Raw genomic sequence first — 60,211 nt, forward strand, 5'->3', positions numbered from 1 at the left:
TGGGAGCCGGGAGATCCGGGTTCTAGTCCCCACTCGGCCATGGAAGCTCCCTGGGTGACTCTGGGCCTGTCATAGACTCTCAGCCCAACCCACCTCATGGGGTTGTTGTTGTGAGGATAAAATGGAGAGGAGGAAGATAATGTAAGCCGCCTTGGGTTCCTTGCAAGAGGAAAAAAGGCAGGGTATAAATGCAATAAATGAATGAATGAATAAATAAATAAATCCTGGCAGCTGATGACAGATGACAAGAGGCTTAGTGGTCCATAATGGCTGGGAATCTCCCTCCAGCCAGCCTGTGGAATATTACAGGCTTCAGCTAGTGCTAAGAGCAAAGATAGAGTTGAAGCAGGTTGAGCGGTTGTGCTGCTTGACTTAGGACGCTGCTTGCTTCCACTATGCTCTGCTTGTGTATTTGTAAATAGACAGATGTTACAAAGAATCCATTAATGTCTCTCGCTGTCATTACAAGAGAGCAGTGTGGCTGGGAATGATGGGAGTTGCAGCCCAACACATCTGGAGGGCACTGGGCTGGGGAACATTGCTGTTAAAGCTACCCTTGGAACTTCCTGTCAGATGAAGAAGTGGGGATAAACTCACCTACAGTGGAGGTTGGTGGCTCTGATCTCAGTGGGGCGGTGTATCTGCTCAGTCAGAACCAGCCAGAACTCTAAAGGCGCTATCCAAGGTGCTATCCTTTAGAGTTCTGACTGGTTCTGACTGAAACCCAGAGTGGATTCACTTCCCTACTGACAATGGAGCCACCAGCCTTCGCTGTCCGCCTACCCCCTCTTTTGTAACACTATCCAACAGCTGTGGTCTAAGAAGGGGCCATAAGATGGTAATGGAGAAGTCTCTGGTCCAATGTTGCTCATTTCCAGGCCTTTCATGTGCAATATTTGTGCCTCCCTAGAGTCCGCCGGCCGGGATTTGCGCAGCCTTCCTGAGGAGTGCCCTGGCGACGAGTGTGCTGTATGCTTTGGGTACAAGGCCAACACGATGATGCTTCCGTGCTCTCATGCCAGCCTCTGCTCCTCCTGCTCCTTGACCATTCTCAGGACCAGCGGCTGCTGCCCGTTGTGTCGGCAGAAGGTGAGGAAAATCCTTCGCATCTCGGTTTTGGCAGAGAGAGAGAGCCCAGAGCCCTGGCTGGAAGACGGAAAGAACATTCAGTCCCCTCAGTGACGAAGCGCTCACTCTCCTGATGCTCTTGAACGGTGTCAAACTTTGTGGGAACATGCAGAAACCAGAAAGGCAAAAGAGGCAGAGCTGGCTTAAAGGCAATGCAAGCTACGAAGGGATCTCCGCATACTGTGACCAGATGAAATAGGCTGGTTCTGAGAGATCTCCTAGCGTCAGCCTCATAGAAAATCAGCAGCTGGGAAATGAGAGGGGGGAGCGTGTACAGCTCTCGACTGCATTAAAAGAAACTTTTTCAAAGCAGAGCATCACGGTGATGGAATAAGAAGGGCAACTTCTAGAAGAACAACTTGAGAGCTACTGTGGTGTAGTGGTGAGGGTCTTGGACTGGGGACTCAGGAGATCGGGGTTCTAGTCCCCACCATGAAGCTCACTGGGTGGCTGCGGGCCAGTCACAGACTCTCGGCCTAACCTACCTCACAGGGTTGTTGGGAGGATGAAATGGTGCAGGACCATGTAAACCACCTTGGGGTCTATGGAAGAAAGGAGGAATATAAATGTAACCCATAAATAAAATAAACTTCAACATTCAGTATTAGGACTGAAACACGATAGGGGAAGCAAGGCTATGACTGCCTTCAAAGCAGCACGAGGGGTCAAGGTGCGGTTGAAAAAAATCTACGGTGACAGGCGTATAGAAAAAAGTGTCCTTTCTTAGCCATGCATTACACACACACACACACACACACACACTTTTATGTGAATCTTCTCTCATGCCCATGCAAGCAGCATTTCAGTTCTCTTGTGGGAGAGAGAATAGCGAACGCAGACTGCATTCGCCTTGTTTATTTGTAAAGATTATGTCCTTCGAGAGAGTTACCCTCCAAATAGGCAGGGAAGAATAGAGGTAGCCTTTTCTTTGTGGGGGCAGGGGATAACAACCCCTCTAAATAAATTCATTTATAAAGGGAAAGAACAGTTGAAATCCAGAAGGGAGAGAATCAGGAGTGGAGGGGGCAACAGGAAAAAACATCAGAAATGACATCAGCAGGAGAACAACAAAACCTCTGAATTCTCCTAAACAGAGGACCTAAAGGCACAAGAAAGAAACCTCCAGTCTTTCCTGCTGTTCTGTAGAACGGGAAATCCCCTGGCAGGAAGCATTCAGGTCAGGAGAGATGCGGATGATTTCCTGTCATTTGCTGAGATGAGATCAGTCAAACCAGTTTCATCTCAGGAGGGGCTGAGGTTTAATGCACCATGTTGAGAATAATGGGGGGACAGCACAGGGGAACAATAAAGAGTGTTGTGTCACCTTAAAGAGGGCATATCTATGTACATACGGCACAAGCTTTTGTCGTCTGCAGTCTAGTTCATCATCTGTGAAGTATTATCTTAAGTAATATGTACACGCATGGTGGGTGAGTGGGATGGAATTGTAACCTTGAGGTCAGGAGGAAGCGAAATGCAGGGATTGTCACTTCCTCAGCAGTGGCCGTTCACAAAACCGTCACTGGGTGATAGCTCAGGCATCCTTGCGTTGGTGAGCTGTTTAAGCGATGAACCCTGTTTGAGAGCAGAAAATCCTGGATGAATTGTTGTTCAGCTGTTCTGTGTTGAAACTGGCCTTTGAAGTCCCTTTATTCCAGCATGGCTATCGTAAGACCAGTGAGAGAGTGTCCTCAGAGGCGGAAATATGTCCCCACTGTCTTTGAATACTGCTATTGCCACAAGATTATTTGTTGTTTTCCCTGCAACAGGCTAACACAGCTATCCTGCTGGAAATTACCACAGCAATGATGATTGTGCCTACAGGTTGCCAACTTTTTGTTCTGGCCCTGCTTTTGTGCTTTTAACAGCAGCATGAAACACAGATGACGTTCCATGTCGTACTCTGAAGAGAAACAGTGGGTGAAACTTTACCTGCTAAATCTCTGTGTCAGCCTGCTGTTAAATGCGCAGATACAAAAACACTGTCAATCTAGCAAAAACACTGGCAATCCTTTATTTCCTACAATGTGCTTAATCTTATTTTAATTGTATTTTTGCATCATATTGTAAATTGCCTTTAGTAAACAGGGAATCAAGGCATTCAGTTTCAACCATTTATTTTTTTAAAATCTTTATTTGAGTAATTATTATTTAGCTGATTTTAGTGCTGTCTGATGTTTTGTAATGTACCTTAAAATAAAAAATTTAAAACCAGTGAATCTCCTGCCCAAGGTTATTGTGTGATCCAGAGTTCTGCTACTATAATGGGAGACTGTTGGGGGCAAGGAGAACATCCTTCTACCCTCTCTGTGCAAGATGCATTTTATACACTTCTATTATCCCACACACAAAGTCGCCCCCCCCCCCAACTAGAAAGCCCCGAATGCTTCAGCTGTCCCTTTTGAGGAAGGGTCTCCAGCCCCTTAATCATTTTGGTTCCCCTCTCAGCTCTAGTTACCACAACCTTTTTTTAAATGAGCTGATCAGAACTATACAAAATATTCCAACATACTCCATTCCTGACAGTTTCATTTTCAGTCCCTTTTAGGGTGGCCACTTACACATCGCCAAAAAAGAGGACATGCATCACCAAAACAGAAGACATGAATGCACATATGCTAATTTACATGTATAAATGCAAATGTAGAAATAACTATAATTTAAATAGAAATGCAATACATCTCACCTCGCCTCACCTCAGAGAGGACGGTTGACCAGGTGGCCTGTATTCCTGCTGAGTTTGCCTTTCAGGTGCTAATTCCTCATGGTCAACTCCAAGGCCCCGGCTGCTCTTCCTTCAGATGGTTCTTTATATTTACACTGGACTTGGAATGGGCAGCCCTTCAAACAGAGGATATGTTCAAAATAGAGGACTGTTCTTGGGCGGCCCATCAAATAGAGGACTGATCTCTGTAACATAGGACACCTGGCCACCCTAAATATTTATAACGTTGAATTTGGTATTCAGTGATGTCACGTGCCTAGTTGAAAGATCCAGTGATATTTCAGCAGGCCTCCACAATCTATCCTAGAGAATCACAGATAATCTCAGGTTGTATTGGTGTATATTAGTGTAGCTTGTGTCTAGTTCGTTCTACCCTTTTTATGCCTTGTTTTCATTGTGATATGTTATGTGACATATTTTGGGTTTTATGCCACTTGTTTATCACCCTGAGATCTTGGGATTAAGGATGGATTAAAAATACTTTTCATAAAGCAAAGATTTGCTTTAGCCCAAACTGCACTCACAGTGAACCTCAGTTGCTTGATCGTTGCCCATTGACCCAGTACTGGGTAGACTTTGAGGGGGGGGGGGTCAGCAAGAGGGTGCATAACCATAAACGTGCACAATGTTTAGCAGAAAATTACTCATATCTGAGAGAGCGCTTTCTCCTTTACCAGCCTGCCCAGTCAGAGGTCATCAGGTGTGACCCCATCTTCTGGCCTTCGTTTGCTGCTCTGCAATGCCAGGTCTGTTACCCAGAAAACCTCCCTCATCCATGACATGATCCTGGATGAGGGTGCAGACCTGGCATGTATTACAGAGACCTGGCTGGCCGAGGCTGCTGCTCCAACCCTTGCAGCCGTGTGTCCAGCTGGATTTTCATATGCACAGCAGCCGAGGGCTGGGGATCGGGGAGGGGGAGTGGCTGTTATCTACCGAGAGTCCTTGGTCTTCACCAGACCCCCTCTCCGGGAGACCAAGGTTGCTGAGTGCATGTACTGGAGGTTGGGCCCGAAGGGCAGTCTGGGGATTCTGCTCGTGTACCGTCCACCCCGCTGCATGACTGACTCCCTGGCCGAGGTGCTTGAGGTGGTCTCTGATGTGCGTGTACAGTCCCCTAACTTACTGGTGTTGGGGGACTTCAACGTACATTCGGAGGCCATCCTCACAGGAGCACCTCGGGACTTCATGGAGACCATGGCCTCCTGGGAGCTGCACCATATTCTAACTGGGCCCACCCATGTAGCCAGTCATGCACTAGACCTTGTGTTTGTTTCTGGAGAAGTGGGGAGTGATCTGGAAGTCGGGGTATATCCACCACCCCCTTGTCATGGTCAGATCACTATCTGGTGACATTGGACTTCTCGGTTCCACAACCCCTCCGCAGGGGTGGAGGACCCATTAAAATGGTCCGCCCCAGGCGTCTTATGGATCCAAATGGATTCTTGAACGCGCTTGGGGATTCTCTGGGGTATGCCAATGGCCACTCGGTCGAGACCCTGGTGGGTGGCTGGAATGCCGCAATCACTGGGGCATTAGATCAGGTGGCTCCGAAACACCCTCTCCCCCTGAACAGGGCTCGGACTGCACCATGGTTCAATCCGCGGTTACGAGCTCTGAAACAGGAGATGAGACGGCTAGAGCGCCGGTGGCGGAAGTCTTGCTCCAAAGATGATCAGACATGGGCTAGAGCTGTATCTTCAGCCTATCACGTGGCGGTGAAGGCAGCAAAAAAGGAATATTATGCTGCCTCCATCGCGTCTGCAGAGTGCTGTCCCAGGAGGCTGTTCCAAGTGGTCCGGAGCCTGGTCGGTCCTGTGGCTCTGGAACCACTGGAGCATTCTAAGGCCTCCTGTGAGGCCTTGGCAAGGCACTTTGCAGATAAAATTGATCAGATTAGGTGTGTTACTCTGCACACTGTGGATACAGTTAGTGAGCAAGAGGCGGCCTGTGGCAAACCAGTTTTGTGGGATCGGTTCCAGCTTCTTCCTCCTGATGAAGTGGACAAGGTGCTTTCATCGGTATGGCCGACCACCTGCTTATTTGATTCTTGCCCATCTTGGCTCATTATGAGCTGCAGAGAGAGACTGGGTGAGGGGATCAAGGCGGTGGTGAACGCCTCCCTTGAGGAGGGAGTGATGCCATCAGCCCTCAAGGAGGCAGTGATAAGACCGCTCTTAAAGAAGCCCTCCTTGGATCCTCAAGTTTTGAACAACTTTCGCCCAGTCTCAAATTTGCCATTTTGGGGCAAGGTGATTGAGCGGGTGGTGGTGGTGCAGTTGAAGGCACGCTTGGAAGAATCTGATTATCTAGACCCATTTCAGTCGGGCTTCAGGCCTGGGCATGGGACAGAAACGGCCTTGGTCGCCTTGGTAGATGATATGAGGAGGGCTCTGGATAGGGGTGAATGCTCCTTCCTTGTTCTCCTCGACCTCTCAGCGGCTTTTGATACCGTTGACCACGGTATCCTCCTGGACCGCCTGGAGGGGTTGGGCATTGGGGACACCGTATTGCGGTGGTTCCGGTCCTTCCTCTCCGGCAGGTACCAGTACCAGGTACTGGGAGAGGAGGTTTCGGACCCGTGGCCACTTACTTGTGGGGTGCCACAGGGTTCCATCCTCTCCCCGATGCTATTTAACATCTATGTGAAGCCGCTGGGGGCTATCATCAGGAGGTTTGGGGTGCGGTGTCATCAATATGCAGATGACACGCAGCTCTACCTCTCGTTTAAATCTTCACCAAGGTTGGCCATAGAATCCCTGTCCAAATGTCTGGAGACTGTGAGTGGCTGGATGGGGAGGAATAGGCTGAAGCTGAACCCTGACAAGACCGAGGTACTTTTGGTGGGAGACAAGAGGAGGCTGGGGGATGTTGACCTGGTGTTGAATGGGGTACGACTACCCTTGAAAGACCAGGTCTGCAGCCTGGGGGTCATTTTGGACTCCCAGCTGTCCATGGAGGCTCAGGTGTCAGCTGTGAGCCAGACAGCGCTGTATCAACTCCATCTGATACGGCGGCTGTGCCCCTTCCTTCCCAACCATCTGCTCCCATCGGTAGTACATGCCCTGGTCTCCTCTCATTTAGACTACTGTAATGAGCTCTACGTGGGGTTACCCTTGAAGACGGTTCGGAAACTGCAGCTGGTACAGAATGCGGCGGCTCGCCTGATTAAAGGCAGCTGCCGGCGAGATCACATCACTCCAGTGCTGAAGGAGTTGCATTGGTTACCAGTTGTTTTCCGGGCCAAATTCAAGGTGTTGGTTTTGACCTTGAAAACCCTATATGGTTCCGGCCCAGCCTATCTTAAGGAGCACCTCCAGCAGCACCAGACACGCCGCTTAACAAGATCAGCCTCGGATGGCCTTCTCTCTGTCCCATCAGCCAGGACAGCTAGACTGGTGGGGACGAGGGAGAGGGCCTTTTCTGTGGTGGCCCCCACTCTGTGGAACTCCCTCCCTAGGGAACTCTGCCATGCCCCCTCTTTAATGAGCTTCCGTCATGCATTAAAAACGTGGCTGTTCAGGCAGGCATTTGGGGTGGGTTAGGGTATTTTAGAAAATGTTTTTATTGTAGAATTTTATTGTTTTAAACTGTTTTATTGTATGTTGTACATCGCCCAGAGTGGCTGGGTGACCAGCCAGATGGGAGATTAATAAATTTAATAATAAATAAAATAAATAAAATCAGGTGAGGCACTCCTGGTAGTCCAGCATGGACTTGTGATCTATTTGGAGTCCACCTGGAGTAGAGCCTTCTGTGTATTGGCTTCTTCTCAATGGAACTCCCTGCCAGTTGATGCCAAACAAGCCAACGTTGTTCTGTTGTCGGCACGCAAAGACATTTTTATGTCAATAAGACTTCCTTGACTGACCAGTTTTATTGGTATTTGATTTTAAAGATTTTAATTCTGTATTCGGATATTTTTATTGTACACCACTTGGAAACTTTATGGAATATAGAGTGGTATATACATCTTGCAAATAAATAAAAAAATTAAAAGAGGAGGAAGTTAACATTGTTGTAATACATAAAACTGAGCGGAGTAAGATGAAAAAACAAGACCCAAATGAAACCAATAAGACCGCATTACTAATGTAATGGTATCCCATTCATCACAATGGCAGCAGCAGGTCTGATGATTTTCTGATAGAGCCTACCCTAACCTGAAGCTACAAGTCCCTCCATGCTGGGGATGATGGGAATTGTAGTACAACACTGCTGTCTCACATCCTCTGGCCAGGCAGCTGTGCTATGGCAAGGTAAAGCCTCAGGTGGGATGACTCATCAGATGCATAAAAGGCCCAATCATCCGTTTGTGAGCAGCCCCACTGAAAGGAACAGGAGATGCACAAAAGTGTTTACTGCACATAGATCCTGCTCATTCCAGTGGGGCTGGCTCACAAGAACGTGCCCCAGAACTTGCCCCATGCTTATTAGTGGGAAAAGGTCATTTGGGTTTTCCACCTCAGCTATCAAAATGTCAAGCAGTATCCCTGGGAGGACTAATAAACCATGTGTAGATCTGGAAGAAGACAGCAATATAGAATACTCCTCTCAAGATGCCGCTTTGCTTGAGCAAACCGTACAGGGCTGATCTCATGCTCCCAGATAATAGTTGCACCTTTATTTCGACATTGGCTTTATTTCATGCCATCACTTAAAATATCCTTCTCCAGAACTGGAAGTCACTTGAATTTGCCAAATAGGCCTCCAGCTCTTAAGGAGCAACATGAATCACCCAAGGTCTTATAAAGTTAGTAAGATGCCATGCCAGTTAAACAGAAAGCATGATGAGCAAACCATTAAAAATGAGATCACAAAGACCTATGGAAAATTTTCCTTAGGACAGCAGGATGATCACATGAACCTTACACCATACTCATGACTACTGCGTTAGAATGCAACCAAGTGCCAAGAGGAATGGAAAATTTCAACTCTCTTCTCTTCCTCACCCCGCCTTTAGCCCATTTTTCTCTGCTTCCACAGAGCTCAAGGCTAGCACAATCCACTTTTGCAGCAATGATTCTACAGAGTAGGAAATACAAAACGCAAGCAGTAATGACACAATGAAGCATATTCTCACGTGGAGAATTATAGCCATAATTAGTCACCGGAGCTGAACATTGTTCATTCTATCAAAGGACTCCGAATCTAAGAGGCGTAACAGGAAGTATTGATTTTAACAAGCAACTGCAGATGAGATAACGGTGGGGGAAAACCCTTTGCCAGTCGAGCTATTAAGCAACAGGGGCGTGAGCAAGCACAATGCGATTAGGTAATCATTCTTGTGAAACAGAAATTAGCCCTTTGTAAGAATTCGAGAACACTCATCAGAGCAAAAGTCAACCACAAGGTAGAAAAATAAGCTACAAATATAGATCAGCACATATACCAAGGAGCCTTTCCCAACCTCACGCCCTCCAGATGTTAACTACAACTCCCAGTACCCCCCAGCCAGCATGTACTCCAACACATCTGGAAGGCACCAGGCTGGGGAAGACTGCGTTGAGGGCACCAGCATCACACAGATGTCTTGTGCTCCAGGAGTGGGAACCCAGTTGGATGGGGGCGAGCAAGGCCCATGGCTGTGGCCGCGCGCCGATGGCGCCCTGCCTCCAGCCAAAGTGCTGGCTGGAGCTCCTCCCGCAGGGACTACTTGCTCCTTTCAGCCTTCCTGCAGCAAGGGAGCGCCAGCAGCTCCTTGGCCAGGGTAGCTTTTTTGGTGTGAAGAATTGTTTTTAAAAAATTGCTTTTATATGCTATTTGTGTGCACGCTGTCTGTATGTTTTCATGGAAATGGTTTTGGACTTTGCATAATGTATTGTTGATGGGTTTAAATCTTTATCCCCACAGAGTTTGGGTATGGGGCGGTGTAGAAATATAAATGAAATGGAGTGAAGCTGGGCCCTGATCAAGGTGTGGGCTGGAGGAATCCTCCAGGCAGCCCCTTGGCTGAGGCGGCTTTGCCTGCCCTGCACCTTATTCCACTGGGGAGGGTGCAGGCCAGGCAAAGCTAGATGGGAGAGGAATCTCAATGATGGGGATATCAGTGGAGGCTCCCCCTCCCACTAGCCGAAAGGGGCGGGGCTGCAGGGAGGGGGCTCAATGTGCTTGATAAAGCCTGCAGTGTAAAACCCAAAGTAGCACACGCATGTCGACAGAGGCGGAACTGGGAAGGCTCAGGGAAGTACTGACTCCATCTCCCAATACTGAGAAAACCCTCTCCTGAAAATCATGTCTTATTCAGCAAACATCTCACTCTGCAAAAAAACCCTAGATATGTAAGGTGTAGCAGCTATTACACAAAACAAACCCCTTTGACTTATGAGAGGCACAGGCTGTTCCATGAGGGGGTTTAAAGAAACTAAACTCACAAAGAAAACAAAGGCTAAAGGGGGGTGTATTCCATTTTGTAGTAGTTTATTACTTTAAAAAAACTTTTTGTACAAATATGTAAGATCGTCCAAGATAACTGCAATGCAACGTGAGAGGAGACTGTTAAAAGAAAGCAAGAGACAGGACAGTTTTTTATGTACAAGAAGTTAAAATAATACACATTTTAAAAAGCAGACTGACTATACCCAGCAGTCTTTTGCTGCCAGTGATCATGGCAAGAACATAAATGAATTTCAATGCACTCATAGGCTACAGCATAGAGCAACCCATCTAAACAGTCACGGTAGCTATGGGAAATGGTGTAATTCAGGAGAGAGTTAAAAGCAACATGATACTCTAAAAGAGGCACGCTCTTCCCAACTGCCCACAATAAGAAGTCACCAATGAATCATGAACTTTCATCAAGCGCGGGAACTGATGTAGCTAGGCTGTTGCTGCTGGCATCACTAGGAGATGAGGCAGGTGTGGATGGGGAGAGACTCTGAACAAGGCCACATTGTCTATGTATATCTTCAGGAGGATAATCCCCCTCTCGGTATTCCAGGAGTTTCTTAGTCTGCCCAAGTGTCACACATTAATCTCCTTGCAGCACCAAGACTTCAGACAAGTCCTCCACTCCTTCTAGCTTCAGGTTCTAGAGACAAATCAACAAACATGCCAAGCTTTAAAACCATCTGTCCACATACAGTATTGCAGAGTATGGGAAGAAAAGACATCTTCGTTTAATTTAGCAAAGTCAAGATGTCTATCACTAGAGCACATGCGTAGACTCCCATTCACCCCTACTTGTTCTCCGTATTATTCAAATACTTGGGTATGTTGTACGTACCTTTTCATTAGCCAAGTGCAAGAGGCAAGCAAACGCCAACGGTACAGACAAGTTCTTTGCCATAATGGAAGGCAGCCTGCAAAAGACAGAAGAGAGGGAAGAACTTAGGCTAAGAAGCAGCCAATACCTTTTGTCAGTATGAAAGAGTTCACAGCTTGCATCGCATAAACTCACTTTCTCCTCTGCCAGATGAGATTGGCAGGCTTCTGTATTCTTTTAATTTTTTTTTAAACCTAGCAAACCTGTTTGATCAGACCTTTTGGGTCCTTTTCTGTTGTCCTTCTGCCAGCAGGCAAAGATGTTTTTATTCAAGCAGGCCTTTGGTGTGTAAGTGGCTCTGTTGGGTTGGGTGCATTTTTTATTGTTATTGTTGTGTTTTTTATTGCATTTTAAGGTATTTGTTTTATTGTTCTTGTTGCAATCAAGTTTTTCCGGAAAAAAATATCTCGTTCCTATGATTGTAAGCCTCCTTAAATGTCATTTTCTTGGTAGACAGGCAGGGTAAAAATGAAATAAAGCCCCACTAATCACAATGGGACATACTTCTGAATAAACATGCATACAATTGCACTACTAAAAGAATATTGAACAGTTGGTGTGCCGATGGAAGACCACATCAGTGTTCATTATGGACCTGGGTGCCTCAATCAGTTATCAATGACAGAGTGACTGCAGCTGGCTTATTTGGGGATGTGACTGAATGGGAAGAACGGCTGCATCACAACACAGCCTGCACCTGGTCTGAGTTCTTCCTCTAATCTACATAACAAAAAGGTACGGCAAAGTTGTAAAAGGATTTCAGATTCTACAAACAGTCTTTCACCATGTGCAGGAGACAGAAGAGCCTTGCAGAATGCTCAGACCAATGATGTCAGTGATTTAGGGAGCAATCCTATGGCTGCTAGTCAGCGGCTAGACAGCCATAGGATATGGGGTTTTCCTTCCCCACTCCTTCCATGCTGCTTCACAGGCAGCTCAGAACAGCCCCACGCTCCGCACTCAGAAGAGGAGCGTGGAGCGGCAAAAACGGGGCTTTGACAGAGGGAAAGGCGGAAATGCTGGCATGATACATCCTATGTGTCATCCGGCATCCTCCTCCCCCGCTCTGCCTTCCCGTGGCTAGACAGCCGAAATTGGTTGTCTAGCCACAAATGCAGGGCAGGAGAAGCGCAGAGGGAATGATCCCCTCCGTGCTTCTCCTGCCCTGCACTGGATAGGCAGTCGCCTCTGAGGTTCGGAGGTGGCCGCCTATTCCCATAGGATTGCACCCTTAATGCAGTTTTTGTATACAGACAAGGCTTGGCGAAAGGTTAAAGGAGCAGTCGCCAATCCCAGAGCCAATGTACAGAAGTTGCCAATAAACAGAGGGCATTTTAAATGGTTCCACGTGGGGGCTGGCTCCACGTGGTGGACTATTTACATGCAGTGCTTAAGCACAGGGAGCAAGGCGCAGCACAGGTGCGAATCTGTCTCCATCCCCGGCATCCTAGTCAGAATCTTGATGTCCAGAATCCTGATGTTTACCAGAACCAAGTACCTGTGAAGCAGATCCTTGGTGATACCACTGAAGACCTTCTGAACTGATACCACTGAAGCACTGGTGCTTTTCTCCACAACGCCATTCTGTGCAAGCAAGACAAAAGCAAGATCGTAGTCTGACTCCAAGTCTGTGGCGCAGGGCCTGTTGTGCTTAATTTCCATATGGTGTCTAGTGATTTTAAGTGTGATATCACCTGGTTACTGTAAGGATTTCAAGATAATACGCGCAAGCGCTTTAAGCACTTGAAATGGCTACACAGATGCTAAATATTACATTATGGCTGCAGTAGATCCTGTGCCTCAAAGCTGGGTGTGTGCCAGCTACTGAAGAAAAAGCAAAGGTGGACAATGGCATTGTTAAACAGCTTCACTGGCTTCCAGTCTGTGTCTGGGCACAATTCAAAATGCTGGCTATGACCTATAAAGCTCTATATGGCTCCGGTCCAGGTTATCTGAAAGACCTTATCCTCCTATATGAACCTGACTGTATCCTGAGATCTTCTGGGGAGGCCCTTCTTTCAGTCCCACCACTGTCACAGGCACGTTTGGTGGGAACCCGGGAGAGGGCCTTCTCAGTGGCTGCCCCATGGCTGTGGAACACCCTTCCCAGGGAGGCTAGGATGGCTCCCTCCTTAATGTGTTTCCGGAGGCAGGCTAAAACATTCTTATTCCAGCAGGCCTTTGGGACATAGTTGGAACCTGGGGGTAAGCTGTTAAAATGCTGTTTTAAAATGCTGTTTTAATATAATTTTAATTGTATTGTTGTATAATTATATTTTAGCTTTTGTATATTTTCATATGTTTTAATGTTTGTAAGCTGCCTTGAGCCCCAGTACTGAGAAAAAGGCGGGGTATAAAATAAATGAATGAATGAAATATTGCCATGGCTATGTGTACTCCTGTTCCATGCAAGCACAGAATTCAGCTTACAGAGCATCTTAAGTTTCTAGTTGTTGGGCAGTATCCAGTGCTGTCCACACACTAGAGGGAACTATTACTAGCACAATGTTGCAGCAATCAGAAATGAGCTGAAATGCCAGTTTCTGGAATGGGGCAGATCAACGGAGCTTGCAGAAGGGAGTGCCGCTGACCTGTCCCATTCCGGAAATGAGAGCTTCCGCTGATTTCCAGGGTTCTTGTCAGAAGTGCTAGTTCCTGTTGCAAGCACGGTGGGTTCTGCTAGTGCCACAGAAACAGTGGGAGCACAGCTGCAGTATTGGATACTACCCTTTACCATTGCAAAGAGATGCTTGAAAGTGTGTGGCAACTGCCTGGCGAGATCTCAGGAGCTAGAGCTGGGGGAGGAAGAGGATTTCCTGTATAGCATTTTGGGCCTCCCCATGTTTACCAGAACCAATTATGCATATATTTTTTTAATGCAGAATTGTATAAAAAGTAAGAAAGTTATGTACAATTGCACTGTTATGTACAATTGCATTGTTACTGTAAATAATCTATTACAGCAGAGGTCTCCAATCTTTTTGGGCGGGTGGGCATGTTTGGAATGTGAGAGAGTGTCATGGGTGCTCTCTCAAAATGGCTGCCATGGGGCAGGGCTTGCCCATTCATAAAAGGCTGCCATGACAGACACAGCTGGTCATAAAACACTCATTTCCCAGAAGGCAAACTGGTGAGAACAAAAGACAATGTACCCAAGGGAGAGGTGGGGTCTGAGCTCCAAAACATAAAACGACTCTCTATAAAGAAGGCATTGGAGGGCAGCATTTGCTTTGCAGCAAGCCAGCCTCCCACCTTAAAACATTGTTTTAATTATTTTAAATATCTATCCTGGCTGGGGAATGCTGGGAGCTGCAGGACTGTTTTCTGTCTAATCCTGCATAGGATTGCGCCCTCAAGAATTAAAATAAAAATGTGGAACAGGAGCCTGGCGGTCGCAAAGACAACTTTCCGTGGGCACATTGCTGCCCATAGGCACCATGTTGGAGACCCCAGGATTACAGAATTCAGCTCCCCTTGAGGCAAAAATGGGTCTTTTCTAAGCACAGAGTTCACACAGTCCTGAGATCTCTGCTGGCATCACTGAACCAAGGTAGCAGATGGCTCCAGATGATGGGGCGGGGGGCGGGGCAGGAAGCCAGCCGAGACACAGGATGTTATGGAACAGCCTGAGGAGGCGAACAGAGAGCTAGGAGCAGGCATTCTGGGTTTTCTGGCTGCATACCTCTTCCTCAGCTTGATTCTTGTGAGCATCAGTCAGGAGGGACCACATGGCTTGCTTCAGCCTCTTCATGTCCATCTTTTTGGCAGTCTTGGCATACTGAATATCTATCTTGTTCACCTGGAAGAGTGGAAGTATGCGGGGATTGCCAGGAAGAACGTATCAGGAAGGAGGAAGAGGAGGAGGAAGGAAAGATAAATCAAGACCAACTTTCAACCCTACCCCTCATGGCATCCAGGCACGTGCTACTCTCCAAACAACCTACTGCCTGTCACTTGCTCACCCTGGTGCTCCTTATTTAAAATAAATAAAGTCATAAGAACAAACATGCAAATTGAGGAACCAGATATAAAACTAGGGCCAGCATTTTGATTTGAGCGAGCATTTAGATTTCCACGGGATCGACGCACAAGTGCCTCTCGCACAAGTACTGAAAGGGGGAGCCACTTTGCAACTGGGTATCCCACGTCAATACTTGCCTTCTGAGGCTCAGCCACCAGGTTCGATTCACCATAGGTGGTGATGCTGAGTCCATGTAGGCCCCCATGGAGCTCTGCATCTTGACCTGCCCCTCCTGCAGGATTGGCAGTCATTTCAAACATCCCATCCTGGCCCACGAAGTCCACAGGATCGTCGTCGTCATCGCTGTCAGCGTCCTGAACAGAAAAGACAGGAAGGGAAGCCAACATGGGCGCAGTCAAGTTTTGGATTTGTGTGACTTGCCACAGAAAGTTTTTCCCAAAGGGAGCAGCTTTGACAGAAATCTAACCACTGAAGGTGTATTTTTTTTCTTTTGTAAAGATGCCAAGAAGCTTTGATTTACTGCCATGCTTCTTAAACATCTTGAACTTGGGCTCCCTACTCCACCCCCTCTGCTAAACTAATCTGCCCTCAAGAATTCTAGGTCTGCACCAACAATCTGTTGGTGAATATTGTTGAATACAGCAGTGTAGGAAGAAGAACCCATGGATGCAAGGGGATATTAGGGATTATTTTAGCACAGTTTGAAAGCCTTTGACTTCCAAAAGCCTTCAGACGCTATGTGTTAAGGATCCAGCTAGAGTTACGTGTACTGTTTTGTGTGTAGGAAAATGACACTCCTGGATTCAGTTTATGGAATAATCCGTAAGTATGTTTCACCGATGACACATTCCATGAAATTCCGGCACAGCCCTGCGTGGGGTCAATCAATACGCTGACAACACCCTGTTTAATCTCTTACATCAGGGTCAGCTTGGGTGGAGAAGGTGCTGAACTGGTGCCTGGAACTGGGAATGAACTGGGAGTGAGGGCCAATAAACTGAAGCCCAGTCCCCACAAGATAGAGGTGCTGTTCATGTGTGGGTCATCTGTCCAGGGAGCTGGTGTCCCTTGACCAGTTTTGGAGAGGGCTGTACTCTCCCAGAAGGACCAGGAGCACCGTTTGGGGTGCTCACAGATTCATCGCTGTCCCTTGAGGCTCAAGGGGCTTCAGCAGGCAGAGTGCCTTTTGTCAGCCAAGGCTGATATACCAGCTGTGGTCTCTCCTGGACAGAGATAGCTTAGTCTCGGTTATCCATGCTCTGGTAACCTCCAGGTTGGATTACTGCAATGCTGTCCTTGAAGAGAGCCCCAAAGCTTCAGTTAGTTCAGAATGCAGCTGCTGCTAGACTGCTCAGAGTTCAGGAGGTGGGATCACATCACACCTGCTTTAGAAACAACTTTACTGGCTTCCTGTTCGTCTCCAGGCTCAATTCAAAGTGCTGGGACTTACTTTTAAAGCCAAGCATGGCTGAGGATCCAGGTATCTCCTGGACCCTCTTCTCCCACATCAATGTGCCTATGCGCTGAGATCTGCACCTGAGGCTCTTCTTGGGTGTCCCCGCCATCCGAGGCAAGGAAACCAGACAGAGAGAGAAGGCCTTTTTGATGGTGGCACCACAGCAGGGAAGCTTGTTTGCCAGGCAAACACCTTTTCATTTGTACAGGCTTCTAAGCACTAGGTCTTTAAGCTCTTAAGCTACTGTAAGGTTTCTATCGGCTTTGTCAAAAAGGATTTGTCAAAATTTTTTATTGGATTTGTCAAAAACAAGTCCTGCCAGACAAATCTGATCTCATTTTTTGATCAAGTAACCTCCCTTGTAGACCGTGGGAATGCTGTAGACATCATATACCTCGACTTCAGCAAAGCTTTCGACAAAGTGCCCCATGATATCCTGATGAGCAAACTAGCTCAAAGTGGGCTAGATGAAACAACGATCCGGTGGATCCATAGTTGGCTACAGAATCGGACTCAAAGAGTGCTGATCAATGGGACCTTCTCAAACTGGGGAGAGGTAACGAGTGGGGTACTGCAGGGCTCAGTCCTGGGTCCAGTGCTCTTCAACATTTTTATGAATGACTTGGAGGAGGAGGTGCAGGGAATGCTGATCAAATTTGCAGATGACACAAAATTGGGCGGGATACCTAATACTTTGGAAGACAGAAACAAAATTCAAAGTGATCTTGATAGACTGGAGCGCTGGGCAGAAAACAACAGAATGACATTTAATAGGGATAAATGCCAAGTTCTGCGCCTAGGAAAAAGAAACCAAATGCACAGTTACAAGACGGGGGATACGTGGCTCAACCACACTACAAGCGAGAAAGATCTTGGAATTGTGGTAGATCACCAGCTGAATATGAGCCAACAATGTGATGTGGCTGCAAAAAAGGCAAATGCTCTTTTGGGCTGCATTAATAGAAGCATAGCTTCCAAATCCCAAGAAGTACTAGTTCCCCTCTACTCAGCACTGGTTAGGCCTCATCTGGAGTACTGTGTCCAGTTCTGGGCACTGCACTTGAAGAGGGATGCAGACAAACTGGAGAGGGTTCAGAGGGGGGCAACAAAGATGATCAGGGGACTGGAAACAAAGCCCTATGAAGAGAGACTGAAAGAACTGGGCATATTTAGCCTGGAGAAGAGAAGACTGAGGGGAGATATGATAGCACTCTTCAAGTACTTGAAAGGTTGTCACAGAGAGGAAGGCCAGGATCAATTCTTGATCATCCCAGAATGCAGGACACGGAATAATGGGCTCAAGGTACAGGAAGCCAGATTCCGGCTGAACATCAGGAGAAACTTCCTGGCTGTTAAGAGTAATACGACAATGGAACCAATTACCTAGGGAGGTGGTGGGCTCTCCCACACTGGAGGCATTCAAGATGAGGCTGGACAGCCATCTGTCAGCGATGCTCTGACTTGGATTCCTGCATTGAGCAGGGGGTTGGACTCAATGGCCTTGTAGGCCCCTTCCAACCCTACTATTCTATGATTCTGTATGATTCTATGGCATTTTATCTTGCACTACGTTACTGTCGTTATAGATGTTCTTGGAATATCTGAATAGTTTTACTCTTTTGAAAGCCACCCCAGGAATACTGATTGGCCACTGAAGGGTTCTTTATTCCCAAAAATAAATTAGCCCCCATCCCCTACTGTACTTGAGCCTAACTACATATAACAGTAATAATCACATCTTCTCCCCATTTTACCCAGACCTCCATTTCCCTCTTCTTCCTCTATTGTGCCATTTTCTAGATTGTAAGTCCCTTGGGGCAAGGCCTTGTCCTCTCACTCTTTGTAAAGGGCCGTGAACAGTGATATATAAGTATTAATATTAACTCTTCTCATATGTCTACATCTCTAGAAATTCTTTAGTTGCATGAATTCAGAACTGCAGTTGAACAGCAGCATTACTTCACTCCCTCTTCTGAGATCCAGACACGGTAGGATTATTCTTTTGTTCCAAACAGGCAGGCTTGGATCCCTTGGTAGCAAGTGAGGCCCTGTACGGCTTCTCAAATAATACAACAGTGAGACAGAACATCAGCCTAAGTTATCACCAAGACAACTCTCCAAGGTTTTGTTAACCAACCTGAAGGCTACTAAAACTTTGCCAATATTAGCAGCCAACTTATATAGCTATCCCAACAATGAAATCACAAGAAGAGGAATGCAATTCACAGCACAGAGCACTTCTGATTTCTGCAACTCACCTGCAATGCAGGACAGAAATTGGAGGTATCATTGGGGTTATTGTAATCATACTCTCCAACCTCATCATCATAACTGGATGAGTTGCCCTGCAGTGGCATCTTCCAAAGCTGCAGAAACAAAAAAAGTGGAGGATTTAGGACACCCATTATTAGTAGTAAAGAATAATTAAATATGCTGGTTCACAAGAGAAAATCTCTTAGCAAGCCCTTCTGCCCAAAGCAGCTAACTGATGGCCAGACTAAGGAGACTCTAGGAGTGACACAAGGAACCAAGGTGAGGGTCTGACTGAGCAGGCAAAGCTTACCCTATTAGCTGGCTTGAGGAAGAGGCGGGTGAGGTTCTCTGGGTCATAATGGAAGTCGGCAGGGAGGGTGTTGCTTTTCTTGTTTTGACTTTCAAGGGTTGACTTGGCCAGAGTTGTAGCTGCCTGTTTGAGAAAACCAGAAGCCAACAGGGAAATCAGGTGCTTCCTTCTGCTCCCAACTACCGCCCCTCTTCAAGTTTCGTGATAATTTACGCTCTGCACTGAAATCAAATTTGACAAGCACATGCACTGTGCCACCAAGAATTAAGCGGCAACTCACTCGGTTTCTCAGTTCAGACATCACATCAAATCACGGCTAAGGAAGCTTCAACTATGTCTTGGTGAGATGTCTGGGTTGACCAAAAAATGGATTGCAATTGGCTGACAAACCAAAATTCGAAACCATGGTTTGGAAAAAGTTGGCAAACCACGATTTGACAGGATATCTAAACGGACAAAAGCATAGTTACAACCATCACTCTAGTCTTCAGAGGCTGCTGCACTAGCTGAAGTAGACCCAGCTCTAAACCACAGTTTGCCTGTGGTAGGCAGGCTCACATGGCTGTTTATCATGATGTCCAAACTGAGCTTAGAGTGAAAGCTCGGGCAAACGCACAGGCCAAGTGTTGCTTGACGCCAGGGGCACACAGTTTTCTCTGAAGTAGAAACGGGACGCACACATCGCTCTTACATGTAGAGCCATTTCATGATCCACCCCGCTGATACAACGACCAGACAGCCTTTGTGCAAACTGCAGGACAGACGTTTAACACTCTCCTCTTTGCCCAGTGGGGCAGGGTTGGGAACATGGACAGTGGTGATGTTTGGGGGATTCACACACGCCCTCCGCCCCCGGCAACCTGTGATATATAGTGCAGGATGCATCAGGGAGTCTGACTCTGACTCACTCCGCCCTGCCTGTTGCCTTGTGACAAAAGTCACTTCTGTATTATGGGTGGGAAATCGATGCTGCCATTCCTCCCTGTTCCAGTGGGCATACGCCATGCATCCAACATGGTGGTTTAATTTTTTTAAGGCACACTTCAGCTCCACTGTGTGTGTTCCCAGCATACAGTTTGGGAAACACTGGTCCAGGAAACCAGTAGCTTCAATGAGGTAAAAAAGACAGACAATGCCAAGGACGAGAACGCAGAGTTTTCACACACCGTCACCCAGAGCTACATAACCCAAAATGGCCTTGTTCATTTTGTTTGCATGCATCCAGATGACCATCTATATTTTCTTCCCAATTGAGTGCAGTTGTGCTAATATTGGTATACTACGAGGCACACTCAGTATCCTCAACTCTGGAACCCATGGGCTTCAGTGTTTCTACACTGGAAAGAAGTCATTTGCACCACAAACTCCACAGGCTACCAGTCCAGCACACTACACACCAAGGATTGTTCAGTGTTGTCCACATGGATAAGACCCAAATCAGGGTAATTTCCACACCATTAAGACATATCCGTTTCCATGCCAATTTCACCCACAATATGCCAGAACTGACACACACCTAGCCATTCCCAAGTAACGTGAGTACGGGACAGCGAAACATCTGAACAACTGTAAGTGAGATAATGGCCCGGTTTACACATCACAAGAAGGCAGAGTTCTGGGGGGAACACTGACTTATCGCTTACACCAGGGGTGGGCAACGTGTGGCTTGCGGGCTGCACGTGGCCCCTGCTGCCCCTCATTGTGAGCCACCCCCAAAAAATTATTAGAAAAAAATGGCATCCATTGAGGCTACAGAGCGCCTAAGCTTGTGTGCAAATTAAATTTAGCCCTTTGGGCACTCTGTAGCTGCTATAGAGTGCCAAAAGGGTTAAATTTAGCTTGGAAACAAGCGGAATTTAACCACTATAGCATTAAATAGCATTTGCCACCCATGCTGGGGGGTGAAAATGGCCTCCGGGTCTCCGGAAGTGGCCCACCCCTGGTTTATGTGGTTGTGCAGGCTGGCCAATTGCTCCCACCGCAAGCAGAAGTGGCTAAACAAACCACGGACCTTCCACAGTTCGTCGTTGGCATATAGCTCTGGCTTCAGGAGAGACGCAAGCCAGAGTTCCCAGTTCACACATAAAACTAAGCAAACCACAGACGGCAGGTCCAGGGGTTATTGAGCTGCTCCCGCTTCCAATGTGTAGATTTCCTCTGAGCACGGAGCTTCTATTTAGCTACCATAAGCAATAGTGGTTAACAAGAGCCACCATTCTCCATGTGCTGGTCTAATTTGATTTTTTTTTAAAGCATTTTAAACTAGTAGCCATCTCCATGTCTTGTGGAAATGACCACCAGAAGTACACAACCCTATCAAGAGTTAAATACCTACCCTGGTTTCACAGAAGTGAAGCTCAAATTCAACCTCATCATCAAAATTGATCTTAAAGACCTTCTTCCCAGCCTTTCTTCTGCCTACTTTCTCAGAGTTGGCATCACCTGTGAAGAGTGAGTAGAAGGATACAACGTAGAGCAACCAAGTGGAAGACCTTGCTGGATATGCTATAGAAGGTTTACTGATTTTATTATTTCATGGTGGTGCTTTTTACTAGGCATGGACATTGTTTGTTTATTTATTTATTTAAAACATTTGTATCCCACCCTCCCTATATCATTAAGATATCAGGGTGGCGTGCAGATAAAACCAATTTAAACAGTATAAAACAATATACTTTCAACAGCTAAAACCATATTAAATGATTAAAGAAGCTAATACCAACTAAAAATCTAAAACAATAAAACCAAAGGGTTAAATTTAGCTTGGAAACAAGCGGAATTTAACCACTATAGTGTTAAAACAATGTGCAACTTAAGGGAATTCAATTAGCCCTCAAAGGCTTTGGTGAAAAGCCACGTTTTAACTTGGTGCAGAAATGGAACCAGCGTCTGCTCCAACCAGGCTTCCTAGGGGAGGGCATTCCACAACCGGGGTGTCACAGTAGGGATGGCACTCTCCCATGTCCCACCATATTGCATGTCTCGCACTGGTGGGGTGCAGAGGAGAGCCCCTCCAACGGATTCCAATCCTTGGGCAGGCGTATACAGGGAGAGACGCTCCATCAAATATCGAGGTCCCAAGCCACTTAGGGCTTTAAATGTCATCATCAGGACCTTGAATTCAGACTGGAAGCATATTGGCAGCCAGTGCAATTCCTCTAACTCTGGTGTTATATGATCTTTACAAGATGTTCCAGCCAACAGTCTAGCTGCTGCATTTTGCACTAGCTGCAACTTCCAAGTCGTCTTCAAGGGCAGCCCCACATAAAGTGCATTGCAGTAGTCTAATTGGGAAGTTGCCAGTGCATGCACTACTGTGCCTAGGTGATCCCTGTCCAGGAAAGGCTGTAGCTGGTGCGTCAGTCGAAGTTTGCCCCAAGTACTCCGAGCCACGGAGTCCATCTGGAGCTCCAGTGACAGGGATGGATCTAGGAGGACTCCCAAGCCACACACCTGCTCCTTCAGGGGTAGTGCAACCCCATCCAGGACAGGTCGCTTACCCAATTCCCAGACTCGGGAACCACCAATCTATGGAGCTTCTGTCTTGTCAGAATTTAGCTTCAGTTTATTGACCCTCGTCCAGCCCATTACAGCCTCCAGGCACTGGTCCAGCACCTTCACCACCCCAGCGGACTCCGACGACGAGGAGAAGTAGAGCTGTGTATCATCAGCGTACTGTGACACCCCACCCCAAAACTCCTAATGACCTCATCCAACGACTTCATACAGATATTGAACAGCATAGAGGATAGAATAGAACCCTGTGGCACCCCAGAGCTTAACAGCCATGGGGTAGAAAAGGAATCCCACAATGCTACTCTCTGGAATCGGCCCTGCAGGTAGGAGTGGAACCACTGTAACACAGTGCCTCCAACTCCCGCCTTTCAGAGCCGATCCAATAAGACACCATGATCAATGATGTCAAAAACCGTTGAGAGATCCAGGAGCATTGACAGGCTAGCACTCCCCCTGTCCTTCACCCAGAGTAGGTTGTCAGTCAGAGCAACCAAAACCATTTATGTGCTAAAACCCTGTCCTGAAACCAGACTGAAATGGGTCCCAATAATCAATTTCCTCCAAGAACATCAGAAGCTGCCCAGCCACCACACGCTCAAGCACTTTGCCCAAAAAGGGGATATTAGCAATGGGCAATAGTTCTCCCATACCTCTGGATCCAGGGAGAGGGCGCACTACAGTCTCTTTCAAGGTGGCGGGCACCACCCCGTGACAGAGCGAGACAGTTACCACCCCCGGGACCCACCCAATCAATAGGGTGGTAACTGTTCTTTGATGCAAGACATTGGGAAAAATATCTTGTTGGCTTGCTAAACACTGGAACAAACTGGTTGGTTTGCCAGAAAACAGCGTTCTTGCTTTACAACAAGATCTTGAGAAGAATCACCACTTTCCTAATGGCATTAGCTAAAGTCCCCACTAGTCTTAACAAGGCAGATTAAATAGGTTGCAGTGGAGAAAACTAATTTGTTTAATACTTCATTTTTAGACTTGAATATTTTATATTGGTTGGGTTAACAGACACTTTAATAAAATTTGGAAATCAGTATTAGGGAATTTAACACTAATTTTAGTTTGCTGGCCCCGAATTCAGTCATTTTCTCTTATGTATGTTTGTTTTTACCTCTGTAATATTCAAGATATTTTCTGTTATATTGTGGTAACCTAGTACTATAAACAATAAGGCTGAACTAAAAAAAACCCTACTAGGCATGGACTTCATTGTTTTATAAAACTGTACTTCTTGACGTTTCATATCACCTTGGATGTCTTCAGGAAGAGACAATTTATAAATCAGCACTACGTATAGCCCCACCTTTGTTCTACCTAACCTGTTTCTAGGATCAGGATAAAGCTTTGGCAACCAATACTTGCTGTGAGAAGGCTTGGTGTGATAAAAATTGGAAATGCAACTATAAAGCTAACAATGCAAGCAGAAAACTTCTTAACGGGACACCTTCAAATCCATACCTTTATGGAGAGGTTTGAAACGCCAGTGCTCTGGGCCTGCCCACATGGACATGGTTCGGGGGCTGAAGTAAGAGTATTCGCTGGGGTTCATGGATAAATGAAGGCACATGGACCCAACGTCTCCTTCCCCCAGATGAACCACAGCTTTTCTGGAAGAAGCACACACACACACAAGCCTGGTTGTACATTTCACAAGTTTGATCATTCCCTTGCTAGATTTTATTCCATTTGTAAACAATGCTTCCTCCAAGGGTGACATACAGGGTCCCCCCCACCCCATTTTATTCCTCCCAATTTTACAGTGCAGAGAATGAACAATTCTGGTAATGGCTAAGCTTCCTAACAGTCAACATTAACAATCCAAACTTGGATGTACCGTGAGCTTCCTGGTGTTATTCTATATGCCTCCAGCTTTTCTGAGAACTCCCCAAGATCCTTTGCAACCGTCCTATCCAGGGTATCAGCATCAAAATCATCCTCCACCGGGCCCTCAGCATAGTCCCCAGGGTCACTATCAGCCTCTGCGTTGATATCAAACGCCTGGTCACTCTTCTTAAATTTATCCAGCAAAGCTGACACTGACTGAAAACAGAACATTTAAAAGGAAAATCTTTTTTGGTGGTGACAGTGGCGACAACAAAAAACCACCCACTCAATTATGTGACCCTATAAAAGGCCCCCCAGAAGAGAAAACTCTAGAAAAGAGTAGAACTGATTTAAATCTGGGATCAGCAGAATTTGTGTATAGTATTGATACATAACTGGGAGGCTGCAACTGCTGTTCCCAAGGTTAGGTGCATAGCAATGGAACTTCAAAAAACATCGAGTATCTACAAAATGTGATCCACTAGAAAGCCCACAAAAGGAAGGTACCTCTAGGATATAAACTAAAATAGTATTGAGCCCCATTGTGGGATACACTTCACTAATCTCACTTAAAGCAGAGCGACAGCCAGCTGGACGACATACCTCATTATGGGTTTTGCTGTTCCACTGCGTAAACAGAAAGCCAGTCAAAGAAGGGCAAATGGAGCGCTTCTCAACACACTGCAGCAGGATGGCTAGAAAGGGTGACAAAGGAGGAGGCCTCACTGAAAAAGCTTGAGATTAGGAGTTATTCAAAATTCTTACTCCAAGCTTTTATGCTCTCATGCTCCCCAACAGACAAGAACTCTAGGTAAAGGGAACCAGAGAGGGGCTCCAAGAAGCCCTGATCCTTGCACTGGGGTTACTAACTCCTGAAATACTGATATGTAGAGGGAATATTTGGTTATGGCCCTGGTCTAGGCATGCTAGCAGGTGGGGACTGATGCCATGCCTCCCCACCCTCTCTTACAGCTCCTGCTCCCTGTCCACAGGCACCTGCACCCAGAGCGGCTGCTTCTGGGCCACTTTCAAAGGATGGGGGAAGGGGGCCTCCCTTTGACTATTGTTGTTGTTCAGTCGTTCAGTCGTGTCCGACACTTCGTGACCCCATGGACCACAGCACGCCAGGCCTTCCTGTCCTGCACTCTCTCCCGGAGTGTGCTCAAGGTCATATTCATTGCATCGGTGATGCTATCTAGCCATCTCTGCCGTCCCCTTCTCCTTTTGCCTTCAATCTTTCCCAGCATCAGGGTTTTTCCCAGTGACTTTTCTCTCCGCATTTTCTTTTCCCAGCAATCTTAATTCCGACCGGTGATTCATCCAACCCGGCATTTCTCATGATGTACTCTGCATATCAGTTAAATAAGCAGGGCGACAATATGCAGCCTTGTTGTATTCCTTTCCCAATTTTGAACCAATCGGTTGTTCCATGTCCGGTTCTTACTGTTGCTTCTTGACCCTCATACAGGTTTCTCAGGAGACAGTTAAGGTGGTCTGGTACTCCCATCTCTTTAAGAATTTGCCACAGTTTGTTGTGATCCACACAATCAAAGGCTTTAGCGTAGTCAATGAAGCAGAAATAGACGTTTTTCTGGAATTCTCTTGCTTTCTCCATGATCCAGCGAATGTTGGCGATTTGATCTCTAGTTCCTCTGCCTCTTCGAAACCCAGCTTGTACTTCCGGTAGTTCTTGGTTCACATACTGCTGAAGCCTAGCTTGTAGGATTTTGAGCATCACCTTGCTGGCATGTGAAATGAGCGCAACTGTACGGTAGTTTGAACACTCTTTGGCATTGCCCTTCTTTGGAACTGGAATGTAAACTGACCTTTTCCAGTCTTGTGGCCACTGTTGAGTGTTCTAAATTTGTTGGCATATTGAGTGCAGCACTTTAACAGCATCATCTTTTAGGATTTTAAATAGCTCAGCTGGAATACTGTCATCTCCGCTAGCTTTGTTGTTACTAATGCTTCCTAAGGCCCACTTGACTTTACTCTCGAGGATGTCCGGCTCAAGTTCAGTGACCGCACTGTCATGGCTATCAGGGACATTAAGATCTTTCTTGTATAGTTCTTCTGTGTATTCTTTCCACCGCTTCTTCATCTCATCTGCTTCTGTTAGGTCCCTGCCTTCTTTGTCCTTTATCATGCCCGTCTTTGCACAAAATGTTCCCTTGATATCTCCAATTTTCTTGAAAAGATCTCTAGTCTTTCCTATTCTATTGTTTTCCTCGATTTCTTTGCATTGTTCATTTAAGAAGGCCTTCTTGTCTCTCCTTGCTATTCTCTGGAACTCTGCATTCAGTCCCTTTGACTATACATCCCTCTTTGAAGCCTTCATAATGGCGTCTCCTCCCTCGGGACCTTAAGTGAGGGGCTACTTCCTGACCAGCTCTTCCCAGCAACTCCTCTCCCAAATCAGGGTAAAAAGAATAGACAGTATCAAGCCTCCTCCTTCCCTGCAGTATCTCCTCTCTCTTTAAGGTTTAGCTCCTATGAACACTGGAGATGTAGAAGTGATAGATAAATGACAGGTTTTACAAACACATTCTGGTGCTATGGACCAACCCTACTCACTGGGAGGCTGGAGCTGCATCCCTGTTAAGGGATTTATTTCCGATAGGAATGGCTCTGCCCCAATAAGCAGAGCAAGATAAACCAGACTGCTGTACTACCCTGAAATAAAAGCTTGAGGGTAAATGGCGAGGGGGCAGGTGGGGGGAGGGGAGAGAAGGACAGGGAAAGGCGAGGGTGTCGATGTACAGGTGATCCACCTTAGGCCAAAAATTAGGAAAGGTGGAGGGCACTGGCAAAACAAGATGGCTTTTGGCTCTCTTCCATTTAAAAACACACAATCTAAGTCAAAAATATTACAATTGGATGAAGATGCTAGCAATGGTTAACACCTACATTTTAAGCCTGCCACTTTTACATGAGAAGAATTTGGTAATTCAGACGTCATACAAGAAGGCAGAGGTGTGACCATGGAATCAAATAGGACTTCACTGAGATAGCTGTGCGTATGAAGTGTCGTGAGGAAGACACCAGTCGTACTGCACTCATCGAAAGAAGTTGCTTGCCTCCGGAACATGGGGTCAATCTAAACATAAAACCAGGAGAAAAGCCATAGAAGCCCAGGTTTAAATATCAACTTCAAAGACACATCAAAACTGTTCACTGTATAATCCACAAGGAGTCGATTACTCTGTTACTCGTTGCAGCGCATATGGAAATTGCAGCTCAGTGAAAAATTGCTAACGATCTTTCCTTTCAAAAGTGGATGGCGAGAGTGTGGGAAATTGCCTTGCCAGAGAAATTAATGCAACACAGCAAAGTTGTGTGTGGTTTGTCTAGTATAGACAAGTTTGAAGGGGTATGGTTCCCTTTCATCACATATACTAATCAATCCTTACCTCTTTTTTCTCCTCCACTTACCCATGTTTCTCTGTGGCGGTGTTCAATAAGACAACTTGACACGGATGATTAATTTTTTTTAAATTAAATTATGGATTAGATCTATACAGTGCTTTAGGCAAGATTTTCTTTTGTCGCATCCCAACTGTGTAATGCTGTACTTCAATTGTGGCTGTGATTTGTTTCTTAGTTTGTATTATAAAGTACAAAAAAACACACCTGTTCACTGTTTAGATCAACTACAAAGATTCCGGACTGTGCACTCAAACACACTGTCAGGGGAAGGTCACGTACCACTAATCAGGTGCTTGCCATGTAGGCAGATCACACAGCAAAGCAAGGAAAGTGAACATTTCCTGTTGCCAGTGAGGATTTTCCTTTCTTCCAAACTTCAGCCCAGCAACCGAGCATACGGTTTTGCTCCCAACAGATTTTGCAAAGCTCTCTAGTGACTAAATAATCTAAGTGCCTGTTTTCTAACAAATGTACTTAGCTAATCAATTATATATATAATAGATCTGCATGCTGCCGAAGCCTCAATATAATGCCTTTTGATATACTAATGGAAGCATGAGACTTACAGTTAACATACACAAAGTGAACATCCACATTTATTGATTGATGGATTTTCATTTATATCCCACTTTTCTTCCATCATGGAACTCAAAGCGGCTACATGTGGTTCGCAGTTGGTCTCCCCTCCAAGCACTGACCAGACCCAGACCTGCTTAGCTTCAGCAAGGTGTCTGCCTCATGTGCCTTCAGATTATGCCCTGGGGCCAGTCTACATTGGGAATGTCTATGTACACACACAAAAGGAGGTCTTTGCATACAGAGCAGGGGTGGGCAATGTGACCCCCCAGATGTTTCAGCCTACAACCCCCATCAGCCCTAGCCAGCATAGCCAATGGTGAGGGATTACGGGAGTTGCAGGCCAAAACATCTGGAGGGCCACACTTTGCCCATCCCCCATATAGAGGTCTAAGTGCATGTGTTTCCTCCTGCAGACATCCACACCTAACACATGGACGTCTGTGGAAGATCCAGTGGTGCACCCATGCAGCCCCTTTCCATGTGAATTGTGTGAAAGGGCATCACAGGTGAAGGAGACAAAAGCCATTGCTCCTTGAGACCAACCCAACTCCATCCTCCAGAGAGTGATGCTTACTCTGCCCATAGGCAGAAAACATCACCTGCTCTCGTTCTCAGATGCTGCCCACAACCTTCAGTTTGCTAAACCGAGAGCAGTGGAACAGTATTTCTTCCACTTCAGGGCAGGCATACAGGTGGATCCTGACAGGAGAGTCGGGCAGTTCCCATGAATTGACTAATAAAGGCAAGATACAAACTGCCTCTCCGCTGCCCCGAATTTCATCTCCAATTTCTCAGGTGAATCTTTTAAGATGATGCAGTTGCAGCAGGCAGACAGTCAAACAACTGCTGGGGGGGGGGGAATTACCTGCAGAGCAGGTTATCTCACCTCACACCTGCGATCCGCCTCAGAAACGTTAATGTTACTCAAATTCTGTTCAATCGTTCTGTGCAGATGCTTCCTCTTACTCGGATTCTTCTTGGATCTCTCAGAATCCACGTCTCCTCCGCCTACAAGAAAGGTCACAACTCGGAGTCGGGCTTGCGAAACTTCCAGCAAGGCTGAAGCCAGGCACAAAAAGTTTCCAACACAACTTACTGATGAAATCCAGTTCATCCACTGGTCTGAAACACCTTTCAGGCAAATGAATCTCCCCACCCTTTCAATTATGTTTTGACTATCACAACAATACACTGCAAAATCACTTTCATAGCATGGACATGCTCTGGCTGAACATCAGGAAAAACTTCTGTATGACAATGGAACCAATTCCCTAGGGAGGTGGTGGGCTCTCCCATACTGGAGGCATTCAAGATGAGGCTGGACAGCCATCTGTCGGGGATGCTCTGACTTGAATTCCTGCATTGAGCAGGGGGTTGGACTTGATGGTCTTGTGGGCCCCTTCCAACCCTACTATTCTATGATTCTATGACAGGGTTTTATTCTTGTGCCTAGTTGCAAATTGAGGGGAGGGGGAACGTGACTATGAAGGGCTCCTCAGATACTGGTTTGTTGAGCTGCTCCTGGATCCTCAGTGTGCATGTCTGTCTGACTTGCAAAGACAGACGACTACTGACCTCCTTCATTGCTCTTGCCCCTTTGCTACATTTGAGACATAGATGCAAGAGAGGATGCTTAGCACACAAAGGCAAGCCTTATCCTATATGGACATAGGAAGGTGCTACATACTGAGTCAGACCATTGGTCTAACTAGCCAGTATTGTGTGTTCTAGTGGCAGCAGCTCTCCAAGGTTCCCGGTAGAGAGAAGTTTTCCCCAGTCCTGCTATCTGAAATCCCTTTTAGAGACGCTGGGGACTGAATCTGCAGCCCCATCCATGCAAAGCACATGCTCCACAATGGAGCTATGGGCTCTCCTCATATGTGGCATTCCAAACCTTACACTCAGCTGATCACATCAAAAGGCACACCTGTATCCTGGCCATCCACAAGCCCTGCTGGTGCAGAATCTTTGCCCAGCCCTCCAAGAACCCTGTAAACATCGGCATGGACAGCATCAACTCTCACTGCATAGATCTTTGCACTGGCATCCAGCGTACCAGCTGCTACCTGGAAGAGAAATGTACAGGAGTTAAGGGAGTAAAATCCAGCTTGGGGCAAGGGCTACAAGAGGCTTTCTGACTCCAGGTATTCTCTTATCACTATGGGTACTTGTCAACAGGATGAGAAAAGGCTCCCATTTCTTTGTCTTGGCTTTCCCTGTCCATCTCCTCCTCATATTCTTTTGGGCTTTCAGCACCAATCTGAAATGGGCGCATAGGCAGACTAAGGTATGGTTAATTTAGAAAAACTGTCAGGAACATTAGCTGAACATTAGCTATTATTTTCATATCTTAGCAGAAGCTACACAACTATTCCTATCCAGGCGGGTGCCTCCCAAGTCAAAGCCATCTTCCCTCTTAACAGCTTCTTGCATGCAGAACAGGCCTTCGAAACCCTGGCAAATGCAGCCTGAAGAGATCCTCTGCGTGGGGACAGGTTGCATTGCAAGGTGGCCGATTTTCATTTTCTGAAGTAGTTCAGTGGGAAACCTCCTCCAAAGGGAATGTATTTGAACGTATAGCTTAGACTGGGCCAGGCAGAGAAGTAGAATTTAAACACATACATATATATACATCACCCTCTAAAAAGTGTAGGGAAATAGATTTAAAGCCTACACAAGTTACCAGAAGATAGGAGAAGCAAATCACACTCAACATTTTCTGTTCATATTCTATGTGTCACTGGAAACACAATCAGGAAGGATTCTAACCTTAAAGTTTGTAAGTTCAGAGTCCTTTTGCTTGAGTATTTCTGTCATATAGTCAATGAGGTACAAGCCAAATGCATTCTTTGTGGTGATTTTCTGGAAGAGAGAACAGCAAGTTTGCATTTATGGGCAATTATGTTCTTCAGTACATCATGAGAAACGCCGGGTTGGATGAATCACAGGTCGGAATTAAGATTGCCGGGAGAATTATCAACAACCTCCAATATGCAGACGATACCACCCTAATGGCAGAAAGCGAAGAGGATCTAAAGAGCCTCTTGTTGAGGGTGAAAGAGGAGAGTGCAAAAGCTGGTTTGAAACTCAACATTAAAAAAACGAAGATCATGGCATCTGGCCCCATCACTTCCTGGCATATATCAGGGGAAGAAATGGAAGCAGTGACAGATTTTACTTTCTTGGGCTCCAAGATCACCGCAGATGGTGACTGTAGCTATGAAATTAAAAGATGCTTGCTCCTTGGGAGGAAAGCTATGGCAAACCTAGACAGCATAATAAGAAGCAGAGACATCACCTTGCCAAAAAAGGTCCGTCTAATCAAAGCTATGGTTTTCCCAGTAGTAATGTATGGCTGTGAGAGCTGGACTATAAGGAAGGCTGAGCGCCGAAGAATTGATGCTTTCGAACTGTGGTGCTGGAGAAGACTCTTACGAGTCCCCTGGACTGCAAGGAGGTCAAATCAGTCCATCCTAAAGGAAATCAACCCTGAGTGCTCCTTGGAAGGACAGATACTGAAGCTGAAGCTCAAATATTTTGGCCACCTAATGTGAAAAGAAAACTCCCTGGAAAAGACCCTGATGCTGGGAAAGACTGAAGGCAAAAGGAGAAGGGGATGGCAGAGGATGAGATGGCTAGATAGCATCACCGATGCAATGAATATGAACTTGAGCACACTCCGGGAGAGAGCGCAGGACAGGAAGGCCTGGCGTGCTATGGTCCATGGGGTCACGAAGAGTCGGACACGACTGAACAACAACAACGTTCTTCAGTCTGGAGTTAAGGCTATTATAAAAATAATTTTGGATTCACCTAAATTCTGTAGCCAACAAAAAGGGAACCCCATGAGGAATGCCAAAAAAAGCCAAAAGCAAAGGGGTAGACAAAAAGGATGTTTAATTCAATGACAACAATTCCAAATTGTTGTCATTGAATTAAACATCCCTTTATCTACCCCTTTGCTTTTGGTTTTGGCACACCTACATTCTGTGCCAAGAAAAGTCAAATTCTACAACCTGTATGAATTATGTGAACTAAACAAATTTACATAAATTCTGTGTAATTTACTCTTGCTCCAGAGAGGGGCAACGAGCTATACAGGATACTCAAGACTTCAATCCCTAGTCACCAGAAATTCTATTGAACCCCTCTCTGGCTTCAGGGTTTCACTAAACATTGCTCACACACTTTCAAGACTACCGTCTAAGTGATAAGAGTTAGAAACCTATTTTTTATTTAAACAAGATTAAAAATAGTCAGGATTCTGGAGACAAGACCAGATTCTGAGGCTCTTGTGCATTTACGTGGAATCATGGAATACACACAGTCTTGCCTGTAATAATCAGAGTTGTTCTTAGTAGGAGTGTGATTTCATTGATATAGATGAACAGAAAAAAGCCAGACTTACATTTTCTGTTGAAAGTTTGATGCATGTGGAATAATGATCTGCAATCTGAGCATTTGACAATTGTGGGATTGCTGGCAATGATGTTTCTGCTTGCCTAAAGAAAACAATCAAAAATCACAGACACACACTTACACACGGATTAGAAAGCAAACGTGACCTTTCGGCTGCATCACAAGACAGAAAGTTTGTAAACTGATCATGTTGTAAATGAAAGGCCCACTTACAAGTCTCAAAGCATACCCGGGAACATTACACAACGCTGTAGCACAGAAAACAATTGCACACACAATCAGTTTGTGTGCAAGCCATTCTTACTTGTTGGATGGAGAATGTATGGACAGAGGTGAATCGGCGCTAAACTGCAGATCAACAACTCTGGAGCGCCGCCGCTGCTTCCGTTCCCGCTCGTCATCATTTCCAGGGCAGTTCTCCAGCACTGGGGTACCAAAGGCACTAAGAGGCTGCCGCCTAGTGCCTGGGGACACAAAGACACTGTCGGAAGAGACATTTCCTTTGCATCCAGCAGACTGTGGTGTGGAGGAGCTCATTGTTGCTAGGAAGGAAAACACAGCTAATGAGAACTATGCTCCGGCTGTTAGGCCAGCAGCCAATGTTCTCCCAGACCTCAGTGCAAGAAAACCCTTCTCTCCCCAGAGAATACTTTGGCGAGTGGGAAGAAACGATCACTACAGGCACTCCAACATTCTCGTTGCCAACCTACCACCAGTATAAGACAGGGAAAATCACCCCAGCAGGGGCTTGGCAGGAGGAAGGCTTGAAGCAAGGGTAGGCAGAATGTCAACGGCTAGTCAGTTTCCAGTAGATCAACAGCAGCACTCACAATGCCATCAAGCACATGACCCACATATCTATGCCATGGTACTGGGAATGTGCCCCCTATCTTGAGTCTATAGGTGTAGTCCCGTAGATAGTTTGTGTGCGTGGCTCTGTGTATGGGATCTACACCCAGAAGACTAAGGTTCAAACCTACCACAAACCCACTAAGCAGCCTTGAGAAAGTCACAATCTCTCAGCCTTCATTCCCCAGTTGAAAAAATGGGAGGCATTAATATTCCATTACTGTGAAGACAAATATAAAGATTGTAAAGCACTATTCCCATTAGAATGACCAGGCTCATTGCATGACCTGAGCCAGAGGAAAACAATGGCAGTAGACCACAAGGTTCTAGTTAAAAAGGAGGAGGGGGAGAGCAGGGGCCTTGAAGTTGCACACCAACAGTTAGCGCCTTGACCGCAAACTGAACAAAGGTCAACTGGATGGAGTCTTTCCCACCATGGTGAGATCTGCACTGTATTTAAATTATAGCAAGTTTTTTAGCGCTTTACATAAAAGTGGTGTCTTTGAAATTTGCTCTATAACAACTACATTTGCTTTTTTTAGTTGCCCCTGAAGAAGAGCTAGCAGACCTCCTCTGAGGGAGGGATCTCCTTCTGTGCATCTTCAGCTGATACAAAATGATGCAAACAAGTAACTCCTTCATTACAACAGTTGCATTGGCTTCCAGTTTATTTTATTTGTTTATTATTACATTTATACCCCGCCTTTTTTCCTCTTGCAAGGAACCCAAGGCGGCTTACATGGTCCTCCTCCTCTCCATATTATCCCCACAACAACCCTGTGAGGTAGGTTAGGCTGAGTGTCAGTGACTGGCCCAAAGTCACCCAGTGAGCTGTACAGGCTGAACAGGGACTAGAACCTGGATCTCCCAAGTCCCAGTCCAACACTCTCACCACTACACCACACTGGCTCTCCAAGGCCAATTCAAAGTGCTGGTTATGACCTTTACAACAAGGATAACTGATGGATCATCTTCTCCAGTATGAAGCTCCCCATGTATTAAGATACACAGGAGAGGTTCTCCTCTGTCTCCTAGTCAACACCTGAGATATGAATGGTGGGAATGCAGGAAAGGGCCTCCTCAGGTACTGCGCCCAGGCTTTGGAACTCCCTGCCTAGGGAAGCCTGCACAGCCCTGCGACCCCACCCCTCGACTTCCACTGGATGGCAAAACCCTTCTTATTCCAGCAAGCTTTTTGCCTGCCAGTGACCAGCTGCACAGTATTGTTTTTAATGGGTTTGAGTTTTCACTAGCTGTTTGTATCTTTTTCTGTACGTTTAGACATTTGATTCAATTATAATGTTTGTGATTCATTGTTGTTGGGCATTGATTAGGGAGAGGCAGGATAAATAATAAATATCTGCACCGGGAGTCACTAGATGATGTCAGTCAAATGCAGATCTGCCTCTAGCCAAGGCTGATGTGAAGCATGAAAGCCCTGAACAGCTGGGGAAGGACCGTGGCTCAGCAGCTACTTTGCATGGAGAAGGCCTCATGTTCAATCCCCAGCATCTCCACATTGGGTAGAAAAAACTCCTGCCTGAAAGCATGGAGAGCCACTGCTGCCAGTCAGTTTCGACAATACTGGGCTAGATGAACTCACAATCTGACTCAGTATAAAGCAGCTTCCTAAATTATGAAGAGATGCAGCAGGCAGCCTCTTTTGTGGGTGGGTCCACTGGGGTTCAGAGGAGCCTTTAAATTCAAATTGCAGTGGAGTCTTCAAATTACTGCCTGTCGAAATCAGAGCTTCAACATCTTCCAAGAGAGCGGTTCAGGGCGCAATCCTACACATGCTTAGGCAGAAAGAAAAAAAAAGCCCTACAACTACCAGCATGCAACAGCCAACATGTCTGAGGCATGGTGAGAGTTGTAGGACTATTTTCTGTCTAAGCATGCATAGAATTGCGCCCTTAAAAGCTTTACTTGTTCGTTTAGCATGCAACAGCCAGGATTAAGCACGGCATGGTGTGCATTCGTGCGCAATGTTGATTTTATGTTTCTCTACGGGCGCAGTCCTATGCATGTTCAGGCAGAAACAGTCCTACAACTCCCAGCATGCCCCAGCCAGCCATGCTGGTTGGGGCATGCTGGGAGATGTGGGACTTTTTTTTCCTGTCCCTATGATTGCCGGCCCTGGGAAAGGGTGGGCCAGGCATGGAAGTACAGAGAAGCAAGGCAGCCCCTGCTCTCGGCCAATCAGTCATCAGCTGCTCGCCACCGCCAATCAGTAAGTCCCTTCTCCAAACCTCCGGATTCGCATCCTTTCACGCTCCCTATTGGCCAAGTCTCCCCACTCCCGACCAATCAGCGAACTGCACCCTAGGCAGCCGTTCTCCCTCAGCGCGCTTCTCACAGTCGCGGCCTGAGGCGGCCGCGGCGCGCTCCCCGCTTAAAGAGCCCGGCTACTCCCAGCCCGTCGCACACCTCGCTCACCAGGCGTTAGGCCGACTGGTCGCGGCCGCTCGCAGTCCTCAGGCGACAAGCGCCCCCCCGGCGTCGGCCATTAGTTCTCCTCACTCCGGCGGCGTCTCTAGTTTGAATCGACCCGCGCCGGCAGTGCGCAGGCGCGGCTGGCGCGCGACGTCAGCGCGCAGATAATGGTTCGAAGTGAGGCGTGCGCCGTGTGGGAGGAGCCAAGTTGGAAGATTGCGCCTGGGAGCGCAGAGTTATGAAAAGTGTAGAAGATACCAAACTCCAATTCCCGAGTTGAATCGCTCTCTACTTACTTATTTACTAATGACTGATATCACTTGAGGGGTCTCTACCGTCGGGGCGGACGTAAGAGCTCCCATAGAAATCAGTGGAGAATTTAGTGTCACTCCCATTGGGCAGCTGGTATTCTGCACACCCACAACGTTAAAAAAAACAACTGGAAGAAAGAAATGTTCTTGGTAAGGAGGAACAGTTTTGTTTTATTTGTTAAATTGATACCCCGTCTTTCCACGTGAAATGCACCAGGTGACTAAAAATAAACGAAATAGTAAACTATTTTTAAAAATAACAATGTAGCATACCAGGGTGAGTAATCAAGCAACAGAAGCTGGTTAAAGTAATATTAAGGTTGTAGATTAAACTGTAAAGCAACTGAATAAGAAGATGCAGAAACAGCTCAGTGAGTGGCTACCATCTTGCTCCCAGTCCCAGGGCAGTCCCCTGCTAAAGGCGCAAACCTATGCATGTTTAGACAGAAAAAAAGGCCCACAACTCCCAGCATGCCACAGCCAACATGGCTGGCTGAGGCATTCTGGGAGTTGTAAGCCTTTTTTCTCTCCAAACGTGCATAGGGTTGCGCTCTTATTGAATTGTTTAGGCCTCTGCTCATCATCTGACCCGCGATGAATATGGACTTGAGCACGCTCCGGGAGAGAGCGCAGGACAGGAAGGCCTGGCGTGCTTTGGTCCATGGGGTCACAAAGAGTCGGACACGACTGAACGACTGAACAACATCATCTGACCACTTTGGCTGCTGCTTGGCCACAGTGCAGCCACACAGCAGCCAAGGAAGCCTTGGAGGACAGGGAGAGGAAGATTGCTTCCGCTGCTCCTCCAACCCTGCTGGCTTCAGCCCGGCAGGGCATTGGATGTGCAGAAGCCTCTTGAGTTCAGTGGTTTCTGTCTTGCGAGGGCTCAACCCATAGGACTGCAGCCTTGATCTCGCCATTTTACTTGCTGTTTTTATATTATTTGGAGTCGGAAACCCATGACAATCTATAAATAGATTCTAATCTACCTTCTGCCCACCCCAAATTGAACACTGCAGCTGAACATATTGCATCATTGACTTAGTGCCTGGAACAAGGAAGTTGGCCGTGCATCAGTATTGATGTTTCATGCTAAAGAAGAGTCCTGCAGCCTCAGTTAAACACTTTTGCTGGCACAAATCACCTAGTCCAGGGGTGAGCAAGTTGTGGCCCTCCAGTTGTTTTGGTCTTCAACTCCCAGCAGCCGTAGCCAGAATAGCCAATGGTGAGGAAGTAAGGGAGTTATAGGCCAAAACATCTGGAGGCCCACAAGTTGCCCATTCCTGGCCTAGACCTTATTTTAAAAAGAAAAAAATGCCCTGGCTCCCACCTCCCATCCATTTCAACTAGGCTTGTGTAGAAGAACGTCCTGATAGGTTGTGTCCCATGTTAATTGGCGGAAGGGTGGAAATACTATTTGGATTTCCTGCGTCAGCCGCTAAGTGACTTGGGTACTGGCATTGGTGTGACTGTACTGCCATAATTGTTTGCCCATCTACTTTCAGACTGAGGGACATAGTGACCCCTCCTCCCACATGTTGCTCCATTGAGATGGCAGCCATGGAAGGTGCAGACGTTTGGTGCCTGTAACTAGCTAGACTCTAGATGGGTGGGAGACTCTTGATTTCATTAGAGGCCTGGAAGAGAAACTACCATTGCAAGAGTTTAAGAACACAGCTTGCTGGAACCTTTATTTGAAGTCTAATAGAGCAAATTCGTTTAGAACTGGAGCATATAAAAATACAGGAGAGTAGCTGGCACTAGGAATGTAAGTGAAAGGTCCTTTGCAAGCCCACCTGCCTTTTCTCAGACCACTCTGAAGCCTGGGAACCTTGTGAAGACACCCAAATGACACTATTCCAGGATCAGCGATGCCATTGCTCCCATACGTCTCATCCAGCTTTGTTTCATTGCTGGCAACAGTACCACCACCTTTCCAGCCTGGTTAGAATATGTGGTTCTTTGACAAGCCAAAGAAGGCTAGCCTTTCTAGTGGAGCTGGCATTTGCTACTCTTCATGCTTTGACAAGAGAGCCCTCACTCGTTCTATAACCTCCACAAACTCCTTCATTGCCTCAGCATGAAGACTGGGGTCCTGTGACAAATGCTCAAAAAGATTAAGGGGTGTAGCGCTCCGGAGGGCCTTGGGCATAGGAATCTGGATAGGCAAGGAGATGTTACCAATCAGGAAGTGTTCAAGGTATTTCTCCTGCAGGGCAGCATGCATGAACAAGAGGATGTCCTGAAGTCTTGACCCAATGTTCTCAGGCTCCCAATCTGACAGGGGCCGAAGGAGCAAGAGGTGCATCAGGCACGTCTTGTAGTGATAGTTGGTGAGCACTGCGTTCTTATCTAATGGGCTGGACTGTTTGAAATAGATGAGGATCTGGAGACATTTCAGGTGGCAGCTCTCCTCTGGGGCCCGCTGGCTCACCCATTTGAAAAAGAGCAGCTCCTGAATGGCAAAGGTCCTCTGCCATACCGTACCATTTAAATGATCTCTCTCGGCATCTTGGGTGGCCAGGAAGACCAAGGAGTCTCCTTGCTGCACTCCAAGTATGATGTCGATAGAGATTGACCTCCCGGACCGAAATGCCAATTTCAGCCGGCATGTTGTGTTGGAAGGCTGGGGTAGGAGATCAAGGTTGTACTTCCGATGGATACTATTCCAGGCCTTGTCCACCAAACTCTGGAGCCATTGGATGGTTTTCTCCATGTCCAGGTGGGAGCTGGTGCACAAAACATGCATAAGGAAGGCTCCTTGCTTGTCTTTGCTTGGTTCTTGCTCTGGGTGGTGAAGGAAGCATACCACATCCCCCAGCAGCCTCTCTCTCTTGCACATGCACTCCGTCTCTACCAAAATGTGCCCATGTTTGCTTGGAGCAGCCTCGGAGTCACTTGTTTCAATATGGAAGGAGTGTCCCTTGGGTGGCAGTACAGGTACGAGTACCCTGAATGGCTTGGAAGCCTGTGTGTGCCACCCTTCAAAGGCGCTGTCCACCCCAATGCAGTTCTCCAGCAGAGGGAGGCTGTTCTGGTAGGGAAGAGCTGTCCGACATGTCTCCAACAAGTCATTCACAAAGGACTCGACAAACTCGCACATGCTGGTCAGATCACTCATTTCCATCTCGACATGGTGGCCATAAAAAGCCTCCAGCATTTTTTGCTTGGGTTCATAAGATTCAACTTCCATGTCGGTATCATCGTCGTCTTCGCTGGTAGTCGTGCTGGAGCTGTCTGTGCTGGAGTCATAATTGGGCTCCTTCTCCATAGTGTGTCTACAGCACCCAAAAAGGATGAGAATGATCAGCCCCACATAGTGCCACCCATCCCAAGTTCCATCTTCTGCTGCCAGGTCACTTGTAACCCAATCCTCCCGGCTCTGTCTTGGATCCCAGCTCCAGCCCTTCTGGTCAAATTCTACCTGCAGGCGCCCCATTTCATTTTTCAGCAGCTTCTCATGCTCCTGGAGTCGGTTCAACGTGGCTGAGTCTGTGTGGTCGCTGACCATCAGAGGGTTATGGACTAGAGCGAGCACAGCCAGGAAGATGAGAGGGCCCAAAGCCATGTCTAAAGCAGCCGTCCCTGAAGAAACACATGACAGACAAAATTATTAAACTAGGAGCCGCTGAAGACTATGGTATCGGTGGACAATAGGGCTGTATGAATTCTACACATTTTTAAAGAACACTTTCCTAACTGTAATTACTTCTGTGTTTTTTATTTAAATGTGTGTTTCTTGGGCACAGGGCAGAGATCAGCTTGCACTTTTGGGGTGGTATATTATGGTGGATAGTATCTTGTCAAGTTCTTAAAACATTTTAGGGAAATTGCATGAGAGGTTGAGGTAGGTGTCTCTAACACACACCCTTTGTGGCTAACAGGACTGGTTGTGGTTTCTCGATGGCAGAAAGCAAAGCACTGACTCTGCAGTTTTCTTTATATTTCCTAGCTTTTTTGTGGGTCTGTTGGAGGAGCAACTTGTCGATGAAGTGAGTGAGTGAAAGGGAACTTGGGATCATGGTGGATAGCTTGATGGCAACATTGACCCTGTGTGCAACAGCTGTGAAAAAGGTAAATTCCATGTTGGAGAACGTTAGGAAAGGAATCAAAAATAAAACTGCCAGTATCACCATGCCTTTATACAACTCTGTGGTGCGACCACACTTGGAACACTGTGAACAGTTCTCATCGCCGCACTTCAAGAAAGATATCATAAAGCTGAAAAGAGTACAGACAAAGGCAACCAAAATGATCTGGGGCCTGAGCAACTCCCCTATGAGGAAACGTTGCAACATTGGCGGCTTTATGATTTAGAAAAAAGGCAAGTACAGGGGTCAGGGGACTAGATACAGGTTTATAAAACTATGTATGTTGTGGAGAGAGTGGATAGGGATAGTTTTTCTCCTTCTCTCATAATACCAGAATAATCCAATGAAGCAGAATGGTGGGAGATTCAGGACACACCAAAGGAAGTACTTTTTCATACAGCACATAATTAAACTGTGGAACTCACTACCACAAGATATAGTATTGACCACCAACTTGGATGGCTTTAAAAGGGGATTAGACAAATTCATTGAGGACGAGGATATCAGTGGCTACTAGTCATGATGGCTATAAGTTACTTCCATGATCAGAGGTATATGCCTCTGTCTGCCAGTTGCTGAGGAACCACAAGCAGGAGGCTGCTGTTGCATTCAAGTCTTGGCTGTGGGCTTCCCATCAACATCTGGTTGGCCATTGTGGGACACAGCATGTTGGACTAGATAAGCCGTTGATCTGGTCCAGCAGGGCTCTTCTTATGTTTTTAGTTTCTAATGTGAGAAGTATGTGGTCACAAGCCTGAGTTGATGTGCTACTGGGTTGATGTCCCACACACTCTGAAGCTCTGCTCCATAATCCCAGACACGTGGAGACTGGTTGTGATTGCTCAATGATGAGACATAGGCTGTATATAGCTAGAGGTTATTACTTCACTGTTCCGGGACCAAGCCGTGCCACTGAAGGGAGGTTCTAATGCTAAACTGTACCCTCATTCAAATTAAACCCTTGCTTTTGTCTGTATTCCTGAAATAATAGGGTTCTTCACACAAGCCACCTCTTTAAAATCCCACCAGGAGGTCAGGGAAACCCTACCAAATGACATAGAAAGACCATAGCTCAAGTGGTAGAGCACCTGCTTTGCAGAAGATCCCATGTTCAAGACCTCACATCTCCAGTTAAAAGGATCAGATAGCAAGTGATGACAAAGACTTCCATCTGAAACCCTGAACAGCTACAGCCAGTAGATGATACCAAGCTAGATGGACAAACATTTTGACCTGGTATAAGGCAGCTTCCTAGGTTGCACTTTGCTGGGAGGGGTCTTGAACCTGAGCCGAGCTCTGGCCTGGGGCATAAAATATGAATGCAAAGAATGGGATAACTTTACATTTTGTTTTCCACACAAGGGAAACTGAGCAAACCTAGAACCGCACTTTGATTAAAATTTGGTAGGACTGCTGGGCCAAGCAACATTGCTTCCAGGGCTAGACCTGGCTTGCAGGTCATTAGATACCCACCCCTGATCAAGGCATTCTGTTGGTTTATATATCATTGTATTTCTTTAATGATAAACTTCCAACTTGTCCTTCACCCATTGCTCAATTTTGGGAGCATAGCTAAATCGAACAAGCTAATTTTCTACCAAAAAAAGTACAAATTTGGTGTCAAAAGCTGGGTAAGACTGAAGGCAAAAGGAGAAGGGGACGGCAGAGGATGAGACGGCTAGATAGCATCACCGATGCAATGAATATGGACTTGAGCACACTCCGGGAGAGAGCGGAGGACAGGAAGGCCTGGCGTGCTATGGTCCATGGGGTCACGGAGAGTCGGACACGACTGAACAACAGCAAAAAAGCAAGTTATTTGTGGCTTTCCAATGCACCACACATTTGATTTTCTGCATAGATCAAGTTACCTACTTCAAGTCAATCTAGAATGGGTGGGCACAGCTTCCCAAAATGTTCTCCTGCTCAAGACCTGCTGAAACGAATGGGAACTGCACAAGAGCAAGAGTTTGGCGGAGGTTGTGCAGGAGACGTTCCTGGTGAATTGTGCCCCTTGTGTATAATCCCCACTTATCGTCCACCTGGAAGTCCAAAGATAAATGTAAGGATAGGAAAATAAGGATACAGAAAAGCTCTTTCATGTAGAGGTTTTATGACAGCCTTGTCCCCCACCTGGTGCTTGCCATTGCTGGCTGGGGATGATGGGAGCTGCAGTCCAACACATCTGGAGGGCACCAGGTGGAAGGCTAGTTTATGGCAAAGGAGTCCCAAAATGTATCAGTGAGATCTAGAAGTCTGCATTGCTTCAGGCCTAAGCTGGCTGCAAGAAGGGAGATCCATAATCAGATCTCACAATGTTCCCCCTACAAACACTTAAAGCAGCTCTGGGAAGTGTCAAATGGGATTAGGTCATGGTGCTGGTGGAAGGGATGGTTAACCCTCCCCTGGAGCTTCTGCTTGTCCTGTTCTGGAGAATATATACCTATGCTGTTGGTCGTTGCAAAATCTGTTAATTATAAAAATCTCCTTTTTAAAATGTTTCTTGGCAGGGGTGGGTGAGAATTTTGTTCAATTCATTTTTTGATATGACCTTACCACAACTTGCAACGTCTTCATAAACAAGACAGAAATAACTTGAGATTAAAAACATTCGGATGTGAGAAAAACCAAAACGGACAGGTTCTTCCATTCAGGCCCAGGATTTTGAGTGCTCAGCTCTTAAAAGTCTGGAGTTGGATCTCTGAGTACTCAACCATGTTTGTGGTGCTGAATTAGGGTTCCCAGGCCCTTGATCCGAGTTGAGTTTTACTCCTACTACTTTGGTTTTATTTGGCTCCAGTTTTGTGGATTTTGTGCTCTCTTTCACAAGGTTAGAATATTGTTTTATGCTGAATTTGTATTTTAGGTGTCGACGTAAACCACCTTGGGAGCCTTTTGGGCCAAAATGCAGAGTACAACTGCTTTAAATAAATTTAAAAAATAAATACTAAGCAGTGGAAGATTCTCCCCATCTATGCCAGGAAAAGCTTGGCAGAGGCTTCATTTCTGTGTGTCAAGCAGTTATTAAAAATACGGGCTCCAGGGCCCATAAAGAAACTTGGCAGCCCTAGTTTGGACATGCCCCAACTGCCCACCAAGGTAGACCATTTCCCCCTCCACATCACTGCCATACCCACCTTTGGAGGCTCTTAAAGGGGCAGTGCATCTTAAACCAGAGGTGGTTCATGCCTCACCTCCTCCCTGCACAGCATAACATCCTAAGTCGCTCCTTGTTTTTAAGGCCTGGGCTTTCTCCAGCAATCCTGCCTTCACGCAGCCCTGTTGGCTGCTACTTGCAGCTCTGCCAACCTCTTCCCATTATTACTGGGCTAACTGTGAAGTCACACCTGCCCTGCAGTCACAGCTGCCCTTAAAAGGAGAGGGCAGCAGATCCATTTCCCTTGGGCTGCTTCATGGAGATCAACTCCTGCTCTGCACAGAAGTGCTCAAACACACCACAGCAGGGAAGAAGAGACATTAGTGAGAGACTACTGCATCCATTTGGCTTGTCCTCTAAACTTACTGCAACCACTGGTTCATTTAGGGCAGGCACTGGGAAACTGTGGTCCTCCGGATGTTTTTGGATGCCAACTTCCATCAGCCCCAGCCAGCATAGCCAATAGTCAGGCACAATGGGAGTTGAAGTTGAACAACACTTGGAGGACCACAGGTTTCCTGTCCCTGAGTTAGGGAGAGCAAAAGTACCGCATTCGGCCACCCACCGTTCAGGTGAATGGCCTCATGAGCAGCTTCAATCAAGATTTTGGGGGCCAGTTCAAAGTGGCATTTTGCAAGGCAGGAACACTTTGGGAGTCATTCCCCTGACAGATTATAAATAGGGGTGGACGAAAGTCACTTACCTGTCCTCGAAGGACGTTCGCGGTGGGGGGAAGGCGCTTCGCTGGTCCCCCTGCGAAGTTCAGGCCGGGGAGGGAGGCTTCCCGCCTCACCCCGGCCGAAATTCAGGCCGGGGGGGAGGCTTCCCGCCTCGCCCCGGCCGAAATTCAGGCCGGGGAGGAGGCTTCCCGCCTCGCCCGGCCACGAATGCGAAAGTTAAAAAAAAAAACAAAAACGCCCCCTGATAGGCTACGTGACGATTCACGTAGCCTATCACGGCTAGATCTGCAAAGTCAGCCGTGATAGGCTACGTCAATCGTCACGTAGCCTATCATGAGTGACTTCAAAAAAAAAAAAAAAGCGCGTACGCTAATGGCGGCCCCCATAGGGAGCCGCCATTCGCGTTCCTTATTTAGTCGCTGTAGTCTACGTAAATGTTTACGTAGACTACAGCGACCAAATAAGGAACGGGAATGGCGACTCCCTATGGGGGCCGCCATTATCCGTACACACTTTTTTTTTTTTTTAAAGTCACCCGTGATAGGCTACGTGACGATTGACGTAGCCTATCACAGCTGACTTTGCAAATCTAGCCGTGATAGGCTACGTGAATCGTCACGTAGCCTATCAGGGGGCATTTGTTTTTTTTTCTTTCATTGCAATGGTGGCGGCGGCAGCCGGTCAAAAGACCGGCTGCCGCTCCTGCCTCACTCGAACACCCGCCGAACCGCCGGCCGGACCAGCCACCGGGAGGGACATTCGGTGAAGGTAAGTCCCGTCCCGGGGGGGAGGCGGGGGGCAGGGGGGGTTCGGAGGATTTCTCCCCGAAACTTGTTCAGGGGCCGAACACGTTGGCGCTCGGCCCCCTGAAGTTTCGGGGAGAAATTCTCCGCCAACCCTAATTATAAATGAGAAAATGATCCATCTGAATGGGTTGCCCACACAGGCTCTTCAGAAACGACACCCGAGATGAGCATTTAATGTGTCCTCCAGTGCAGAATGAGAGGGAGAGCTTCCATGTTAAATCACAACCCATGTTGGCCATGCTGTCCAACACATCTGTGGGGCACCAGGTTGGCAAAGGCAGCCCTCCTGCTTGAGTAAATGTATGTACTTGCCCTGTATGTGAACCGCCCTTTCTCCCTAATAAGTGTGTTTAGGTTTGCGGCCTTCCAATGAGTCTCTTGTGAAAACTGCTCAGCCAACAGTCTGTCTGGGCCTGCCTTCCTTTTGCCCTTGACAAGGTACCATTAATCCTGTATTCTACCTGCCCCCCACAGCCTCCACTGGTTAGCATTCCACAGAGATAAAAGAGAAGTTTTAAGGTGTCTGGGAGATTAAAGCTAACAGAGGAACTCGATGGAGCCATGAATTAGCATGGTGTGAGGGTTTCCCCCCTGCCTCCAAGAATGGGAGATCAGGCCAATTTTGTAACACCTTGCCAGGGAGAAGGAGGCACTGAAGTAGTGATAAAGCTGACCCTGAGGTGTCCGTGTGGACAGCCTGTTATTGGGAACCTTAGAGAAATAAACAATATGTTCGGAGTAGGTGGAAGGAGAAGTTAGAGAAGGAGACACTTGGGCTGGATTGGGCTGCCTGGTGATAAGTCTGAATATTTTCCTGTGCAAAGAGTTACTAGGTAGATTTGGAGAGCATGCCAGAGTTACTAGGAAAAGTTTAACAGCCACTTACTTGGTCACCTGGGGTGAATTGGAATTTCCTCCTGATGACCAGACAAGGAAGCCTAAGCAAGGTTGTTTCTTTAGTTCCTTTTAGGATGCAAATGCCTAAGATTGGCATGTGTGGACAGATGGGCTAGTAAAAGGTTTTGTAGGCTAGTCCCTTTGCAAAGTCTGGGTCAACTTCATTGATTAATATCAAGTGTTAAGTTCCATTGTTCAGAATTCCCTGTGGTGGCAGAAAAGAGATGTATGGTGGGTGGCAGGTTCAATGTAGCTGGCACTTGTGCCCTCTTCTGGCACAGAAAGGAATGGCATGAGCAACTTTGGCCCCTGTGATTGGCAGACTGTATGGGGCCTTTGAATAAATAGGAAACACCTGGATAAAATGTCCAGGAATGGAAGATCCATGGTCGGAATACCTTTACTGGGACAAACCAAATGTCACAAAATAGTAAGCGGGTCTGTGATCTCTCTGGAAGTCTTCATCAGGCTGGGTGTTAAGCAAAGGGGCGGGGGGTGAGGGAGCTGCTGTGAAGTTGTAACCACGAAGTTTGCATATGGAAAGCTTGCTCACTGTTATGTGACATTTTGGTTGGTCCTCCTAATAAAGGTATTGTCTGACTGTGGCTTTGGGAATTTTTCTTATGGCGCCCTTTATTTTGTGTGTATCAGGAATTCAAGAATTTGAAGGATAGAATCATTAAAATAATTTATGCTATTATGTTGGTTAGAATACTGGTTAACCTTATAAGTTTTTGGGGGGGTATATGAAAGATCTACAGAGCAATTCCGTACTCTAACTGTACCCAGGGGTGGGGAGGTAAGCCGGCAGAACAGCTCCCATAAGCTGCACGCAGGGCTGGTGTGAAGGGTAGGCAGGGTCGGGCATCTGTCAAGGGCCCACTTCCCAGCAAAGGCCTGCTGACCAGCCCCCTCTTCTTGCTCCTCCTCTTCACCACTGCAACCGGCTTGTTCACTTGCCTCTCGCTCTGGCCCAGACAAAGGCAGTGGTGGTGAGAAGGAGGAGCAGGAGATGCCACTGGCTACTTGCTCCTTGGCTCTCTGCCTGTCAAGCAAGCCAGTGCAAGTGGGCAGGGCCCCCCACACGCCTGAACCAATCAGGTGGAGAACTGCACTGTCTCCTGCCTGGGCCAACGGGCCCTTTTGGCCCACCCCCTCCGGCTGGCAAGTGGCCAATTTCCCCAGCTTTTTTGCCTGATAGGCCAGCCCTGCAGAATAGTATCCCAGAGTAGTATCTCAGTAGGCCACATTACCCCTCCCTCCAGCTGACTCAAATAGCCTGGCAGAAGCACCCAACTCATTTGTGCACCCTGAGGGGCCTGCCCAGCTCCCAGTCCAGCGAACCTGAGGACTGAGCTACCAACCCTCCCCTTCAGCAGTACACTGAAGAGGGGGACAAGAGCTCCGCCTCATATGTACATAATGTAAAGGTAAAAAAACAAAAGATCACCAAATGGCTGGAGGGAGAGGAATGTATCCCACTCATTGCGATGATGTCACAGTCCCCATTCTAGAGGTTGGGCCTTGTGACCTGCCCTCCACAAAGCCCCTTCAAACACCACTGTTACACTGTTGTGGGTGGAGTAGAGGGGAGTTGCATTGACCAAGCCAGGCCATTGAGAGTTGTGCTCTTGAGTGCTTAAAAAAAAGGCAAATATGGATGCGTTGAGTCAGCTCCTGCAACTGCAGCATTTATCTTATCATCTGAAAAGACCCTCCTCTGTTCCGCCTCCTTGGAAGGAAGTTCTGTCATGGATCTGCCAGAAAAGGGTGATGGCACAGTCCTCAGTGTGCTCAAAATGATTACTGAAGAAAGTGACTATTCCTTTCGCAACCCCACACACAAGCTGGCTTGTCTTGGAGCTGCAAGCCCCAGGCAATTAAGCATGTTGCATAAAAGGTAATTAGGGAGCCAGAAAATTAAATAAATAATAAGGTAACTGGTATCCGTACAGAAGACACAAGCAAATTCACAATGAATTCTAGGTAACTGCCATAAAAAATAATGGTCATGTTGACCTGGATGGTAGCCAAAGAGAAAATGTTGAGTTAAATCCCTATCACTTCAGACAAAACGTTATTTCAGTAATGACCAGCTGTTCATTACTGCATTATCCCAGGTCAAAAATGTACTTAAAGTTTTCACTTATCAATTAATGAACAAAAAAAATTGTGTAAGGTATACACATCAAAAAGCCAGATGTACAGAAAAAATTATAGACTTAGGTTTAATTAGCAAACTTTGTGTAAGGAGTTATCTTCTCAAAGGTATAATTCAAAATTGATCTTATCTCACCTGAAAGGTATACATGTAAGCCTTTTTTTAATGTTCTATTTTTTTAGGAACGTTTCATAACAGTGAGATAATTAAGACAGTGAGCCCTAATTTATGGGACAGTTATTAGCTGTGAGGTAACTTTTACACAAAAAATATGTGCTGATTTTAAAATGTGGGAGCTTCCTATTAGAAGCACACCAGGGCTGTGTACTTGTCAGATGAATAGCCTATTCAGTATTGAATGGGAAACTTGGTACATAGAATGAGATCTCTCCTTTTTAAGGTATTAGGACTTAAAGACTAAGAACAAGAAAAGTTTAAGGAATTATATTTCCTGTTAAGCTATTAAGATCTAAAGATCTTTAGCAATGCTCTGTTTAACAACAAAAATGTTTTTATATCCACAGTATATTTTACTGCGATGTTACATATATATTTCTAATAAAAATAACAAATGGATCAAAAAAGATTATCCTTTAGTAATTCTTGTTAGTACAAAACCAAAATTGAACCCACCTAAAACAACTTTTGGTGTACACTTTCTTTGAAGTGCATTGATCAACTATGGGTAGTTAACTGGCAGCCAAAGGCTTCCTAAATACTGGAACTATAGACTGAAAATGCTCAGCAAAGGCCCAGATCTGTGCTGTTCAGCCCAGGAAACATCCTGTAAACTTTCTGGTGCTGGGTAGGAAGACAGGTGGAGCTGCTCTAACAATCATGTCAGTCCACCCCCTGCTGTATAATCCCTCCATGTCATTTCCACAATCATCCCCTTATACCCTGCAATGTGACACCTCATAAGAAGACAAGAGAATGACTCCAGGGTCAGAGGAAGAAGGATGCAGAGGATGGAGAACTCAGGGGCACACCATGTGTGAAGTTAAATTGGGAGTCATTCTACCTATTGTAATGGCGTTGCTGTGGATTTACACTAGTGTTAGACCAGGTGTCAACAGCTGGCATGGCTCCCAGTGAGAAATTCCAGTGGCATATGACCTGGGACCCAAAGCACCTCTGTGTGGCTTGCCAGGTTCTATTTAAGCTGCTATGAACCCCATCTTTAAAAAAAATAAATGAGGCAGATTTCTGGTCCTCATGACTGAGGAGATAAGTTTCAAAATGCAATGGCAAAAATGAAAAAGAACTAGAAATCAAGGACAACTCAACGACAAACCCCAATTCCACTGTTAAGCTTGGTCATGCTTGTCACATTTGTAAGCATAGCATGTTCATCTACTGAAGGTCAAGACCAGGCACATTCAGGAAAACAATTTGCAAATCATTTCCATTCACCAACAAATGAAATAAGAACAGTATGCCTTGCCTCGTCATTGGGCCGCCTATTTGGACAGGACTGCAGCTCAGTAATTACACAGGGTGGACTTGTGTGTTGTGCCTGTTTTTAACCCTCTGCTGTCTCAGTTTTGCTCTGACTTGGACTGAAGTGGAATTGGATCTCCAGCTTCTGTCACGCACACCAATATCCCCTTTGCTGCCCTGACGCCTACACCCCTTTCCATAACATCCCAGACCCCGTCCCGAGAAGCCTGTTGCCTGGCATGGAGGCCAAGTGGAATCTGGCCCAGGTGCCCTTTCGTTCCAGCTGGCCACCCTCTTCGGGAGGACATCCCAATCAGGCGTGCGGGGGCTGTGGTGCCCAGGCATGCAAAGAAGGTGTAACACAACAGCAGCTGGTATATTTATGGCCTGGCAGGACAATACCAAGGCACCGTGTGGCAAGAGTGGTTGAATAACCTTTAGGGGTTTATTTATGCTGAGGCCGACACTCTGCCCCCCTGCTGCGCCAAGCGGCGCTGAGGATTCAGCGATTCCAGATCCCCTCATAAATCAGGCTGGCGGCTGGCTTGAGTTACGAGGGTCTCTAGTAATGACAGCCAGTTAATCCTGGTCTCCTTAGCTGGGATTACTGTCCATCACTTTTCATTACTTTTGGGCCCAATCAGTACCCCCCATTTTCTGGGGCGGAATAGGGAGCCCATTGCCACTGGACAAGAGGCACTTGCTTCCCTGAAGACCTGTCATCGCAGCTATAAATAAAACGACTTGTTTGCAGAAGAACAAATTTAGCCTGTCCAGAAGGTCAAGGTGGCAGGGAGCCCAGTCTCGCTCCAAATAGCCTTCCATTAAAATTATTGTCGTGTTTTGAGTTTCACGACCAAAGGAGGAGAGCGGCATGAAAGGTGGGAAGAGGGCAAGGGGCAGCAAGACACAGAGCCCTTCCTAGTCCTCCTTCCCTCACCCACCTTCCCTTTAGCGGATCATGCCCTAGAAAATGCCCTGTTACCCAGGCCTGGTTCAGTCTGAGTTGCACCACTTCAGGCCTCAGGGGGAAAGGCTGCCATGATGGATTGTCCCTGAATGCAAGGAGAATCCCCTCCACATAGAAAACTAGTATTTCAGGGAGGAGGGCATCTTCCTGATGTGCTAGCTCTCTATATGTAGAGAGTTTTTAATGGATCTGTCTTGTTATATTTTAGTTCAGATTTTGTTTTTAATTTGTATTTTATTATTGTTAGCTGCCTCGAGCACCATTGTGGGTGGGAAACTGGGATATAAACTTAACTAATAAATAAATAATACATAATAGTTTTTTATATATATATATATATATATATACAGATGCATCACTTGTGTGAGCTCCCCACTTCAAGTCTAAAGTAGTATAGCCCAGACTCAGATCAGCCACCTCAGTGACAACTAGACCTTCAAGATAAAGAGTGGGGAACTTTTTTCAACCAGATTCCATTCTGGAGAAGCACTTGGTGACTGCACTGCAGTGGTGGCCAGAGCCACAGGCAAGAGCGGACAAGGCTGCAACATCTACCCCCCAGATTCTGTTGTTACCAATTTATAGTAAGGAGCATGTCTACTCACAAGTAAGGTAAGCCTCTGTAGAACTACTCAGAAGGAAGTAAGACTGAATCACTCAGTAATTTCCTTCCCTGGCCCGGCCCCCACTGCCCTGCAGGGGAAAGCTCTTATCTCCGATCAGCTGCTGATTGGAGATAAGAGCTTTTTGCTGCAGGGCAGTGGGGGCCGGGCCAGGGAAGGAAATTGCCAGGCCAGATGGGGAAACCCCTCAGGTCTTATCAGGCCCATGGGCTGGAGATTCCTCATCTCTGCTTTAAGAAATACTATAAGAACTGCCACCCCATTTCTGTACAGCTGTGAAATATCAGAAACCCTGTTGGATTGGACCAATGGCCCATCTAGTCTAGCATTCTGCTTCCAACAGAGGCCAGCCAGATACTCCTGGGAAGCAGGGTGAGAATTTGGCCCTGTTCAGACATCATGCTAAGCCATGGTGGTTAGGCTTTTTTTGCTAACCACTGTGGTGTAGTGTGTCATGGGGTTTGGGGGAGAAAACCATGTTCCTCGTGGTTACTAAGCCACCCTGGCTAACCATCTCCTGCAAAAGGGTCAGCTGACCCCTGGGTGGCCTACCATGTTGTCTGGCAGGCTCCCCAGTGGCTTAAATGGACTCCAGAGGAGTTCCAGCCTGTGACCATTAAGTCCACTGGCTAGAGCACCCACCACTGTGGCCGACACTGTATCTGCCATGGACTTTCGTTATGGCCATGTGGCCATTTGATACTGGAACGACTGCCAGGAGCCCATTTGCACCACGGAGGGGATTGGGATGCACACAAACTACTCCAGTAAGATTGCCAGGTAACTACGGAGGGGGGGAGGAGTTAGCAGAATCACACAGTGCCGCGTGGCTCCTGGTTATGTGATGGGCCTGTGTGTCGTGGTGAAACCCACCCCCTCCATAGTTACCTTTACACCCACACCCCCGTGTACGTGTGATTAGGCCCTTTGTCTAATCTGTTTTTAAAGCCTCTCTAAGCCATCAACACATCCGGAAGTACTTTCTTTTTCTTTACCGATATACCTACTGTGATTGCTTATACTGCTTTATTTTCTTGCGAATGTTGTATAAATTGATTTTGCAAGTTTTTTTTTTTTAAATCACTGTTAGAGGTCCTAAATCTGCTTGAACAAACAAAATAATTTGAAACAATGATGCTTCGTCCTTTCCTGTCCTGTGGCCCAGCTTCGGATTATGAAATATTTTGTTATAGAATGATGAATAAAATGGTGTTTACATAGTGTTACCCAGCCTTTACTCCCCACTCACCACCCACCAATGATTTCTAAAAACTATGTAATAATAAGACTTTTATAGAAAGACTAGTGATGTAAAATTTCTGGAAATACTGAACCCTTGGGGGAAAATTTTTTTTAATCCACTCTGTAAGATTCTCAGCATAGTTATTTCTTCCATTTCTTATTAAAATTATTGATCTAATGTATCTTTTACTGATTGACATTTTGAGATGCTTCAAGTCATGCTCAGTTTTCCAGCATGTGAGTGGAGTCCCCCTATCACAATATGGAAGAAAATGTGCATTCTTGACAGGTTGGTTTTGTTGTATGGGGAACATCAACTGATGTTGACTTGGTTTTGAGTGGGGTACGGCTACCCTTGAAAGACCAGGTCCACAGACTAGAGGTCATTTTAGACTCCCAGCTGCCCATGGAGACTCAGGTGTCAGCTGTGAGCCAGGCAGCGCTGTACGAACTCCATCTGATACGGCAGCTGCGCCCCTACCTTCCCGACCATCTTTTCCCATCGGTAGTACATGCCTTGGTCTCCTCTCGCCTAGACTACTGTAATCCACTCAGTGTAGGGTTACCCTTGAAGATGGTTCAGAAGCTGCAGCTGATGCAGAACGCAGCGGCTCGCCTGATTAAAGGCAGCCGCCAGTGTGATCACATCACTCCGGTGCTGAAGGAGTTGCACTGGCTACCAGTTGTTTTCTGGAGCAAATTCACGGTGTTGGCTTTGACCTTTAAAACCCTATATGGTTCTGGCCCAGCCTATCTCAAGGAGCGCCTCCAGCAACACCAGATAGACCGCTCAACAAGATCAGCCTCGGATGGCCTTCTCTCTGTCCCATCAGCCAGGATAGCTAGGCTGGTGAGGACAAGGGAGAGGGCCTTCTCTGTAGCGGCCCCCACTCTGTGGAACTCCCTCCCTAGAGAACTCCGCTATGTCCTCTCTTTAATGAGTTTCTGCCATGCACTGAAAACTTGGTTGTTCAGGCAGGCATTTGGGGTGTGTTAGGGTATTTTTAGAACAGGATGTTTTAATATTTAATTTTACTGTTTTTGATAGTTTTATTATTGTACATCGCCCAGAGTGGCCAGTTACTGGCCAGATGAGCGATTAAGACATTTAATTAATTAATTAATTAATTAATTAAATAAATATCCCAGAACGTGCAGTGGAGGAAATAAGCCACTGTGACTTATTTCCTCCTCTGTGATCATGTGAACCCAGTCTCTGTCTTTCTTTCTTAAGATCATCACTTCCCCACTCACACGGTTTTTGTCTCTTAAGAATCGAGAGAGAGAGAGAGAGAGAGAAAGAAAGAAAGAAAGAAAGGGAAAGTGAGTATAAAGGGGTGCTCCCCCCCATTTCTCCAGCTGCTTTAGGCAAAAAGGAAATCACTGGGAAGAAGTTCTCTGCCCACCTTTAGGTAAAAGGGAGGTCCAAACAAATATTTAGGTTGTTGTTATTGTTTAATCTAAAGCTGTGTTCTTGTCTTCACCAACATTGCCTTTTACAGCCAGGCCTTCTATGTAAAATCATGCAATACTATTGGGGATTTAGAAAGAGTGTAGCGTGGTGGTGATCTTAAGAATTGGGGTTCTTATCACATGACCGACATGTGTTAACTGGCTTACCTAGTGCCAGGATGTTTGGGTTATCAGCAGCAACTGCCCTGTGAATGACCACTGTTAATAATGCAACTGTCACTCTCAGTATTTCCTCATTAAATTCCTTCTGACCTCAAGAAGTCAAAGAGAGAAGGGTTGTGATGGTCCTAACACTATTACCACTCCACACTCTTTCTCATGCTCAGTCTCCCATCCATTCACATACACACACACTATCAATTCTATTCTTTCTTCCCCCACCCCTTCTCTCTCTCTCTCGTTCTCTCTCTCCCCCCCCCTCTCCCCCTCTCCCTCTCTGGAACCTCTCTGTCTCTCCCAGCCTGCTTTTGCTTCCTCCCCAGTTGCCAAGATCACACTGGCCGGGTTCATACAACACTCTGCCTTGTTCTCTCAGCAGCTTGCTTGCTGTGGGCTGGAGGCACCCCATGAGACAGTGACTGGGTTCACACAACACACTAACCCACACTCAGTAGTTGAGTGTGGGTTGTTCTTGAACCATGGGTTGTTGTTGTACCATGGGTTATGGTGTTCTCTGAATGCAGTGCATTTTCCGCAGAGTGGGTTATCATATGGTCTGAATACAGCACATTTCCACAGGGTGGCTTGCTAACCATGCAGTGTAGCTTGTTAACCACCCTGAACAACCTAACAACAAACCACGGGTTCTCAAGGTGGCTTGTTTGAGAAAAATAAGCCACACTGCATGGTTAACAAGCCACCCTGTTGAAAATGCACTACAACAGCACAATAACCCATGGTACAACAACAACCCACGGTTCAAGAACAACCCACACTCAACTACTGAGTGTGGGTTAGTGTGTTGTGTGAATCCAGTCACTGTCTCATGGGGTGCCTCCAGCCCACAGCAAGCGAGCTGCTGCAAGAATGAGACTGGGGGGCAGGCAGATGCACCCAGGAGCTAAGAGGCCTGTCCATAGAGTGCAACAGCTAGAGTGTCTTTCTGAAGGATGTTATGCCACTCTAGCCAGCGTACTCCATGATTGGGCCTCTGACCTCATACCTGCCCCTGCCTGCCAGTCTTTCTCTCTCATGTTCCTTGCAGCAGTACTGATGCCTGGGTTGCTGCAGGCTGAAGGCATCCAAAGTAAAAAAAACTTTTTACAGTTGGGGTGGCTGGCTGGGCATGTACATGATTACAGATGCTCATTTTATTATCTGAAATATCCTTTGACACAGCATGGGGCTGATTCCCAAGTAAACCTGCTTAGCATCAGCACAGCAAAAGCAAACTCCATTTAATTCCTGTTGTTATGGCGGTGCCATTATTCAAGTGAAATTAAAATGTGAAACTGGATATGCTCAGAGTATTTATTGATTTTTTAAATCAGGGTAGACAGACAGGTTTTTTTTCCCTGAAACATATCAAGAGCATAGAAGCAGTTGTAAAGCATGAAATGGTGATGGTGGTGGAAAGAGAAATGTTAGTTATGTGCTTCACAATTAACATAATACACGTGGCCATCTAAAGCATACACACACACCCCATCCCTCCGTAAGGCAATGAAGACAAGGGTCTAAGCATACCTAACTGCACCACTGACATGCAGCCTGCGGGTTCCTCACCTCTGGTGTAGTATGGATCATGAGCTGGACTTTAACCACGGAAAGCTGGGTTTCAACTCTTGCTCTGCCATGAAGTTAGTTGGAAGATCTGGGGCCAGTCACCATCTCTCAGCCCAGCCTACCTCACTGGGCTGTTGTGGGTATGAAATAAAGAAAAGATCAGTAGTATGTATGGACATGGCAACAGACATGGGCACCAGTCACACATGCAGAGGTTCCTTTGACTCTTGCCTTTGTAAAGGATGGAGATGGGTTGGGGGAATCATCCCTCCCTTGAACTTCAGAGCTGGAGCCATTTTTGCCAAGGGGCGAAACGTTTCCCAGCAGGTTGGCCTCTCAGCTGTCACAGCTGTCTACAAATTCCAGCCTGTCTAACTCTGCCTTAACACAGCTGTTGGGTGATGGGGGAAGGAGGGATGTGTGACCAGAAGCTGCTGAGTCTGTTTAGAGTGAGTGAGGCAGCGTGTCTTGAAGGAACTGTGAATTCAGCAAAAATGGAAGGACATAGCGGGGGGCGGCGGGGAGAAGGCAAAGCCCAGAGCAGGAGAGAAAAATCAGGTGAACCAGTGACAACATCACAGGAACATTTTATGCTTCTATCCTAGGGTCAGCGATCTAAAGCTGTTGACCTGCCTGTCCAAGATGGAAGTAACAAAAGAAGAAGAAGAAGAAGAAGAAGAGGGAGGAATACCCAAGAATTGTACGATAAAATAAACGCTGAATTCGTTATATTCAAAATATGACATTGATGTGTTCTTTTATTTATTTAGGCTATTATTTTTGCCCTGCCTTCTACAAAATAAACCCAAAGGCAGCTTACAATAAAAACTAGGGCTGATCTGAAATCCCCCTACCCCACATGTCCTTGTCTCATTTGCAGATGGGCATGAATGGGGGCTGCGCTGCAGTGGAGGCTGGTAGCTCCGTTGTCAGTGGAGCAGTGAATCTGCTCTGGGTTTCAGTCCGAACTCTAAAGGAGTTCTCCAAAGAGCGAAACCTGAAGCAGATTCACTGCCCCACTGACATCGGAGCCACCAGCTTCCGCTGCTGCTGGGCAATTAAGAATCGACCTCCTACCGAGTTAGGCTATTGGTACATCTAGCTCCATATTGTCTCCACCAGCCTTCCCCAACTGGGTGCCCTCCAGATGTGTTGGCCAATGGCCATGCTGGCTGGGGATGATGGGAGTTGTAGAGAAATACATCAAGAGGGCATCAGGATGGGGAGGGCTGACCTACATCGACTAGCAACTGCTCTCCATGATTTCAGACAGGAATTTTTCCCAGACCTACCTGCAGGTACTAGGGATTGAACCTGGGACCTTTCACATGTAAAGCAGGTGCTCTACCACTGAACTACAACCATTCCCCAAAAGGGAAGGGCAAAACAGAGGGAGAGTGAAATGGAGTGGCTGTCATGGAGTAATGGCTGGTGGATGACATTTCATTTCCCCTAATTCTCCCGGGAATGGCATTATGGGTACTTCCAGATTGATGCCTGCTACCAATCCAAAGTCACTGTGCAGCTATTCTGTCTTTCCCTCTTTAACATTTGTGTGTGTGTGTGTCTGTGGAAAGAAAAAAGGTGGAAGAAGTGTTAGGAAAACAGGAGGGTTATGGGGCTGTTCACGCAGCACACTAACCCAGACTTGGTGATTGAGTGTGAGTTGTTGAACTGTTGGTTCTTTGTTGAACCATGGGTTAGTGTGTTGTCTGAACCCAGGACGTTTTCCACAGGGTGGCTTGTTAACCATGCAAAGTGGCTTGTTGACCATCCTGAACAATCCAACAACAAACCATGGGTTCTGAAGGTGGCTTGCTCAATAAAAATAAACCACGCTGCATGGTTAACAAGCCACTCTGCAGAAAATGTCTTGGGTTCAGACAACACACTAGCCTACAATTCAAAAAACCACCTACGGTTCAACCACAACGCACACTCAATGAGTGTTAGCATGTTGTGCAAATTCAGTCAGTGTTGCCTAGACCCCCTATAAAATTTTGTGAATGAGGCAGGGTGACTGCACAATAAACACCTTATCTGGAAGCACCCAAAGAAAATTGTGACTCCCTATAAAGACTGACTGATTTATTACAACTTAAACTTTCATGGGCTGGCACGGGGGGATGGGAGGTGGACAACTTGTGGTCCTCCAGATGTTTTGGCTGGCAACTTCCAACAGCCCTAGCCAGCACAGCCAATAGTGAGAAACTCTGGGATTTCTGGGCCAAAACATCTGGAGGGCCACAAATTGCGCCCCCCCAGGACTACAGAGGCCATGTCGCCAGATGCATGAAACTGCTCATCATACATTTGACGAAGTGAGCTCTAGAGCTTTTCTACTCGAGGCTGTTAATCTGCTGTTAATCTGCTATATCGACTTTTGGTTTCGTTGCAGAATTAAGAACTGAGCACTAAACGAAGAGCATTTCATTTCCTGCTTTTCCTCTATATAACCTCTAGATGGCACTGTGGTATAACAAAATAGTGCAGATTCACAAGAGGGAATAACACTTTCTTTCACTTTCACAATTAAATGCTGCATTTTCTGTGCTCTAAAAGACTTGCTGAAAGTGCTGCTGAGACACAGAAGTGAAACAGGAGGGTCACGTCATATAAAGAACCCGTATACAACTGTGAGTAGGGAATGACGAGCACGTGATAAATGCCTCGTGTAAAAAAGCCCCTGATCCATGAAAGCTTCTGCCATAATAAATCTGCCACAAGCCTCTTTGTTGTTTTTGTTGCTTCAGACTAACACAGTTACCTCTCCAGACATTGTAACCATGGAAGGCACTGAGAGAAGGGGCAGCCAAATGTTGGGCCAAGATAGGCAGGTGGAAGGTGTGCTCTATCTCAGTGGGGTCACAGCATGGTATCAGTGTAGTAACAATTGCAATGGGGAAAATCATGCTATTAATGCCCCCAGACATAATCTGGAAGTAAGTCCAGAGAGAGTCAATCATTTGTTGAAGGTGTTTGAGGGCATGGTTTGGTAGTTGTCAGGACTGGGCTCCTGCCTATCACCATCAACTGGTCTGTGTCAGCTAGCAATGTAGAGAATGCCCAGCCTGGATATGGCCAATGGTCAGGGGTGATGGGAACTGTAGTCAGAAACATCTGGAAGGTTGGGGGAGGCTGGTGTACACATTCATTTTTGTCCCACTGTTGCCACTGGTAAAATTGTTTTTGTTGGTTTTTAAAGCAGTCCCCCGCCCTGACCTGAAAAACCTGTTAACAGAGCCAATGATGGGAGAAGCGTTCACATCTCATGTCACCCTCAACTCTCTCCAGAAATGGTCTCCACCATAAGATAAGGAGCCACCAACTCTATAGAGCCTTGCTAGTGCCCCAGGGAGTCTGGTGGGTAGAAGAATGGAGATGTTTGTCAAATGGATGGGGAAGATACTCCTGAATTGCTTATTGTTTTATTGGGAAGCTAATAGGAGAGAGAGGGTGGCCCTGCCTGGGAATGAAAGGATCTCTGAAAACCTGAGCTGACTGGAGGAGGGGGGATTCCCAAGAAGCTCACAGAAGCCAGTCTGTCTGAGCAGATTGGGAGAAGAAGAAAATCTGAAGAACATGCTGCCTTCTTCAGTCATTCAGCTAGAAATCTGACCTCCTTGGGATGGCACCAAAGCAGCTCTCCTGACCCATTTTCAAGGCCTGACTAGCTGGCTGGAGGACTGACAGTCAGCCTGTGTCAGCTAGCAATGTGGAGAATGGCCAGCCTGGACCAAAAGAGAACAAAGTGCCTGTCCAAGCTTCCTGCTCCCCCTCCCCCTGTTCACTAGGGTGTATCTGCCTGGTGGTTTGGAAGGTGGCTGTGTCTGTGTCCAGCATGCATCAGGCTCCAGGTTGCAGACCACACCCGCCTTAGCACCTCTGGCTTATATTGTTCCCTCTCTTGGCCCCACTGTTATGCAGAAAGCACAGTAACCATAGATGGGGGTCACTGCATCGCACATACTATACAGGCTTTAAGCAATTTCTTCTTCCAGATGTTGTTATTGTTCTGCCACTGTACACGGAACTGTACAAAATAACATAAGCAACAAAAAAGGTTCTTGTCCCAAGGAGCTTGCAATTAACAGAAGGGAGAATAGTGAAGCCTAGAAGAAAGATAACTGACTTTCAGCTCATGCATTGGTTTAAAAGTGGAAAAAGAGGTCAATCCACATTACAATGCAAACCGATTTTTCCCCAATCCCTACTCAGGGCTCCCAAAATTCCGGTCTGACCCCCAAAAGCACTTCTTCACACAAAAGAAAATTAACTTATAGAACTTGCTACTACATTGGCATGTTTGCATGCAACAAAAAGCCCAAAGTCCAGAGGATCCTGGCTTATGGTGAATGAGCTACATGCTGCTACACACAGCCCATTTATGTCTGCTTTGTTCCTCCTCATTAGCATGACTGTAAAACAAACTAGGAAGAGTTCACTTAGTCCGTTGTCC

At 46.6% G+C, this 60,211-nt stretch overlaps 3 protein-coding genes and 1 long non-coding RNA gene across 9 annotated transcripts in view; 2 read left to right on the forward strand and 2 right to left on the reverse strand.

Annotated features, from left to right (window-relative positions):
- NEURL3 (neuralized E3 ubiquitin protein ligase 3) overlaps window positions 1-3,321 on the forward strand; it is a 15,570-nt gene extending 12,249 nt beyond the window's left edge. The window contains exon 4 of the mRNA XM_084804134.1: window positions 911-3,321. Within this exon, the coding sequence (XP_084660260.1) occupies window positions 911-1,182 (272 nt within the window). The 3' untranslated portion in view covers window positions 1,183-3,321. The remainder of the gene's footprint in view (window positions 1-910) is intronic.
- Window positions 3,322-10,251: 6,930 nt separating this feature from the next.
- On the reverse strand, window positions 10,252-36,304 carry NCAPH (non-SMC condensin I complex subunit H). Of its 4 annotated transcripts, none has more exons than XM_084804135.1 (18): window positions 36,180-36,304; window positions 33,199-33,436; window positions 32,884-32,977; window positions 31,245-31,337; window positions 30,403-30,541; window positions 29,362-29,483; window positions 27,378-27,567; window positions 25,074-25,165; window positions 24,481-24,686; window positions 24,105-24,253; window positions 21,454-21,560; window positions 19,119-19,241; window positions 18,814-18,921; window positions 15,276-15,452; window positions 14,800-14,916; window positions 12,616-12,701; window positions 11,079-11,154; window positions 10,252-10,883 (listed from the first exon to the last, which is right to left on the reverse strand). In XM_084804135.1, the coding sequence occupies exons 2-18, from the start codon at window positions 33,429-33,431 to the stop codon at window positions 10,824-10,826; spliced, it is 2,172 nt and encodes a 723-aa protein (XP_084660261.1). In that variant the 5' UTR covers window positions 33,432-33,436; window positions 36,180-36,304; the 3' UTR covers window positions 10,252-10,823. The 4 variants fall into 4 exon arrangements, with proteins under 4 accessions (XP_084660261.1, XP_084660262.1, XP_084660263.1 ...); XM_084804136.1 differs by having other exon boundaries at window positions 36,171-36,304; XM_084804137.1 differs by lacking the exon at window positions 36,180-36,304 and adding an exon at window positions 35,347-35,409.
- Window positions 36,305-36,636: 332 nt separating this feature from the next.
- On the reverse strand, window positions 36,637-44,618 carry ITPRIPL1 (ITPRIP like 1). 3 transcript variants are annotated; one of them, XM_084804141.1, is made up of 3 exons: window positions 42,454-42,522; window positions 39,912-40,072; window positions 38,155-39,765 (listed from the first exon to the last, which is right to left on the reverse strand). In XM_084804141.1, exons 2-3 carry the CDS (start codon window positions 39,929-39,931, stop codon window positions 38,496-38,498), a joined length of 1,290 nt encoding a protein of 429 aa, XP_084660267.1. In that variant the 5' UTR covers window positions 39,932-40,072; window positions 42,454-42,522; the 3' UTR covers window positions 38,155-38,495. The 3 variants fall into 3 exon arrangements, with proteins under 3 accessions (XP_084660265.1, XP_084660267.1, XP_084660266.1); XM_084804139.1 differs by lacking the exon at window positions 42,454-42,522 and adding an exon at window positions 44,439-44,618 and having other exon boundaries at window positions 36,637-40,072; XM_084804140.1 differs by having other exon boundaries at window positions 38,161-40,072; window positions 42,454-42,505.
- A 428-nt stretch (window positions 44,619-45,046) lies between these two features.
- Window positions 45,047-56,486, forward strand: LOC146340749 (uncharacterized). The gene is made up of 4 exons (XR_014783753.1): window positions 45,047-45,183; window positions 51,160-51,301; window positions 53,828-53,877; window positions 56,358-56,486. It is a non-coding gene; the product is annotated as an uncharacterized LOC146340749 (long non-coding RNA).
- Window positions 56,487-60,211: the final 3,725 nt, after the last annotated feature.

Source organism: Heloderma suspectum, chromosome 6 (genome assembly GCF_057233095.1).
Source record: "Heloderma suspectum isolate Gila_16-S chromosome 6, 16-S_ref, whole genome shotgun sequence".
NCBI lineage: Eukaryota > Metazoa > Chordata > Lepidosauria > Squamata > Helodermatidae > Heloderma > Heloderma suspectum.

Coding starts and splice junctions, on each gene's coding strand:
- ITPRIPL1 (XM_084804139.1), bottom strand. CDS start 40,055: ATGGCTTTGGGCCCTCTCATCTTCCTGGCTGTGCTCGCTCTAGTCCAT.
- NCAPH (XM_084804135.1), bottom strand. CDS start 33,431: ATGAGCTCCTCCACACCACAGTCTGCTGGATGCAAAGGAAATGTCTCT. Junction 14,917..15,275: donor TGGTGGCTGAGCCTCAGAAG/GCAAGTATTGAC, acceptor CCACTCTTCCAG/GTGAACAAGATAGATATTCA. Junction 11,155..12,615: donor ACCAAGGATCTGCTTCACAG/GTACTTGGTTCT, acceptor TGTCTTTTGCAG/GCTGCCTTCCATTATGGCAA.